Here is a 60,948-nt window from a genome sequence, read left to right on the forward strand (position 1 = left end):
CCCTTGCTCTCTTTTATTTGTATGGAATACCTTTTTTCATCCTTTCACTATCAATCTATTTGTGTCTTTGGATTGAAAGTGAGTCTCTTGGCCGGGCGCGGTGGCTCACGCCTGTAATCCTAGCCCTCTGGGAGGCCGAGGCGGGCAGATTGCTCAAGGTCAGGAGTTCGAAACCAGCCTGAGCAAGAGTGAGACCCCATCTCTACAATAAATAGAAAGAAATTAATTGGCCAACTAATATATATAGAAAAAATTAGCCAGGCATGGTGGCGCATGCCTGTAGTCCCAGCTACTTGGGAGGCTGAGGCAGGAGGATGGCTTGAGCCCAGGAGTTTGAGGTTGCTGTGAGCTAGGCTGATGCCACGGCACTCACTCTAGCTCGGGCAACAAAGCGAGGCTCTGTCTCAAAAAAAAAAAAAAAAAAAAAAAGTGAGTCTCTTATAGATAGCATGTGGTTGCATTTTTTAAAAAAAATCCATGCTGCCAATCTGTCTTTTGATTAAATGCATTTATATTTAAACTAATAAGAGTTTTTTTGTCATTTTGCGTTTTTTTCTATATGCCTTATAGATTATTATTATTATTTTTTTTTTGAGACAGAGTCTCACTGTGTTGCCTAGCTAGAGTGCCGTGGCATCAGCCTAGCTCACAGCAACCTCAAACTCCTGGGCTCAAGCGATCCTCCTGCCTCAGCCTCCCAAGAAGCTGGGACTATAGGCATGTACCACCATGCCTGGCTAATTTTTTTTCTATATATTTTTTTAGTTGACCAATTATTTTCTTTCTATTTTTAGTAGAGATGAGGTCTCACTCTTGCTCAGGCTGGTTTCGAACTCTTGAGCTCAAGCGATCCGCCCGCCTCGGCCTCCCAGAGTGCTGGGATTACAGGCGTGAGCCACCCCTTATAGATTATTTTTACCCCTCATTCCCTGCATTCCTGTATTCTTCTGTGTTTAGTTGATTTTTGGTAGTGAACACTTTAATTCTCTTTTCATCTCCTTTTATATACTATAGCTACTTTGTGGTGACCAAGAGCATTATATTTAACACCAAAAGTTATGACACTCTAATTTTAATTTATACCAGCAGTTTAACTTCAATAGCATACAAAAACTTTGTTCTTTATTTTTTTTTGAGAGTCTTGCTCTGTTGCCCAGGCTAGAGTGCAGTGGTGTCATCATAGCTGATAGCAACCTCAAGCTCCTGGGCTCAAGCAACCCTCCTGCTCCAGACTCCCAAGTAGCTGGGACTACAGGCATGTGCCACCATGCCCGGCTAATTTTTTTTTTTTCTTTTTTTAGTTGCCTGGCTAATTTCTATTTTTAGTAGAGACAGGGTCTTGCTGAGGCTGGTCTCCAACTCCTGACTTCAAGCAGCCCTCCTGCCTTGGCCTCTCAGAGTGTTAGGATTACAGACATGAGCCACCATGCCTGGCCCAAAAACTTTGCTCTTGTACAGTGCCATCCCCATACCCTTTCAGTTACTGATGTCACAAATTGCATCTTTGTATGCTGTGTGCCCTAAAGCAGTCTAACAATTGTTTTTTAATGCATTTATCTTTAAATCATGTAGAAAATGATGAATATAGAAAATGATCATGTAGAAAACTAAGGGGGGTTGGGAGGCAAGGGAAATATATGTAACCTTAACTTTTTTTTTTTTTTTTTTTTTTGAGACAGAGTCTCACTTTGTTGCCCAGGCTAGAGTGAGTGCTGTGGCATCAGCCTAGCTCACAGTAACCTCAAACCCCTGGGCTCAAGCAATCCTGCTGCCTCAGCCTCCCAAGTAGCTGGGACTACAGGCATGCGCCACCATGCTCGGCTAATTTTTTCTATATATATTAGTTGGCCAATTAATTTCTTTCTATTTATAGTAGAGATGGGGTCTCGCTCTTGCTCAGGCTGGTTTCCGACTCCTGACCTGGAGCAATCCGCCCGCCTCGGCCTCCCAGAGTGCTAGGATTACAGGTGTGAGCCACCGCGCCCAGCCTCTAGTAACATTCTAAATTCAACTGTATATGCATTTGCTTTTAAATGTCCTACTCTTTCAATGTCTGGCTTGCAGAAAGGGAAAATTAGAGCAAAATGGCGGAGGGGGGGAGCGAAACAATACAAAACAGGCAGTAGCCCTTTAATGCCACATAAGTTGCTTCAGCCAACGTAGCAAGGTTATAGCAATGGTTGGGTGGAGCACGGTAGTAGGGCACAACTCTCCTGTCTACACCTCTGTCAGAAGCAGCAACCAATGATCAGAACAGCGACCCCTAATGTCCAGAGGACAAGGCCTTTGGTGCCTGCCCTGCCTCCTGGAAGGTGTGTGCAAGCCGCTCTAGAGTGCTCGCCTGGCCGCCTGACTGGGGGCTGTGAGGTGGGCTATGAGTAGCCCCTATTCATGAAGGGTTGGAATTGACCAAAATTAATTGTAATTTACCAGCCGAGCCTTCCCCCTGGGAGCTGCAAGCCTTTGAATAGACTTTAGAGTCCAAATAGTTATATCAGACAGATTCTGCCAGTATAGTTATTGACTAGGTGGGGAAATGGATTCCTGGTTACTTCTATAGATGTTTGAGAACAGTATCCCTTTGTGATTTATGTTGGAAATACTTTCTCTTGGCTTGTCAGTTGTCTTTTGACTTTATGATGTTTTTCTATGCAAAAGATTTTTAAAAAATTTGTCAAAATGTATCAGTCTATTTCATGTAGATTTTGAGTTATAGTTAGTCTTTCGCTATACCACATTATAGAGGAATTCAACCATGTTTTCTTCTACTTATGTCATTCCAGTTTTTACATTTAAATCCCTGGTCCATTTGGAGCTTATTCTATATATGGTTTTAGGTATAATTTGTATTTTTCTGAGTGATTAACCAGTATTCCCAGAACCTAGTGATTTGAGATGCCACTGTTACAACATTCCATATATATTTGAGTCTATTTCTGGGCTTTCTACTCTTATTTATTTTTGAGACAGTCTCACTGTCATCTGGGCTAGAGTGCCGTGGCATCAGCCCAGCTCACAGCAGCCTCAAACTCCTGGGCTCAAGCAATACTCCTGCCTCAGCCTCCCGAGTAGCTGGGACTACAGGCACTTGCCACCATGCCTTGCTTCATTTTCCTAGGTTTTGTAGAGATGGGGGGGTCTCACTCTTGTTCAGGCTGGTCTCGAACTTCTGGGCTCAAGCGATCCTCCTGCCTCAGCCTTCTGAGTAGCTGGGACTACAGGCACGTACTCCCACATCTGGCTAATTTTTCTATTTTTAGTAGAGATTGGGTCTCACTCTTGCTCAGGCTGACCTTGAACTCCTGAGCTCAAGCAATCCTTCCGCCTCGGCCTTCCAGAGTGCCAGGGTTACAGGCATGAGCCACCACGTCCAGCCTCATTCCTAATAATCTTAATCTACATCATATTTTTTTTCTCCTTATCAGTCTGGCCAGAGGTTTGCTAATTTTATTTTTTAAAGAACCAGCTTTCATTTCATTAACTTCCTCTATTATTTTTTTCAGTTTCATTGCTTTCTGCTGTTTGTCATTTTGTGCTTCCTTTTGTAGTTTCTTAATGTGAAAGCTTATTGAATTGAGAATTTTTTAGCATAAGCACCTAATACTGTAATTTTTCCTCTAACCATGTTTTAGCTGCATCCCTCAAATTTTGATGTTGTATTTTCATTTTTGTTCTATTCAAAATATCTTCTAATTTCCTTGAGCCTTTTCTTTGATTTATTATTCAGAAGAGTGTTTTTTAATGTCCGAGTGCAGTCAGCCCTCCATAACTGCAGCTTCTGCATCTGGATCCACCGACAGTAAATTGAAAATAGTTGAGAGGAAAAATACAAAAAATAATGCAAATAAACAAGTGTAACAGTTATATAGCATTTATATTGTATTAGGTATTGTAAGTAATCTAGAGATGATTAAAGAATACAGGAGGGTGGGTGTAGGCTATGTGCAAATATTACCCCATTTTAAATAAGGAGATTTTGGTAACTGGAGGTCCTGGAACCAATCCCCCCGCCCCATGGATTTTGAGAGACAACAGTATTTGGATATTTTCTAAGAATTTTTATTATTTGTATTTGAATCTAATTATGGCTGGAGAACATATTTTGTTCATTTCAATTTTTAAAAAATTATGGTTTGTTTTGTGACCCAGGATATGATCTGCTTTTGTCAATGTTCTCTGTGCGCTCGTGAAGAACATGTACCGTGCTATTGTTGGTTGGTAGGTCCAGCTGACCGATGGTGGGATTCAGTTCTTCTATAGTCTGGACTGTTTTTTCCCCTAGTTGTTGTACTTAGTTGCTGGGAGAGGAGTGTTATGTCCTCAGCTCTAATTGTGGATTTGTCCATTTCTCAGTTCTATCAGATTTTGCTTTGTGTATTTTACAGCTGTTTTTAGGTGCATAAACACTTAGAAATGGGGATGGAACTGACAATGGCGCAGTAGGGACTCCAGGGCAACGTCCCTTCACAAATGCAAAAAACGGTCAGAATCAACTATTACAGGACTCTAGAAACCTAGTGAAATGTATAACTAGGGAAAGACTTCAAGGGAATAGATGCTGCTCTGTGGCAAGAGTGCTATTTTCTTTAAATTGCTTGCCTACCACCCCTAACCCCTGGCCCAGAGTGCAGGGTGGGGCTTTGAGGACAAGAGCTGGCACCTGTGGTGTAGTTAATCAGTGCCACGGGAGCAACATGGTCCTTGTCCAAAGAATCGTGGTTGTGGGTTTTGACCGATCTGGTGGCTCCATGAAGGACTGGGACAAGGCCTTGCCTCTATTTCACCACTGAGTGTTCCCAGAAGAGTAGACATGTAGACATGCCAAAAAGCCTAGAAAGAAAGAGGTCAGTAAGGAGATACATTGGGCAGGAGGGGGAGTGCTTTATAAGCTCTCCTGTATGCTGGGGAAGTGAGAAGACCATGACACTCGTCTAGCCCAGGGCTAGACAAGTGCTCAGGGATAGGCCTGAGAAAACACTACTTTTTCTCCCATGGATGGCCTTGGGCTCTGCGCAAGTTAGCGATGGCTAAGGCTGCGTTGGAAACCACCAGACTAAGTGCTGAAGGAATGGTCCAATTCAGAGCCAATCTGTAAAGACTGGGAGGAGAGCGTTTTGTTTTTACATTTTTTTTTTTTTTTTTTAAATGAGTTTAGCAAGGTTTTAGGATGCAAGGTAAACATACAAAACTGCATTTCTATATATAGGCAACAATTAAATTATAAAATACCATTTACAATAGCATCAAAAAACATGAAATATCTGGGGATAAATCTGGTAAAGATTTGTTCATGTGAGCCATAAAATCTCAGAGGAATTAAAACCTAAATAAATATATATGCCTCATGTGTCTTGTCATATCAGCTAAAAAATTCACTGGATCTGTAGTCCCAGCTACTCCAGAGGCTGAGGTAGAAGGATCGCTTGAGCCCAGGTTCAAGGCTGCAATGAGCTATGATTACATTACCATATTCTAAGCTGGGTGACGGAATGAGACCATGTCCCCCCACAAAAAAGGAAGGCAAATACGCATATGAAAAGATGATCTACATCATTAGTCATTACAGAATTACAGATTAAAACCACAATGAGATCCTAACTTCATACCCAGTAGACTGGCTAAAAGTATAAAGACTGACCAATCCAACTGTTGAAGATATGGAGAAAACAGAACCTGCATACATTACTGGTTGGAATATAAAATCATACAACTCCCCTCCTTTAATTTTTTTCTTTTTTAAAGAGAAAGGGTCTCTGTCACCCCAGCCGAGTGCAGTGGCACGATGGTAACTCACTGCAGACTCAGACATCTGGGCTCAGGTGACCCCCCTAGTAGCTGTGACTACAGGCCCAGCTAATTTTTTTTTTTATTTTGTAGAGATACAGTCTTGCTGTTGTCAGACTGGTCTCAAACTCCTGGCTTCAAGGAAGACTCCTGTCTCAGCCTTCCAACGTGCTGGGATTACAGGCATGAGCCACCATGTCTGGGCAGTACCACCACTTTGGAAGGTATGTTTAACTTTTTAAGAACTACCAGAGATGTGATCCAGCCCTTCCACTCCTAGGTATTTTTCCCAAAGAAAATATATATACATACAAAGATTTGTATTTAAATATTTATAGCAGCTTTATTTTTAATAGCCAAAAACTGGAGAGAACACAAATGTGAACAAACATGACAGGTAAATGAACTAGTCTATCCATACCATGGAACACTACTTGTCTATAAACAGGAATGAAATATGGATTGAAACAATATGGGTGAATCTCAAAATAAGGAAAGAAACAGTGAACGAGCCAGACCAAAAGTATATGCTGTATGATTCTACTTACGTAAAACTGTAGAAAATGCAAACTATAATAGTGACAGAAAACAGACTAGTGGTTGCTGGTGATGAAGATATGAGAGGAATTGGAACAGGGCAAGAGGAAACTTTTAAGGGTGATGGGTACGTTGAGTAACTTGATTGTGGTGATTGTTTCACAAGTCAAAATCTATCAACATATACACTTTGAGGTATAACTGACAAGCTATACATATGTAAAGTTGTAAAAAAAAAAAAAAAAGGCATCTTTACCCTCTAAAACCTATTCTTAATATGACAAATGACAATGAAGCAAGAAGCTTCCTAATTTCACCTCAGCTTATTTAATAGATCAGGAGTTAAGAATATTTTCCGAAAAAAAGAAAAAAGCCTAATTTAGAAACGAACAGAAGAATGTAAAAATCACACTCCCAACTAAAGCTCTTACATGTCCTTAGTCTTTTTTCCACAGACCAAATCAACCAAAAAGTGATTAGGGAAAAAAATGAAAACACCACAATATCTTTTTGAAATGTAAGTATACACATTTTAATTTAAGAATTTATATTTTAAAAGCAGGACAGGTATATGTATGACTAAACAGCATGGCTGACACAGACCAAGGCCACACTGCTAAGCTTCTGAGAACCATTTAATGTGTTGACAGTGTTGCTGGTGCAGGCAGAGTAAGAATAAATAATAGTGCTCTGGAAGAACAGTAGTGACTGACAGGGTGGGTCACGGAAGGTCCTCGTCGTGGATGCTCCATAGCAGGAACAACTCCCCAGTAGTGACATGTGCAAAGTTCCAGGACTCCACGACGGAAATGGCCCAACCCATCCAAACAGCCTCCTGACTTGGCTGCCAAGTGCAAGGGGATAGAAGAATTCGGGCACAGGGATGGGGGACTGGCCCCAGGGATAAACTCTGAGGAAACAGATGTGTTCATACACACTCCCAACGACGAGCATTGCACTATTTAACAGAACTGTACACAATTTAACAAAGGCGCTCCCAGCCTCCCTGTCACCTCTTTGGCAGTAGGTCAGGCCATCTCAACTTCTGACACACACAGACATTTTCATCAGGAGGAAGACTGTCCTGTGTGGTGGGGACAGGCCTTCAGGTGAGAGCAAAGCTATCACAGCTAAGCATTACTTCAACATCCCTAAACAAAAAAGAAGTTAATGGCTAATTATGAGTATACAAGCCAAAATTACTTCATGTCCCATACCCCAAGGACAGGCAGAGTTGACCATTTTCCTACACAAAGACGAATAAAACGAGCCCTTGACCATGCTTCAGCAAGTGACTGGAACTTTGGGGTAGAGAAAGAAACTGCGTCCCATACGCTAGAATTTGCACTATTGCTATAAACTAGGTGTTAATGTGAGTCAAAACAAAACCAAGTCTCCTAAGACCCACTAAACCCATGATGGACTTTTATGTGTATACTCATTCACATCAGGCCCATGGTAATGGCACCTGCCCAGGTTCCAAGCACACCTAAACTGACAAAAAACTAAAGCCACCCCCACAGAGTTAGGTTTGGTCTAGGCATAGGAAGCCACAGCTGGTTGACTGATCAGGGCTTCTCAGGGCTGGATGTTGGTTGAATTGAGGATTCGAGAAGTAGCATCAGATTTGGAAGCCTTTGAAAGTTCTCGCTGTTGAAAAATAAATAGCATCAGTGGCGGTACTGCCCTATCACGCACGCCCCTCCCAAGTATGGTTATGTGTCAGCAAATGGTCCCGTGAGGGCTGCTTCTCTGAGAAGTGGCCCAGCCCAGCCCAGATGTGTTAGGAACAAAAGGTGAGGAACTCTGAGCACCATTCTATTAGTCTAGACCAAGTGCGTGTGCACACATGCCTGCGACCCCTTTCCTCAGCAGTTCATTCTATTAAAACTTCACACAAATCTTATACAGTCAGGCGCCACCTAACGATGTTTTGCAGTCAATGATGTTTTAATCAATGGACCACCATGTAAATGACAGTCCCATAAAGTTGTAACACTATTTTTACTGTACCTTTCTATGTTTAGACACAAACATTTAGCACTGCGTTAGCTGCCTACAGTATTCAGTACAGTAACTCTAGCCAGGGTTGTGGCCTGGGAGCTACGGGCTGTACCACACAGCCACGGTGTGCACCAGGTAATTAATACTAGCTGGGTTTGTGCGAGTGCTCTCTATGGTGAACACAATGATGGCATTGCCTGATGACGCACTTCTCACAACATGTCCCTGTCGTTAAGTGACGCCATAACTGTACAACAGGCCTAGTACTGTGAGCTGCTCTGAGTTGTCAAGCTAAGTAGGCAACAAACTTTGGTCTCTAGAGCCCTTTACAAAACAATGGGCCAGACCATACATCTACCAATCCCTGGGGCTGAGGGACTTGTAACCTGCTGGTGATTTGATCTCATGCTGGAGCACAGGGTATAGAGACAGAAGAGAAAGCACGAGTGACCACTGAGAAAGATAGGTATCAGTAGAGGTTAGTTTACTGGCTTTGGTGTTGCTTGGTGGACTCGACCAGCCACAGCAACCCAAAGCAGATGAACCTGCCTAGGACCAGCCATAGGGATAAGCAGGTGCATTTAAGCCCACATGGATGAACTAGGCCTTGGCTGAGCAAGCACAGAAGAGGAAGCTGGACCCCCGGTCCAGTCAGCTAGCCAGAGTGACACACATCCACTTTAATATTAGATGGAACCACCATGAGGCATGTAATTTGAAAAAAATACCAGAATATGAAGCCAGTTTCAGTGCTTGAAACTAGCTACAGCCTTGGGCAACTGTTCCATCCTCCTTCCCTGCAAGGAGAGAGAAGGCAGCCTAGGCTTTAACTTGGTACCCACAAGGGTGAGGGACGGCCTCACCTCCCACTAGGAATATACGGAGAGAAGAGACAAACAGATTGTTAAGTAAAAGGCATTGTAGTAAGTGTTAGCAAATACAGAGCAGGATACTGGAAGGTGAAGAGCATTCTGGTAAAATTACTTTCTTCCAGTGCTTCTACATGCTTTAGCATATAGACGTGGCGGAAACAGGCGAAGGCGAGGAGGCGAGTGTGGCCTAGCTTAGACAGTGAGCGGGCAGCTCGGCCCTGAGTGTTAGTAAGGCATCTGCTCCAGGAAGTAATCAGCACACAGGCCAGGAACCTCATGGTGGGCAGCACACAGCTGGGGCTCGCCTCCCCACGTGACGGGGCCTCTGTTCTTTCTAGCACATTGCAGGCCTTTGACTTCACAAATGGGGAGGGTGAAGATTTTCTATTGTAAAACACAATTAAAAAAAAACTGTGCCTGACTTTAAGTGGGGCTGAGAATCCAATTCAAGTCTGAGTAAGTTTTCCTATTAATCAGCAGGTTAGTAAATCTGTTGGGAACATAAACCAGGTATTTTTTATTTGTAGTCCATGACAGGAATTCCCACTTCCTTTATACAAAAGGTTCTACGTTAATACAGCTGAGATTGTTGGTTAGTGTAGCCCTACGCCCAGATGGGAATGAAGCCAGCAGATGACAGATCAGTTTAGAAAAGGGATGTGGGACATGCAGGGGTTGCCATACAGACCTGAAGCCCAACAGTGGAACTGTCCGAGAGGGACGGATCCTTCTAAGAACAAAGAATTAAGACAATTACCAAGATCTCCACCAAGAGAGCACCAGGCCAGTGATTAGAGGAGGTCACCTCCTGCAGCCAGGGAATGGTATATATGAAGCAGAAGGATCCAGGTTAAATGTCTACTTGTTGCTGCCAACTTCTTTCCTATATACCCCCTTAAACCATCCCCACTCCCACAAGGGTCAAGGCAGGAAAGGGATTCTCAGCCTCCAAGGTAACTAACTGCCCTACCTATTAGTAATAGCCTGGATGCCCCCTTGGGAAGATACCCACGCTGCCCCAACTGTGTGCTCCCCAGAGACTGGTAGATATTAGAAAAGGTGAATTACCGCAAACTCAGAATAGGTGCTGGCAACAGAATTAATGCTGAAGTTGCGCTGGAGGGGGGTCGAGTCAGGGTACCCACCGCTCAGGAAGCTGCCATTGAGCTCCAGGTTCTCCTTGTTGGCTCCATGCCTCCCGGCACGGGGTGTTTTTTTCCCTGAACAGCTGGAAGTGGCAACTGGCTGCAGAGAAAGGATAGAGCCATATATCATTCCTATGATGAAGATGTACACACGCACACGCTCGAAACCCCCTAAATGGTCAAGGGCTGATACTATCTTCTTTTTTTTTTTTTTTTGAGACAGAGTCTCGCTTTGTTGCCCAGACTATAGTGAGTGCCATGGCATCAGCCTAGCTCACAGCAACCTCAAACTCCCGGGCTCAAGCAATCCTAACTGCCTCAGCACCCCCGAGTAGCTGGGACTACAGGCATGCGCCACCATGCCTGGCTAGTTTTTTCTATATATATATTAGTTGGCCAATTAATTTCTTTCTATTTTATAGTAGAGACGGGGTCTCACTCTTGCTCAGGCTGGTTTTGAACTCCTGAGGTCGAGCGATCCGCCCACCTCGGCCTCCCAGAGTGCTAGGATTACAGGCGTGAGTCACCACGCCTAGCCGATACCATCTTTATATTACTTGTATGTCTATAATCTTATGCTTTTGTTTAAAAATATAGGAATTCTTAATGATTGACAGAACACCTGAGCATAGCCTAATAAAATATTTTAGCCCATACTTCCCACGTCTCTTCTTCTTAGTACCTACCTGTCTGTGTCTGATGGATCATTGTCACTAGACTGGAACCTTCGTGCAGGGGGACCTAGCTCAGCACCAGCTGAAGACTGAGCATGGAACTGAGCCCACAGAGACCAGTGCCTGACCTTCAGTTTCCCAGACACATCCCTGTACTTCCCATGGTACCAGTGGGGCTCGGAGTGACTGTCCTTTTTTTGCTCATTATCTAATATTTCACAAGCTTACATCTATCAACTCTCAGCATGTCAATGATGACTGAAGCCAAGGATCTTAGAAACTACAACAAGTAGGTGGGGCCTCCAAGTAAAGAGGCCAGGACAGTGCGTGGCGATGTGCTTACACACAGCATACTTACCTTGTTGCCAGAAGGCGGCAGCCGAGACACAGGGGAGCGGTACATTGTCCCCCCAAACACAGGCCGAATGCTACTGTTGGCTGTAGCATTGGACATGATGGTAGTGTTCAGCTAAGGAAAAGAACAGGTAGATTACTGATGTGTGATGACATGCTCAGCATTTTGAGCAACCTATTACGACCCTGCCAAGAAATGAGTATGGGAAGCAGTCCAAGAAAGATGGAGTTATGTGGGGAAACCCTACTGTGTCTAATGTATAGCTCTGAGGAAACCTGTGAAAAGTTTTCAAAACTTATTTACATCCAACAGATGGAACTATAAAATGGTACAACCACTTACAGCACAGGACACCTATCATATGACCCAGCCATTCCATTCCTAGGTGTCTACCCCCAAAAATGAAAGCATATATTCATACAAAGACTCAGACATAAATGTTTATAGCAGTATTATCACAATAGCCAAAAGCTAGAAACAACCAAATATTCATCAACAGGTGAATGGACAAGCAAACCTACAGTCACACAATGGACTGCGGATCAACACTAAAAACAAGTGACCACTGGATACATGCAACAACACAGATAACTCTCAAAGTTATGCTAAACAAAAACCCAGACAACAAAGAATACATACTGTATGATTCTATTTATATAAAATGTTTGAGGTCAGGCATGGTAGCTCAAGTGTGTAACTCCAGCACTTTGGAAAAGCTGAGGCAGGAGAATTGCTTGAGCCCAGGAGTTCAAGACCAGCCTGGGCAACATGGTAAGACCTTCTCTAACAAAAAAAAAAAAAAAAAAAAATTAGCCAGGTATGGTGTCTCTCGCCTGTAGTTCTAGCTATTCTCAAGGCTGAGGCAAGAGGATCACTTGAGCCTGGGAGTTGAAGGATGTAGTGAGCTGTGACGGCACCCATGTACTCCAATCTGGGTGAGAGAATGAGACCCTGTTTCTAAAAAAATTTAAAATGCAAACTAATCTATATTGACAGTAAATCCCTGGTTGCTACAGGCTGGGGACGAACCAGGGGATAGGGGAGTGAGGTAATACAAAGTGGCACTAGGAAACTTTGGGGTCATGAATATGTTCATCATCTTGATTACGGTGATTTTACTGTGTACACATATCAAAACTTTAAATATCACAGGCTAATGATATTCCATAAAGCTATAAACTTTTTTTTTTTTGAGACAGAGTCTCACTTTGTTGCCCAGGCTAGAGTGAGTGCCGTGGCATCAGCCTACCTCACAGCAACCCCAAACTTCTGGGCTCAAGCGATCCTCCTGCCTCAGCCTCCCGAGTAGCTGGGACTACAGGCATGTCTGGCTAATTTATTTTTTTCTATATATATTAATTGGCCAATTAATTTTCTTTGTATTTATAGTAGAGATGCGGTCTTGCTCTTGCTCAGGCTGGTTTCGAACTCCTGACCTCGAGCAATCCACCCGCCTCGGCCTCCCAGAGTGCTAGGAAAAATATTCTAGGTGGGCTGGACATGGTGGCTCATGCCTGTAATCCTAGCACTCTGGGAGGCTGAGGCGGGTAGATCGGGCAGGAGTTCGAAACCAGCCTGAGCAAGAGCGAGACCCCATCTCTACTATAAATAGAAAGAAATTAATTGGCCAACTAAAAAATATATATAGTAAAAATTAGCTGAGCATGGTGGCTCACGCCTGTAGTCCTAGCTACTGGGGAGGCTGAGGCAGAAGGATTGCTTGAGGCCAGGAGTTTGAGGTTGCTGTGAGTTAGGCTGACACCACGGCACTCTAGCCTGGGCAACAGAGTGAGACTGTCTGGCTAAAAACCTCAAATGGGAAAGCAACAGCCATTTGATACAGAAGGCAGACTGGGAAAACAACACAGGGAAACATCTGTGTGACTTGAGGTGGTAGGATTTCTTAAAAGATACAAAAAAGGCTGGGCGCGGTGGCTGACGCCTGTAATCCTAGCACTCTGGGAGGTCAAGGCAGGCGGATTGCTTGAGGTCAGGAGTTCGAAACCAACCTGAGCAAGAGCAAGACCCCGTCTCTACTATATAAATAGAAAGAAATTAATTGGCCAACTAATATATATAGAAAAAATTAGCCAGGCATGGTGGCGCATGCCTGTAGTCCCAGCTACTCAGGAGGCTGAGGCAGGAAGATTGCCTGAGCCCAGGAGTTTGAGGGTGCTATGAGCTAGGCTGATGCCACGGCACTCACTCCAACCTGGGCAACAAAGTGAGACTCTGTCTCAAAAAAAAAAAAAAAAAATACAAAAAAACCCAAACTATAAAATAGATTGAAAACAACTTTCTTCATCAAAACACAAAAATACCGTATAGAATAAAAAGAGACAAACCTAGCGTGACACAGCTCACAAGGGAGTCACATCCTGAACATACCAAGATTTCCTATAAAATTTGTAAGAAAAATACAAATACACCTATAGAAAAACTGTCAAAATACTTCTCAGAAAAAGAAATCCAAAAAGGTATGAACATAGTACAAGGTGCCATTTCACCACTAATGACAGAAATGCAAAGTAAAATCAGAAGACATTAATTCATACCCATTGAATGGGCAAAAATAAAACAAGTCAGAAAACTCGCAGTATTGGCAAGAACTGGAGCCACTGTAAAACGGAACCACTACCAGTGTACACATAAATTGTTATAACCACATCGGTATCATAGACTCATGAGGGCAGCTGGGACTTCAGAAACATTTGAATACAGCACTTGTTTTATTTATTAAGCGACAGGGTCTTGATATGTTGTCCAGGCTGGTCTCAAACTCCTGGCCTCAAGCAATCCTCCCACCTCGGCATCCTAAAGTGCTAGAATTACACATGGGAGCCACTGCACCCAGCTGAATACAGCACTCTTGAGAGCAAGGGCTGGCTCACAATTCTTTGTATTCTCAGCATGTGATACAGAAGTTCTCAAAGTTTGAATTAAATCTTTCTAGTATTTATTTTAGTGTTGTATGTTTTTAAAAGTTCACCAGATTATTATTATTTTTTTTTTTTGAGACTCAGTCTCGCTTTGTTGCCTAGGCTAGAGTGAGTGCCGTGGCGTCAGCCTAGCTCACAGCAACCTCAAACTCCTGGGCTCAAGCAATCCTGCTGCCTCAGCCTCCCGAGTAGCTGGGACTACAGGCATGCGCCACCATGCCCGGCTAATTTTTTTTTTTTTCTATATATATTAGTCAATTAATTTCTTTCTATTTATAGTAGAGACGGGGTCTCGCTCTTGTTCAGGCTGGTTTCGAACTCCTGACCTTGAGCAATCCACCTGCCTCGGCCTCCCAGAGAGCTAGGATTACAGGCGTGAGCCACCGCGCCCGGCCCAGATTATTTTCATCATAAAAATTAACTACCTAACAGCAAACAATAGGAAACCAGTTTTTGTTTTTTTTTTGAGACAGAGTCTCACTTTGTTGCCCAGGCTAGAGTGAGTGCCGTGGCGTCAGCCTAGCTCACAGCAACCTCAAACTCCTGGGTTCCAGCAATCCTACTGCCTCAGCCTCCCAAGTAGCTGGGACTACAGGCATGCGCCACCACGTCCAGCTAATTTTTTTTTGGTATATATATTTTTAGTTGGTCAATTAATTTCTTTCTATTTTTGGTAGAGATGGGGTCTTGCTCAGCCTGGTTTTGAACTCCTGACCTTGAGCGATCTGCCTGCCTTGGTCTCCCACAGAGCTAGGATTAAAGGTGTGAGACACCACACCCGGCTGGAAACTAGTTTAATAAATGACAGAATTATCTAAGAGGATAGATAAAGCTCATAGAATGTATTTGAGTTTCATGCTATGAAAAAATAACCAATATCAAGTGGGGGAAAAAGATAGAAATATTCTCAGTGGTTCTCTGAGTTATACCACAGGTGTTTTTTTAAACATTGTATATGTTATAAAACACGAGTTGAGGCCGGACGTGGTGGCTCGTGCCTGTAATCCTAGCACTCTGGGATGACGAGGTGGGAGGATCACTTGAGCTCAGGAGTTGCAGACCAGCCTCAGCAAGAACGAGATCCTGTCTCTACTAAAAATAGAAAAATTAGCTGGGCGCAGTGGTGCGCACCTATAGTCCTAGCTACTTGGGAGGCTGAGGCAGGAGGATCGCTGGAGCCCAGGAGTTTGAGGTTGCTGTGAGCTAAGCTGATGCCATGACACTCAGGGCAACAGACTCCTGTCTTGAGGGGAAAAAAAAAAAAAAAAAAATTACACAAAACACAAGTTGAGGAGAGGGAAAAGAGAAAACATGTTCTACTTTATCAAAAAGAAAAAAAGGAAAAAAATATTCCCTGACTTCTTTTTCTGGAGATAAAGTAATAAATACTCCATTTATTAGGCATGAACATTGTCTTTCACATAGTACCATGGTCACCTGTTGGAATTAGAGGATGATGAGCCTCTGACTCGTTCTGTTATCACCGGAATGTTGGCAATTATTGGCCTCCCTGAGATTAAGACAAAGACTCAACAACTGGCACATGAAAGCTGGCCATTCCTTGAGAGGGCAAGAGATGGCCAAGAACTCGGCCTCAGCACTCCCTTGTCAACAGTGCTTCGCCAGGCCTCAAGCGTACCTTGCGCACTTTGCCTGGAGTGTTGGGTGTCAGTCCTCGCCGCTTGCCGGGTGTCCGGGGGGCACTTCCATAGAGCATCTCTGTCTCCGTCTGCTTCCTATTCTTGATTTGCTGTGTGAAAGTAAGAAGGAAGAGTGGTAAATCCCAGGAAGCGAACAGGTCTGGATGGGAACAGGAGGAGGGCCAGAAATCTTGGGCCTCCTCTCTCGGTAGCCAGCAATATTATAAAAAGAGCTACCAAGGGCTCCCTGTTCTTCAACCAATTCTGATCAATGGCAGAGATTCTGGGCTGCTCAAGTTACCATCTGCCTTTCCCATCTGTGCTCACACTTACTCGTTCCTGCTTGGCTCTCTCTTTCTCCAATCGATGCATCTCCCATTGTTCTGCCACATACTCCATGAATTTCTGCCCGTTCACCACAAATGCCTGTGCATGTTCCTGTTCCCACATTTCAATTTGTGCCTTTAACTCCTCTTCCAGCTGAGACCAGAAACAAGGACATGTTAATTACTTCATTAGCCTAACTTCAGGGAGCTGGACACACATGGGTACAGGCCAGAGTGACCAGAAATCAAAGCCTAGGGTTGGTTCATTCTCAATATACACGCAAGTGGCAAAGGTCCCAGAGTTTGACCACTCGGGATTCAGTGCACACGGCGGGGGAAGTGCTGGGGAGGTGCAGCGACGTTAAACAGGCAGCATACGTTCATGGGAGGACTGTGGCGTCAGACTATCTGGGTTCCAATCTGGGATCTATCTCTCTCTTACTGTCTGTGAGAAGGCGGGCAAATATACCTAACTTCCCAGTACTTCAGTTTTCTCAGCTGTAAAAATGGAAATAATAATACCAAACTCATAGGGATATTGTGAGGATTATACAAATGAAAACACTTTAAAAATAGTATCTGACACTTAATAAACGTTATTATTAAAATAGAAAATGGTAATGAAGCCCACAGTACTTTCTCGAAAGCTTGTCTCATGTTATTGCCTGAACTGCATTCTCCCAAAATTTGTATGTTGAAGCCCTAACCCCTAGTAACTCAGAATGTGACTGTATTTGGAGACAGGATCTTTAAAGAGGTAATTAAGCTAAAATGAGGTCATTAGGTGGGCCCTAATCCAACAGGACCAGTGTGATTAGGCCACAGACACATGCAGAGGCCACGTTAACACACAGGGAAGAGAAGATGGCCATCTATAAGCCAAGGAGAGAGGTCCCAGAAGAAACCAACTCTGCCAGTGACACTTTGATTTCAGACTTCCAGCTGCCAGAACAGAGAGAAAATATTACAGTTGTCAAAGCCACCCAGTCTGCGCTGCTTTACTACGGCAGCCCTAGTAAACTAATATACCTCGACAGGTGTATTACACCTACACAACAGATAGTTGCTTATACTGAAGGCCCAACATATAGTTATCCCTGCTAAGCTTTGGAAGAGAATACAGTTTTGGGGCAAAACAATACAAAACAAAGAATATATAAAAAGTGAGGTATTTTGCAGCCAAGAACCAGTATTACCTTAGGGAGCGTTTTCTGGAGCTTGGCTCGTTGCTTTTCTTCTTTTAGAAGATTTCCTCCCCGGTTTGTAAATCGACTTGGATCTGAAGCTTTTCTCTGTGAAAGGTATATTTTAATTAGAGTAAAACCTGGCATAGTCAGACCAATAACTTGTGTTAAGATCCTTTGCTCTCATAAAATGATATATATTATTAAAGTGACTTAAGAGTATTTTACATGCCCGTCCACTCTCAGGAGTGAGAATTGGTGGCTTTCTGAAGCCAGGCAATGAGCTGTGGGGCACTCCCAGGCACCAGCAGATCGTTTACTGGGGTGCAGGAAGATACTTCCTTTTTACTCTAAAATACCAGACTCTAATATTTAACAATATCATTGGCTCCCCTTCTTGGTTTGGATGTCAGATGATTAAATGTGATTTGGGGACACAAGGTATATGGAGGGATGGAAGGGTCTACACTTTTTTTTTTTTTGCTAGTCAAGAGAAGCAGCAGGAGTGGAGAAGGAACAAAGAAATTTGTAACTGGTTGTGATCAATTAGTTGTAAACATCACTGCACTCAGACCAGCCTGTTTTTTGTTATTTTATAATGTACACAGTATATCAGAACAGTAATACAAGTACATAATTTATAATTATAAATTAGGTGTATAGGCTGGGTGTGCTGGCTCACATCTGTAACCCTAGCACTCAGGGAGGCTGAGGTGGGAGGATCGCTTGACCTCAGAAGTTCAAGACCAGCCCGAGCAAGAGTGAGTCCCTGTCTCAACTAAAAATAGGAAAAAAAATTAGCCAGGTACAGTGGTGTGTGCCTGTAGTCCCAGCTCCTGGGGAAGCTAAGGCAGGAGGATCACTTCAGCCCAGGAGTTTGAGGTTGCTGTGAGCTAGGCAGATGCCACAGCACTCTAGCGCCTGGGCAACAGAGAAAGACTGTCTCGAAAAATAAATAAATAAATAACTATTTCCCTCCCACACTTGACTGGTGACAGCCTATAAACAGTAACCAGAGAGGATGGCAACTCATTTCTTATTTTATTCAACAAGGGTTGCTACTTTAGCTCTTTATTCATGCTCTTGCTCCTTCTTGCTTTTAACCAGAAATAAGTAATAACTAAGGACTAGGATACCTATTCTTAAAGAGCTATAAGATATCCCAGTGCTCTCCACTTCTGAGTCCTAGGTTTCCTGCCTGTAAACTTGAAGGAGCTGAATTAAAGATTCTCTAAAGGCCCCTTCAAGCATGAACCTGAGCACAGGTGTCCTTAAACTTGTGTCCTAGATGCCTCACTTGCCTTGCCAGCCCCAACCCCAAGCTTTACGAGGCTCTGAGAGGCTGGGCATGGTGGCTCACGCCTACAATCCTAGCACTCTGGGAGGGCGAGGCGGGCAGATGGCTCAAGGTCAGGAGTTCGAAACCAGCCTGAGCAAGAGTGAGACCCCCATCTCTACTATAAATAGAAATTAATTGGCCAACTAAAAATATATACAAAAAGTTAGCCAGGCATGGTGGCTCGTGCCTGTAGTCCCAGCTACTTGAGAGGCTGAGGCAGGAGGATCACCTGAGCCCAGGAGTTTGAGACTGCTGTGAGCTAGGCTGACACCACTGCACTCTAGCCTGGGCAACGAGTGAGAGTCTGTCAATCAATCAAAGGCTCTGAGGGCACCTGTGGGTAGTCTATGAGAAGAAAAGGAATTCAGAGTATACAGATGTGCCCTAATACCTAGGCCATTTTTAAAGACAGCAGCAAAAGCTGGAATGGTAGACAGTATTAATTGCTTGCCCCAACATCCATTCTTCTCCTCCTCCTTAGTAACAGAATCAGAATTTACCTGGGGCGCTGATTCACCCAGCGTCCCTGGCAGCTGACATGGCACATAAGCAGAGGTGCTGCGAAGAGCGCCTGGGAAAACTCTTAAAGGGGTTTAGGGGCAATGCCTTCTTTGTGCCTTCCTCCACTGTGATGTCTGAAATGTGACCATTAGGGAGGGAGCTCTAGCTGCCATCTTGCCCTGAGCATAAGGTCCACCCTTGGTGGTGGAGGAGCTCTGAGCTGAGGAAACCTGGGGCCCTGCTCAATGTCACAAACCGCCACGACTAACCTGCACCACCTGCCACTTCTAGGCTTCCTCTGTGCAAGAAACAGCTCCCTTACTTAAGCAATTAATTTTGGGTATGCTCTTTTATGCTCTTGCCTGTACGCTTAAGAAATACAGATGGTTAGCACTAATTCAGAGAGACTTAACGATAAAGACAGGGTATCAAGAGCCCAGTGAAGGCCGGGCACGGTGGCCCACGCCTGTAATCCTAGCACTCCGGGAGGCCGAGGCAGGCAGATTGCTCAAGGTCAGGAGTTCGAAACCAACCTGAGCAAGAGCGAGACCCTGTCTCTACTATAAAAAATAAAAAGAAATTAATTGGCCAACTAATATATAATAAAAAAATTAGCTGGGCATGGTGGCTCATGCCTGTAGTCCCAGCTACTCTGGAGGCTGAGGCAGCAGGATTGCTCAAGCTCAGGAGTTTGAGGTTGCTGTGAGCTAGGCTGATGCCACGGCACTCACTCTAGCCTGTAGCCTGGGCAACAGAGTGAGACTCTGTCTCAAAAAAAAAAAGCCTGGTGAAGAACAAAGGAAACTGGATTCTGACTGTGTGTACAGGGCGTGCTTTCTTGACACTTCTTTTTATTCTAGAGAAAACAAAAACAGACAAAAACTTGGGCAGTACCTCAAACTCTAAGAAGAGCCTCCAGTTTTCTTCCCACTTCTGAACACCTTCGAAGAGTTCCTTATGAACTTCATAATAGTTTCTTAACCGCACCACCTCAGCATCGTGGAGCTGGAGCAGATCTTCTGTGTAGTCGTCTGCAAAACACAGGCCCAGTGGTTTTTAAAGCTTCCTCTGGCGTTTAGTATCCCAATTTACTAATCCCCCACTCCCCTGAAATAGATTTTTTTCTTACAACAAAATAATATAGGAATAAATACAAACATTAATTATGGCTAACAAAAGCCAGGTTATCACAATCAGCCTGGGGGGACTAGGAATAAAGAGTAGGGCATGGACTAAAATGATTAATAGTCTTGAAAATCTGTGTCATCTCTTGCCTTGTCATAGGTTTCTTTCTCATTCTACCTTTCCACTCTGCCCAGCCAACAGAGGGTTAGGTTACAGAAAATGTCCAGAAACACTTGGTGAATTTAGTTGGGACAGCTTTATCTTTATATTCAGTTCAGGTCAGACTAGAATCCCACTGGGCTCTAGGCGTCAAACTCTTTTGGGTTCACACATAGGCTCTAGCATTTACCTGCTATATGCCTCCAAGCTAAGTTGCTTAACATTCACATGCCTTAGTGTCCTCATCTTTTTATTTTAAATAGGGGTAGGGGTTGTGTTCAGCTGCCTTGTTTGTTTTTGTTGAGAGGGTCTCCCTCTATAGCTCTGGGTAGAGTGCAGTGGCATAATTGTAGCTCATTGCAACCTCCAACTATTGGGATGAATCAATCCTCCTGCCTCAGCCTCCCCCCGGGGAACTGGGGCTACAGGACTGCCCTGCAACACTAGGCTGGTTTTTTTTTCTTTCTTTTTGGTAGAGAGGGGGTCGCACTCTTGCTCAGGCTGGTCTCAAACTCCTGAGTTCAAGCAATCTTCCTGCCTCAGCATCCCAGAGTGCTAGGATTATAGGCATGAGCCACCTTGCCCAGCCTGTCCTCATCTCTTGACATGAAGATTAAGTGAAATACTGATGTTAAGGGTTTGACATGGTGCCTGGTATAGAATAAACTTGAGCTTCACAGCTGGAGGCTAAAGTGATATACCACTTCAGAAAGCAAGAAACCCATATTTCCCAATAGCATTTGCAAATGCTTATGAACTTCATAAGCATTTGCAATGCTTATGAACAGGAACGTCCCTTTTGTACAGGAACGGCATTATGCAGAATGGCTTGAAAAGGTGGCTATATCTGTTCAGAAGAGGAAACACTTCCTGCTGAATGTCCAGCCTTATAATAGAACAAGGAGCAGGCCATATGAAGTCCACCAATTCTGTACTAACCAGAATAGTAAGGGGCAAAAGCTTGTCTCTGCTCCTGGCTGTAAAAACAGTGGTCCCAGTACTGAGCCAGCTCCACTCGTATTGCCTCAATCACTTTCTTCATGTTTTGCATTTTCAGTTCTTCCAACCGATCCACTTCTAATTGCAGCTGAAAGAAAGAGACCTGTTAAAGGTGGCTATCACACATTTAAATTCACTTAGGTTTCCAACAGTTTCTCCCCTTTTTAATAAAATTACAATACAGGCTGAGCATGGTGGCTCACACCTGTAATCCCAGCACTTTGGGAGGCCGAGGCGGGAGGATTGCTTGCTTGACGCCAAGAGTTCAAGACTAGCATGAGCAACAGAGACTGTTTCTACAAGAATTAGCCAAGCATGGTGGCACGTGCATATAGTCCCAGCTACTACTGAGGCAGGAGGATCACTTGAGCCCAAGAGAGTTTGAGGGTGCAATGAGCTATGATGACATCAAGGCACTCTAGCCCAGGCAACAGAGCAAGACCCAGTCTTTTTCTTTTTCTCAAAAAAGAAAAACACAATAAAACACAAAGCCACAGAGTTAATAAGGATTAACAATCTTTATAACAATGATATTATCGGAGCCAGAAATCTAAGGAACATACACAGAAGACAGAAGATAAGCAGGGTACTGTCACCCTTAAAAATAGGCTGGCCCAAGGCAGAAGTTGGTAAGGACATCAGATTGGACACAGACATGCTTGCAGAAGAGTGCTGACCTAGCACCCACGGGGTTTCTTACCGCTTTCCTGACCTTGGCCTTCGACCCAGTCATAACCGTGGCCACAGCTTCTCTTTCTTCTTCAGGTATTTGCAACCTGTCCCAGAGCTCTCGAATTCGAGCACGGAGTCCTTCACATACAGCTTCATTTTGTGATTTTCGAATTTCCAGCTATTGCAAGGAAAGCCATTGGTTACTTACAGCAAAACACAGGGCACAGGGCAGGCTAGCAGCTTCTGGCCGCCCACAAAAAAATGCCTGGACCCATATGGAGGAAGCACTTTGACAAGATTTTGAATAGGTGTGTTTTCATGCCTCCTGAACACAAGCTATAAGAGGTCATTATGGAAGGATTTCAGAACCCAACAATTAGGATTTAAATTTTGAATTGAAAAAAATTTTAATTAAACACTAGGCTAGGAATGTTAGTACTTTGAGACAGGACTCTGCCAACCTCCTCTTTGTTGGCAAATTAATAAACTTCTCTTTTCTTCTCAAATATAAATAAATAAACAAACACTAGGCTAATTCAAATAACTAATATTATTTCATCCAAAATTTCAATTTCATATTCTTAGAGCTACATATAAGTTTTGTTTAAAAAAAAAAATCAAAGTTGGCCGGGCGCGGTGGCTCACACCTGTAAATCCTAGCACTCTGGGAGGCCGAGGCGGGTGGACTGCTCGAGCTCAGGAGTTCGAAACCAGCCTGAGCAAGAGTGAGACCCCTCTCTACTATAAATAGAAATAAATTCATTGGCCAACTAATATATATAGAAAAAAATTAGCCGGGCATAGTGGCACATGCCTGTAGTCCCAGCTACTTGGGAGGCTGAGGCAGTAGGATTGCTGGAACCTAGGAGTTTGAGGTTGCTGTGAGCTGAGTGCTAGGCTGACGCCACAGCACTCACTCTAGCCTGGGCAACAAAGTGAGACTCTGTCTCAAAAAAAAAAAAAAAAAAAAAAAAAAATCAAAGTTGTATATCAGGCCATGCCCAGTGGCTCACGCCTGTAATCCTAGAACTCTGGGAGGCTGAGGCGGGCGGATCACTCAAGGTCAGGAGTTTGAAACCAGCTAGAGCAAGAGCGAGACCCTGTCTCTACCAAAAATAAGAAGAAATTAATTGGCCAACTAAAAATACATAGAAAAAACTTAGCCGGGCATGGTGGTGCATGCCTGTAGTCCTAGTTACTTGGGAGGCTGAGGCAGGAGGATCGCTTGAGGCCAGGAGTTTGAAGTTGCTGTGAACTACGCTAACGCCATGGCACTCTAGCCTGGGCAATAGAGTGAGACTATCTCAAAAAAAAAAAAGTTGAATATATTACCATCCTTATTCTCTCTCTCATTCTCTTAATTTTACATTGGCTCCTTATTTAAGACTAAAGAAAAAAAATGTCTGTTTTTTCAAACTGCTGTGTACAATAGAAACCCCAGGCCATAATTTGTTACCTGCCGTAGCAACTTTTGTAGTGTTGCAATATTGTCCAAAGATAAACAGAAGGCATCTTCATCTTCACACACCACATCTCTTTCAAAGCTTGTGTCTGGAGTGTGATCTAATTCTTCCATACACAGTATGATCTGTTTCTTTATGTCGACAAACTCCTGGTGCCGAGATGCCTATAAAACAAAAGTTAAGGCCGGGCGCTGTGGCTCACGCCTGTAATCCTAGCTCTTGGGAGGCCGAGGCGGGCGGATTGCTCAAGGTCAGGAGTTCAAAACCAGCCTGAGCAAGAGCGAGACCCCGTCTCTACTATAAATAGAAAGAAATTAATTGGCCAACTGATATATATATAAAAAAAAATTAGCCGGGCATGGTGGCGCATGCCTGTAGTCCCAGCTACTCGGGAGGCTGAGGCAGAAGGATCACTCAAGCCCAGGAGTTTGAGGTTGCTGTGAGCTAGGCTGACGCCACGGCACTCACTCTAGCCTGGGCAACAAAGTGAGACTCTGTCTCAAAAAAAAAAAAAAAAAAAAAAGTTAATGGCACCCAGAGGAAAGCCAAACTGACTTTAGGAAGTATGACTGTAAGCTGTATACCTTTGTTTCCCTCAAAGTTGCCACATGTTGTCTAAACTGGTTCAGCTCTTCTAAGCTGGGAACTGAGGCACTGTCAACAACATAGTGGGGCATACAAAGAATTTCACACAGTTCTCGATCTTGTTCTTGAAGTAGCTTCAGTTCCTGTTTTCTCTCCTTTTTCTGTTTTCGCATCAATTCCACCTGGGTACGCAAATCTTTTTCTAGTTGCAAAATGGTCGTCTCTCCTTCTTCCTGTATAAGGCAATGTACCATTGATAAGGTTACAAGTGAATTCCTTCAAAGGAAGGGAAGGACAATGGAAGAGGGCTAGGATGACAGATTTTTATTTGTAAACCTACAAATAAGTTAACTTATGGCCAACAGAATATGGCTCAAAGAGGTCCTCCTAAGGAAGGTCCCCAGAAAGGAAAGGTGAATTAGGTACCAAGACACTTGTTTTTTTCCAATTTTTACAACTGTGGTAAAATACCGTGTTTCCCCGAAAATAAGATAGGGTCTTATATTTATTTTTCTTCAAGAAGACACCCTAAGGCTTATTTTCAGGGGATGTGTTATTTTTTTTAAGGACAGTACAACAATCTACATTTATTCAAATATAGTTAAGTTGTCTTCTTCTGGAACATCATCATAACTCTCCAAACCCCGAATTCCATCCTGAATTTCTTGTGACTCTATTTCCTTTAGAACCACTGGCCCCAATGTCTCATGTCGAGCAAGAGAGCTCTCATGGGGCAGATGAGAAGGGCTGCTCATTTTCTTTACTGTTCCACAACGAAATGCATGGGTTGTGCAGATACGCTGCGTAGCCACGCCCATCACTAGGTCTTATTTTCAGGGTAGGGCATCTATTGAGCAAATGCTTAGAGATCCTGCTAGGGCTTATTTTATGGGTAGATCTTATTTTCGGGGAGACACGGTACATGTAACATACAGTTTACCATCTAAACCACTTTATTTTTTTGAGACAGGGTCTTACTCTGTTGTCCAGGCTGGGATACAGTGGCCTGATTATAGTTCACTAGGCTCAAGTGATCCTCTCGCCTCAGCCTCCCAAGTAGTTGGGACTACAGGCTAAGTTTTTTTTTTTTTTTTTTTAACCTTCTGTAAAGACAAGGTCCCACTATGTTGCCTAGGCTGGTCTCAAACTCCTGGCTCAAGTGATTCTCCTGCCTTAGACTCCCAAAGTGCTAGGATTACAGGCGTGACCCACTGTGGCCAGCCCATCTTAACCATTTTAAAGTGTACAGTTCAGTGGTATTAAGTACAGTCATATCATTGTGTGCAGCCATCACCATCATCCATCTCCAAAACTCATTTCATCTTGCAAAGTGAAACTTCACACTCATTTAACAAGTCCCCACTTTTTCCTTCCCCAACCCCCTGGCAACTACCATTCTACTTTCTGTCTCTATGAATTTGACTACTCTATGAATCAGGGCTCTTTAAATGGGTTGGAAAGCTTAGCTGTCGAATGGCACACCTAGCTCATAGCTAAATGCTCATCCTAATAATCCTATCACCATCACTTAACCAGTAAAAATCCATTTAGTAGTTGCTGCTCTTTTCCTAATTGGTAAAAAGAGAAAAAGTGGCAGTTATTAATATATGTCCTATAAAATTTATAGAATTTAACATTGGTGAAATAGGCACTGTCAGGTAACTTAGGGAGATGTATTACTATACACACCTAACTTCTCACCTAATTTCTCATTGAAAGTTAAAAAGGAAAAAGGCTTTCTTAGGCCTTACTGCTAAAAAGGCTAAAGAAAAAAAAACTTGATGTCCAAAATTAATTGTATTTATGCCATATATGTTGATTCCAGGAAATTCCACTGATGTCATGGTCCAATTGCTCTTGGCTGCCATATATGAAATATCCGTAACCCTTTAAGGTGGTCTCCCTTCTAGGCTGTCTCCATGTGGATACCCAAGTTGTTCTTCTTGTTGTTAAAATGGGAGAGAGACCTGAGAACCTATGGGTGCAGTATTATCTTTCCAAGCTCCACGTCTGTCCTAATTTCTATGATCCTGGCATTGTTTTTACTGGTTCTAAGCAGAGATATGTTTCCAGGCCCCATCTGTTATTCATTTGATCAGTCCCTAACTAGCACTGGACCACATATAGCAACCTCGCAGCTATATACACAAATAATCATGGCATGCTCTGGACTGGACTATGCACTCCTGATATTCCAGCTTACGAGACATTTATTCTGAAGTAGCCATTTTGGCTGGTTTCAGTGGTATGCAGTTTCTGGCTATAAAAAACCAGAAAGGTTTTTTTTTTTTTTTTAAGAACATTCCCTTATAGCACTAGTTACTTTTGCTTCCAAGGTATTAATACCTCTTTTCATTTTCTTTCAAACAAAGAACAGCACAGTACCATCTGTGCCTACCTATTCCTGAGTTTATAAAAACCAATATGCCCTCTCAAGCAAAACTATAGCAAAAAGCAACTTGTTTTTGATTACCTATTAGTTGCCTTACCTCTCAACAAAGCAATTCTCTATGTATGTGAAAATTCCTTTCCTGTGACTATTAACTAGACAACACCTTTCCCACACTTCTCACATCTAGCACCATCCCTACCAGGAAACTTCCACCTGCAGTCCCAAAGCAATGCTCATGTATCCTAAATCTCAGACCCAAGCCAGCTTCCCCAAGACCCTAGGGAGTGCCATGGACCTGAAACGGCTCGACGTGTAGCTCACTGCACAGTGTGTTCAGCTCTTTCTGACAGACAGCTATGCTTTTGACAAGCCTTTCCTTCAGGCTTTCCTCCTCAGCAATCATCATATCCAGGAGTTCCTACAAGAGAGAAAACAGTCTAGAAAAGTTTGGGGCCACACGGGGAAAAAAACCAACATCAACACCAAAACTCTCATCATTTCAAAATTTCAAGGAAGGATTAAAAAAAAAAAAATCAGGATGAGCTTGTGATATCCTAGCGCCATTGATCAGATGTCATTTTGGATGCTATCTCAGGTGCTGACACCAAAATCCTTACCCCCCTACTGCAAAAAGACCAGAACTACTTAACTCACCTTGATATGCTTCTTTACAACCTCGGTTCTTTGTAAACGCTGATCCTCCGGAATCCCAATTAATTCCCATATTTCCCGAAGGTGATTTAGGGCACTCTGGAGACATACTATAGACTCCTCTGCCACTATCTCACTGAAAAGCAAGAAAAGAGGTCTGTTACATGAGTCACTGCTTTCAGACTAAAAGCAGTATTTATTTTCTTTAAGAGCTGAGGTCTCACTCTGTCACCCTGGCTAGAGTACAGTGGATCAGTCATCTCTCACTGCAACCTCCAGCTCCTGAGCTAAAGTGATCCTCCTGCCTCAGCCTCCAGTAGCTGGGATTACAGGCTCAAGCCACCACACCCGGATAAGAATTTGGGAACTGAATAGACTAGTTTCTCAGTGACCTCAAGGCCAAAACAAATTGAAAACAAGCAATCTCCTTAATTCACTTTTAACCACTCCCCTTCCCTTCTCCCCAGCAAATGCCATAGCACTAGCAAAGCAGAATTCAGTATCATGTCATGTGGTAGAAATTCAATATTCAGAGTAATCCTAACAATCTGGACTTCTATTAATGTTCTACTGTCGTTACAGAACGAGTCCAATTTGGTTCAACTTTGCCAGTAACAAAATGATGAGATGGTTTTTCAGTTGGGATGAACCCCCAGCCTGCAAGTCACATAAGCTGAGCATGCCCAGATGACCCAAATGTGCCTAATTTGTAACCTCAAAGCTGGCTAGAACAAAAGCCAATCACAGGCAGACCCTAAGTACTCAGATCGAGGAATAGGGACGAACTAAGCAGCAAAGGGTACCCTGTTTTGTTGCAGTCTGAACTAAGAGCCAAGAACCTAGCACCGCCCTTTTGTATAACCCAATCACAACACATCTCATTGGATTTTTCTATCTCCCCCATAGTTACTCTCGGCCTATAAAACCTGCCACCAGACCCCAGTTCAGGGAGACAGATTTGAGTGTTGCCTCCTGTCGCCTGGCCAGCTGTCCCTGAAATAAAGCTTTTTCTTTTCTCACAAGCCAGTGCCACAGTACGGCTTCAATGCGTGCCAGGCAGCAAGCCTGTTGCTTGGTAACACTACCTATGGCAGTATAATACAGAATTATAAATGCTTTTATTAAAGAAAAACCAGACAAAAATGTCAGTCAAATAAACTAATACAAGAGATTGCTGATGAGAAGCTCCTACAAGATAGCTGGCATTTATTGCTTTTTTTGTTGTTATTCTTAAATTACAACTGGTAAACCCAAAGAATGGCTAAAATTAAAAAGACAAACAATAGTAAGTGTTGGTGACTATGTAGAAAAGCCAGAACCACTTTTTTTTTTTTGAGACAGAGTCTCGCTTTGTTGCCCAGGCTAGAGTGAGTGCCATGGCGTCAGCCTAGCTCACAGCAACCTCAAAACTCCCGGGCTCAAGCGATCCTACTGCCTCAGCCTCCTGAGTATCTGGGATTACAGGCATGTGCCACCATGCCCAGCTAATTTTTTCTATATATATTTTTTAGTTGGTCTATTTGTAGTAGAGACGGGGTCTTGCTCTTGCTCAGGCTGGTCTCAAACTCCTGACCTTGAGCAATCTGCCTGCCTTGGCCTCCCAGTGCTAGGATTACCGGCGTGAGCCACCGTGCCCGGCCAAAAAGCCAGAACTTTCATACACTGCTGGTGGCATGTACATAAAATTGGTACAACTATTTTAAAAACTTTTGACAATATCCACTAAAGCTGAACCCAGCAGTTCCATCTCTATGTACATACTTACAGAAATGCACACATATGTTCAAAGACTTGCATAAAAATGGTCAAAGGAGCACCACTCATAACAGCATGGAAACAAAGAGAGCCTACATGTTCATCAACAGAATGGAGAAATAGTATATTCCTACAGTGGAATAATGCAGCAGTGAAAATGAACTAACTACATACAACATTGATAAAGCTCAAAACATTATGTTGAGCTATGCTAAGTGGAAGAAGTCAAACACAAAGAACTACATACTATATGATTCTGTTTTATGAAATTCTAGAAAAGGCAAAAGTATAGTGAAAGAAAGCAAATTAGTGGTTCCCTGGGATCAAAGGAGGGGTTCAACCACAAAAGGGCACAAGAAATTTTTCGGGGTAATGGAATGGTTCTAGATCTTGATGGTGATTATTATAACAGTATACAACAGAAACCACACATGTAAAATCAGTCAGTTTTACTGTATGTAAATATACCTTAAATCTTAAAAAAAAAAGTTATAGGCCGGGCACGGTGGCTCACGCCTGTAATCCTAGCTCTCTGGGAGGCCGAGGCGGGCGGATTGCTCAAGGTCAGGAGTTCAAAACCAGCCTGAGCAAGAGCAAGACCCCGTCTCTACTATAAATAGAAAGAAACTAATTGGCCAACTGATATATATATAAAAAATTAGCCGGGCATGGTGGCGCATGCCTGTAGTCCCAGCTACTCGGGAGGCTGAGACAGAAGGATCGCTCGAGCCCAGGAGTTTGAGGTTGCTGTGAGCTAGGCTGACGCCACGGCACTCACACTAGCCTGGGCAACAAAGCGAGACTCTGTCTCAAAAAAAAAAAAAAAGAAAAAAAAGAAAAAGTTATAGAGGAAGGAAAAAATACATTAGGCTGAGCAAAAGCCACCAGACAAGCAAGTGTGTATCACTGCGGACCCCACAGGAGATCATAAACTCAAAGGCAGGGACCTTACGAATCTTCACTTTCTAACACATAGTAGTTGTTCAATAAAGTGTATGGCCTTGATTCCACTGATCTAAAGTTTAAAAACAAGCAAAACTAATCTATGCTATGGTAAGTCACGACAGTGGTCCTTTGCCCTGGGGAGGTGGTGACTGGGAATGGGCACAAGGAGGGCTTCTGGGGTACCGATTATGTAGGTGCACTGACTTTGTGAAAACCCATGGAATTTACACTCAATTTGTGCACATTCCTGCATATATGCTATTCTTCAATTGCAAAGTTTATTTTAACCAAAATATTGTTTATCTGAAACACAAATTTAACTGGCATCCTGTATTTTACCTTTTAAAAAAGTTTACTCCAAAAATTATAATTAGTCCGTTTTAATAGAACAGTTAAAGAACGAGATTTTTCTCCATTTTCTGAGGTACAGCAGGACAACAAAGACTGCTCTGGCACTGGAGAAACTACAACGTCAATGTGCTCAGAAATAAGTCGCTTGAGCTCTTCAGGTGCTGTCCATTATCCACAGGGCTAGAGGCTCTCACTGGCCCCTTTCTGTCTCAGAGCATTCAGTGGTTCTACAAGTCACCAACCTAGCTCTCTCTGTTTCTCCAAACACATTCACACCCAAAATATCTCTAGCCATGAATTCCCAGTTTAAAGGCTGCCTAACTGGCCTGTCTAGCCAATCTCCACAGCTAGGTTCTCATGAAAACAAAATCCATCAGGACCCTACCTACCTAACTACTCCCCCTCACAGGCTTCCCACTGCCCTCAGGAAACAATTCCAAAACCTTCCAAGGAAAGGCCTTCTAAAACCTCTCTCCAGGTTTACCTCTTAATCCCTCCCACCTGTCACTCCCCAAATCTCCAGCCAACTGAACTTCCTGAGCAGTGCCCCTCACGGAAACACATGCAGCTCTCATTTTCTGATGGCACCATGCTTTTGCAAATGTGGTTATTTCCATCTGTCACCCCTTCCTCTAGAGAGCTGTAGACTTGTCACTCACCATCACTACCCCCGCAGATCATAAACTCAAGGACAGGGACCTTATGCATCTTCATTTTCTAACGCACAGTTGTTCAATAAATGCAAAATGCATGGCCTTGATCCTGCCAGAGGTTCCCTATGCTCCTAACTTGTGGCTGCCTTCAGAGTTTATGCATTCTCAGATCCTGACAAATAGGTTTACAGGCAGGGCCGTGTATTTCTGTAACACAGCCAGACGGTAAAGTGATCATTTTTCTGAATAATAAAAAATCTGGCATAATGGGCAAAGAATATGAACAAACATTTCTCCAAAGACAACATTTAAATGGCCACTAAGCACATGGAAAGATGCTAAACTCCAGCAGGTGAGCCACAAACTAAAAGTAATAACACACAATTGTTATAAAGAAAAAGTTAACCATTCTTTGATATTATATATAACAAATTTTATTTGTCCTGTTGGAAATGGGTGTTTGGAATTACCAAATACTCTAGTTAGAGACATTTCTCATGAGATGACAATTTTAAAGAATTACAAACTAACATTTCCCACTCTTCCCAACATTCAAATTGTATTGAACTTAATTCTCATATCATACTTGACACCTTTCTTATATATTCCCACCATTTGCATTATCTCTAAAAGCCAGAGTATCTCACTCTTCCCCACTCCTGCAGCTACCATCTACTATCGCCTTTTGCTGGACTGCAACGGCCTCTTAACTGGCCTCCTTATGTTTACTGTCAAACAAGAACTCCAAGTCCTTCTATTGAAAACCCTCCAGTGACCTGCATCTCACTCAGAGGAAAAAGCCTCTACCTGTCCAAAGGCCTACAGAAACCAATTCCACCTGATATCCATTACTTTCGGACCTCAGTGTTCATTCTACTCTAGTCACAGCTGCCTCCTAGCTCTTTTTGGAACATACCAGGCACTAACCCACCTAAGGGCGTTGGTATTTGCTGTTCCCTTTACCTAGATCTCTCTTTGACCAGATGCTGCATTGCTTCATCCTGACCTCCTTTAGATCTTTGCCCAAAGATCACCTTCTCAGAGACATCCTTCCTGATCAATCTCTTTAAAACTGCAACTCCGCTTTCCACACTTTCAGTACTCCTTATCCCCTTTCTCTGCTTGATTTTTTTCTCCATAGCCCTTAACACCATTTATATAAGATTTACTTATTTGTGACCTTTTGCTATTAGAAAGTAAACTCTATAAGGGCAAGGATGTCAGTTTTATTCATGCTATATCCCCAACACTTGCAATGGTTCCTTATATATAACATCCAAGTACTTTTGAGTGAATGATTTTTTTTTCCCCAAAAACTGTATGATAGGCCGGGGGTGGTGGCTCACACCTGTAATCCTAGCACTCTGGGAGGCCGAGGCAGGCGGATTGCTTGAGGTCAGGAGTTCGAAAGCAGCCTGTGCAAGAGACCCGTCTCTACTATAAATAGAAACAAATTAATTGGCCAACTAATATATATATGTGTGTGTATATATATATAATGTATGTATGTATGTATATAATTAGCTGGCCATGGTGGCGAATGCCTGTAGTCCCAGCTATTCAGGAGGCTGAGGCAGAAGGATCGCTTGAGCCCAGGAGATTGAGGTTGCTGTGAGCTAGGCTGACGCCAAGGCACTCACTCTAGCGTGGGCATCAAAGTGAGACTCTGTCTCAAAAAAACAACAACAAAAAAAACCTGTATGATAGGTGAGGCACGGTGGCTCTTACCTGTAACCCTAGCACTCTGGGAAGCTGAGGGGGAGGATCGCTTTGAGCTCTGGAGTTGGAGACCAGCCTGAGCCCTGAGGCAACAGTGATACCCTGTCTCCATTAAAAATACAAAAGTTAGTTGGGTACTGTGCTGCAGTCAGGAGGCTAAGGCCAGAGGATCGCCTGAGGCCAAGAGTTTGAGGTTGCTGTGAGCCAAACAGTTGCCATAGCACTCTAGCCCAGGGTAACAGAGTAAGACTCTGTCTCCAAAAAAAAAAAAGAAAGCAAGAAAGAAAACTGTATGATCTTAAATGCCTCAGAGCAATCATTGTGAACACTAATTATCTGGGTATAATTATATGCTGTCTTTCAAATTTCAGGTTATTTTTCTTTTCCTTAGAATAAGTCACTGAAAAACTTTAGACTGTATACAAGAATACCACCAAGGACACGAAGATTGCAAAATGAGCCAGTTTTTCCAGTTTCTTGAACTTAAGTCACTAGACTGGAAAAGATCTCAAAATGCTCTGAAAAATGATTTCTCAGCTTTCCCTCCCCTAAAGTTGTTCCTAGACAGTCATCCAGAGAAGGAGCTTTGTTAATCTCCTATACACCCTGTTTTAGGAATCAGTAAAGCATTCAGTGACCAAACTGATAATCATCATGTCTCTGAGGCCTATTTCTCACAGTCCTTTCTAAGTATTAATACCTGAAATCCAGATTACTCAAAATTTGGTTTTGGTTAGTAAAGTATTCCCAGTTACTGTTTTAAAGTCTAATTATATTCTATATATTAATACTTAGCTTTAACCAAAAAACAGAACAAAAGTTGAATTATTTCCATCAGCCTGGAATCAAAGTTAACAGGTCACTTCTTCTCCCCCTTCATTCACTCCTTTGAAAGCATAAGATGTGTGAACAATCCATAAATTGTTAATGGACTTCGAATAAGTTTCCTGTAAATGTCATTTAAGGTTTTACTTCCTCAGAATGCATCATTAAACCCACAGCAGCTTAAATATACTGTCCTTTAAATAATAAAATATTTGTAGTTCATGACCTTATACTGAAATTCATTTTTTCCAGTGGTACCAATGATTTGTACTCAATTCCCATTTTCCCAAGGCAAGCACTTGAAAAAGACTGATCAGAATTAGTAATCATGAAACAAAGAATCTCACAAAGCCTTAGTGTAATCACTTCGACTAATAACTACAAATTATTTAATACGGAATCATCACAATACTTCACTGACTACTTTCAGAAAAGTTAACATTTGTATACCTCTCAACACAAAAGTCCCATGAGATTATTCTTATTTCAAAAACGAGAAAACTGACATTTAATATCGTGTCCAAAGACACAAGGCTGTCAGGTGGCAATGTCACTCGTCTGGTCCCGATTTCAAGACAGTCCCTCCCCTGCACTGCCTGGGAAGATGTTAGAACGACAGAAAAAGGATTCCATAATAATAGTTTCTTAACTTGCAAGGAAACCAAGGTATCTTCCCAATCCAATAAAATGATAACACCTAGATTTCAGTTTCTTGAGCAAAAAGAAAATTAAAAAGTTATCTTAACATTAAAAAAATATAATAAAAATATATATTAATTTAAAAAATTAAAAAATGATAACACCTAATGCCAGATACAAAGAAAAATGACAAATGTACTTCAAGACTTCGTTTAAAGAGGCGCAGCCACGGCCAGAGAAGACGCAGGACTCACAGCGAGCCAAAGGAGCGGCACCTGCGACGCCGCCGGCGGGGAGGGTGGGGCTGCCGGGCGCAAGCGCTGAGCCCGGCCCGGGGCCTCCCCGGCCCGCCGGCCTCGCCCGCGCCGCGTCCTCCGCACCAGCGCTGGCCCAAGCCCGGCGTCGGGGCCTGCGGGAACCCGCGGCCCGGCTCACCGCTTCCAGGCCCCGCACGGCCGCGCCGAGCCCCGGTCTCACTCGGCGCGGGCTGCCGGGACGCCGTACCCCCGGGCCGAGGGCCACCTCGGACCCCGCACCCGGGATGGGCGTCGTTCTCTCCCGCGTCCCCTCGACTTCCCCGCACCTTCTCCTCATGGCAGACGCTCCAAGCAGCCGGGAGTCGAGGCCCCCGACCTGCTCCACCCGGGCCCGCGCGCAGCAACCACCGCAAAGACAGATGAACTCGCTCCGTGCAGCCGCTCCGCGAGCCGTTGAGCCCGCAGAATTTCAAACCGAGCCACGGGGCGAAGCAGCCCGGTGATTGGCACCGCGTCCTGTCGCTCCTCAGGAGGCCCCGCCCCTCCGACGGCGAGCGGCGAGTGCGCAGGCGTGTCCCTGCGCCCGAGCCGAGGCTGCCTTCCCTGCCGGCCGGGCGCTGCTCGCCCAGTGCGCTCTGGGGCGCGGGGTGGGAGGAGCCTCTGGGCCTGCGCGTCGTCGGCCGCGTTCCGCCCGGAGCCGTTTTGATTCGAAGTGCGCGCCCCCGCCCGGGGGCCGCCGGGAAGGAGGCGGAAGCACTGGCTGCCCCGAGCGGCCCGGGTGCGGGAGCCCGCTCAGTGGGAGAGCCCAGCGCCCTCCTCGCGGCCCTCGCCCCTCCGGGGAGCGAGCCGTGGAGCCGATCTAGGCGGGAATCCTCCCCTGATGTAGGAACCTCGCACTGCGAGGACGGGCCGCGGTAGTGAACCCTCCCCACACAGGTTATCCCGTTTAACCTCCATGGCAACGCTGGGAGGCGGCGGTTACCGCCCTGCTGGGGAGCGAACGCTTGGAGACGTTGAGCGACTTGCGCCGGTCACGTGACGGGAATAAGTGGAGATCAGCTGGGCGTGGCTGTCTTTCAAATTACGTGGGTTCATGTACCATTACCTGAAACAGGAGGCTAAGGCGGGAGGATCGCTTGAGGCCAGGAGTTGGAGGCTACAGCGGACTAGGATCGCTAGGATACTTCTGTATCCTGCTTTTCTGGTTTCTCAATGAACGTATTTTATATATAAATGCTTACATATCACATTTTTTTCAGTGATTCATGGTTGCATAATATTCTGGTGTGTATATATCTCATAATTCAGCCATTTTGTGATATTTATTTTTTATTTTTTTTTTTTTGAGACAGAGTCTCGCTTTGTTGCTCAGGCTAGAGTGAGTGCCATGGCGTCAGCCTAGCTCACAGCAACCTCAAACTCCTGGGCTTAAGCAGTCCTACTGCCTCAGCCTCCCAAGTAGCTGGGACTACAGGCACGTGCCACCATGCCCGGCTAATTTTTCTATATATATATTAGTTGGCCAATTAATTTCTTTCTATTTTTTATAGTAGAGACGGGGTCTCGCTCAGGCTGGTTTTGAACTCCTGACCTTGAGCAATCCGCCTGCCTCGGCCTCCCAGAGTGCTAGGATTACAAGCGCCTGGCCCCCATTTTGTGATATTTAGATAGTCGCTTTTTTTTTTTTAGAGGTGAGGTCTCACTTTGTCTCTCTCCCAGCCCGAACTCCTGGGCTCAGGCGATCTTCCTGCCTCAGCCTCCCTGTGCTGGGATCACAGGCGTGAGCCACATGCCCAGCTAATTTTTCTATTTTTAGTAAAAAATATTTTTCATCTCCTCTTGCTCAGACTGGTCTCGAACTCATGGACTCAAGCGATCCTCTTGCCTCAGCCTCCCTAAGTGCTGGGATCACAGACGTGAACCACCTCTCTGGGCCAGCAGTAATTTTTATGGGCCAACACAGTAATTTTTATGGTAACTATGATCTGAATATCTTCATACATGAATCTTTGCTTCTTGCATTATTTTCCTATGGCTGATTTCTGGAAGTGAAATTATTAAATACTCTCATTATTAATTTGCCCTCCCCACCAAGCCTCACTGGAAGAGTGTTCTTATTACTGTTAGCAGTGCTGAATTCTACTGTACTTTTAAACCTCTTTGCTCGTTTCATAGGCAAAAATGGCCTTTCCTTGTTTGGCCCTTGATTCTAACTGAAATTATGCATTTTTCATGTATTTACTGGCCAACTGTAACTTCTGTGAATTCTCTTTGTCTTTTCCCTAAAGGTAAAGGATGCTTGCTTGCTTTACCTTGCTTGCTTTACCAGAATCATGTTTTCCCCACTTCCAGACAAATTCCATTGGCTCTACTTTCTTTGCCATTCCTTTTGCTTTCCCTGCTGCAACAATGGGTCTGGTCACGTCATCTATGGCGTACGTGCCATGCTCTGTAAACCTGTATCTTGCTCTTGCCCTATAATCCTATCTTTCTCTTCTCCATTACCTCATCTTCATGCTTACCTAAAAAAGAAAAATTCCATTGATACTTTCAATGTCCTTTATCAGCCACTTGCCAAATGTTCACACAACCAGTACAGGGGACCACTGTTTAAATTTACTTGCACCATTTGTGGATTAATATTCACACCACTAACATAGTGTTCTACAGCACTATTTAAATTTACTTGCACTTTTTTTTTTTTTTTTGAGACAGAGTCTCACTTTGTTGCCCAGGCTAGAATGAGTGCCATGGGCGTCAGCCTAGCTCACAGCAACCTCAATTTCCTAGGCTCAAGCAATCCTGCTGCCTCAGCCTCCCAATTAGCTGGGACTACAGGCATGTGTCACCATGCCCGGCTAATTTTTTGTATATATATTTTTAGTTGGTTAATTAATTTCTATTTTTAGTAGGGGGGGTGGTCTCGCTCAGGCTGGTTTTGAACTCCCGACCTTGAGCAATCCACCCGCCTCCGCCTTCCAGAGTGCTAGGATTACAGGCGTGAGGCACTGTGCCGGCCAACTTGCACTCTTTGATTAACTTGAGAGGAGACTTTTTCAGGAAGCTTCAAAACTTTGTGATCTTCAGGCCGGGCGGGGTGGCTCACGCTTGTAATCCTAGCACTCTGGGAGGCCAAGGGGGGGGGGGCACGGATTGCTCAAGGTCAGGAGTTCAAAACCAGCCTGAGCGAGACCCCGTTTCTACTATAAAAATAGAAATTAATTGGCCAACTAATATATATATATATATATATATATATATATATATATAAATTAGCCGGGCATGGTGGCTCGTGCCTGTAGTCCCAGCTACTTGGGAGGCTGAGGCAGCAGGATTGCTTGAGCCCGGGGGGTTTGAGGTTGCTGTGAGCTAGGCTGACGCCATGGCACTCACTCTAGCCTGGGCAACAAAGCGAGACTCTGTCTCAAAAAAAAAAAAAAAAAAAAAAAAAAAGCCGGGCGTGGTGGCTCACGCCTGTAATCCTACCACTTTGGGAGGCCGAGGCGGGCGGATTGCTCAAGGTCAGGAGTTCGAAACCAGCCTGAGCAAGACCCGTCTCTACCAAAAATAGAAATAAATTAATTGAGCAACTAAAAATATATATACAAAAAAAAAAATTAGCCGGGCATGGTGGCACATGCCTGTAGTCCCAGCTACTCGGGAGGCTGAGGCAGGAGGATCGCCTGAGCCCCGGAGATTGAGGTTGCTGTGAGCTAGGCTGACGCCACGGCACTCACTCTAGCCTGGGCAACAAAGTGAGACTCTGTCTCAAAAAAAAAAAAAAAAAGTTTGTGATCTTCAGACATGTTCCCAGAACCAGCATTAAGTATGACAACGTTAGATAAGACAATTTTGCTATCATGTCCTTTACACTAGTTCTGATGCTAACAAAGTCACAGAACCATTGCAAAGATATCCATTCAGAGCATATAAAATGCTGTATAATGTGTATATTAATATATGACCCTATCATAAGGTCATACTATATTCTACTGGACGGTGTTCTAGAATGGAAGTGTAATGCACTGCCACTTTTATTCACTTGGCCATAGAATCTTTTTCTGATGCAATATATGCTTTCTATGAACCAACAGCCTTGTCAGCAGTGTCTTTGATCTTCTACACTCGCTTGACATACACTGTGAGAGTTCCAGCTAGATACTTGACTTGAGGCATACCTGAGATATTCCTTGAGAAATGTTCTGACACAGGATTATCATTAGTCTGTGGAAAGAATACCTCTGATGATCCAATAACTCAGGTTTTTGTTGTATTTCTTTTGGTAAGTGGGAGCATTGTGGAGTGGGGAACAGATGGGAGTGACAGTCTTGCAAAAACCCAATAAAGACCTCTGCTATGGCTGGGTGTGGTGGCTCACTCCTGTAACCCCAGCACTTTGGAAAGCCAAGATGTCAAATTGGTGGGCGGAGAGAGGAGTAATCAAAGGGGACAGAGGGACAAGCTAAGAGATTGTAGGAGGGCAAAAGAGAGTGTTATGGAAGCTGAGAGAATTTTAAGGGCTGGGCGTGGTGGCTCATGCTTGTAATCCTAGCACTCTGGGAGGATCTCTTGAGGTCAGGAGTTCAAGACCAGCCTCACCAAGAGCGAGAAGCTGTCTCTGCTAAAAATAGAAATTAGCTGGGCAACTAAAAATAGAAAAATTAGCCCGGCATCATGGTACATGCCTGTAGTCCCAGCTACTCAGGAGGCTGAGGCAGAAGGATTGCTTGAGCCCAGGAGTTTGAGGTTGCTGTGAGCTAGGCTGACGTCACGGCATTCTAGCCTGGGCAACAGAGCAAGACTCTGTCTCAAAAAAAAAAAAAAAATAGAATTTCAAGGAAACAGTGGTCATCAGTGAGATCAACTTATAAGGTAAAGAGAGGGAGGCCGGGCACGGTGGCTCACGCCTGTATTCCTAGCACTCTGGGAGGCCGACGCGGGCAGATTGCTCGAGGTCAGAAGTTCAAAACCAGCCTGAGCAAGAGTGAGACCCCGTCTCTACTATAAATAGAAACAAATTAATTGGCCAACTGATATATATAGAAAAAATTAGCCGGGCATGGTGGCGCATGCCTGTAGTCCCAGCTACTCGGGAGGCTGAGGCAGAAGGATCACTTGAGCCCAGGAATTTGAGGTTGCTGTGAGCTAGGCTGACGCCACGGCACTCACTCTAGCCTGGGAAACAAAGTGAGACTGTCTCAAAAAAAAAAGAGAGAGGGAGAGAAAAGCCACTGGTGACCTTTATAGGATAGGAGCATTGTTTGCTGATGTCAAAAATGGCTTTATTTTCTGCCATTAATTTACAATCATAGATTAAAAAAAAAAAGTAAAAATAAATTTTAAAAAAATGGCTCTAACAGGGGACACATTCATTCTGCAAAAATAAACAAAAAGTTTAAAGTGCCTCCTTAAGTTAAAATAACAAACTCATTTGACACAAACTCATTTTCTGAACAGTGTAATGAATCACAAAATTTTAGAATTGGAAAGGTGCTTCTTACTCATCTAATCTATCCCCCTCATTTTGTGGTTGAGGATACTGGTACAGGCACTTTAGTGACTTTTGCTAGAAAGAACCACCCCAGGCCCAGAGCTGCTATAGAGTCCGGGCCACGAAGCGTGTGAAGTCCCTGCGGAAAGTGCTACTGTGCTTTCTCAATGAAGATGGAAGTGCTCGTCCAGAACTGCAAACATAGTACATCCAAGAGTAGAGGCTTTATTTACAATGATACTCAAACAGGATTTAGCAAAGGATACTGCTTCCCCTGTATCTTAGCAGCATGGGCAGTACTTCATAAACCAAAAAAGAGAGCTATCCTGAGAGGAGGAAGTGAACTCTCTCCTCAGATATGTTTTCTAAATCCCGAGTGGTTCTGTGGTCCCAGCTCTTAGCAGGTAGCTCGTCAGTGGACACTGTAAGCAGCTGGGCGTCAGACTCCTGCATCCCATTGAGGAACGTGTCCAGAGAAAATTCCACACTGGCAGGGAAAACTTCAGGCTTTCACCTCACTCATGGCCTCCATGAGGCGAGCACTGTTTGTGACTGCTGTCGTCAGAAAAATGAACCTGTACCCTAAGGAGGCAAAAGCAGCAGCCGCAGTGACTGAGAGCAGATCTTAGGCCCCAACAGTAACCATAATGAGCACTCCTGTTGCCACAGTCCCTTGGATGGGAGCCCCAGTTTGCAGACACAGAGACATGAGTAGCATGCTCTTGGGGACCACAGCTTTCCAGCCTGCTGGAACTGGGCTCCCGGCTACGGCAAGTGGTACCCGCAGGCCAGGAGAAAAGCCTTCCTGTGCAGGGCGCTTTGTCCTTCGTCCCCCAGATCCCAACAGGCCTGTTCTCACTTTCTGTTCTCCCTTACCTTTCTCTCTGCCCAGGAACCGGAGGGCTGAGATCTCAGAGAACGTGCAGCCACCCAAGAACACCACCAAGATGAGGCGCAGGGACTCGCTGGAAGCTCTGTCGTCCTTGGTCATGTCTGTGAGGATCAAACCAGACTCAACTCTTTCCTGACATCCAGCCCCCGCTCTTGTTGCCACCCTGCCCCACTGTCAATGCCACACACCTGTGAATGCAAACTCGCTGCAGTTGAGCAGCCGGACCACCTCGTCCAGGCCCTGCCAGCTCCGCCGCTCCAGCACCTGGCAAAGCATAAGCACTGGTTTCAAGTGTGCAGACAGTGTCAGGCTTAGAAGGAAGGGCACAACCACCAAACTGTCACATTTCTTGCTAGTTATTTAAGTAATAAAAAGTTGGAAAAAAAAAAAAAAAAGTTGGGATAGGCTGGGCAAGGTGCCTCACGCCTGTACTCCTAGCACTCTGGGAGGCCAAAGCAGGTGGATTGCTCAAGGTCATGAGTTTGAAACTAGCCTGAGCAAGATCAAGACCCCCGTCTCTACTAAAAATAGAAATGAATTGGCCAACTAAAAATATATAGAAAAAATTAGCCGGGCATGGTGGCACGTGCCTGTAGTCCCAGCTAAATAGGAGGCTGAGGCAGAAGGACTGCTTGAGCTCAAGAGTTTGAGGTTGCTGTGAGCCAGGCTGACGCCACAGCACTCTAGCCCGAGCAACAGAGTGAGTCTGCGTCTCAAAAAAAAGAAGAAAAAAAAGTTGGGATAGGCCAGGGACCAGGAGAAAGCAGAGAGTGAAATATGAATGGGAGCAAGAGTGCCTCACTCTCACCTGCTCGATGATTCGGCAGCTCAGGGGCACATACGCACCACTGAAGACATAAGCCATGTCTCGGGGCACTTTCAGATCATACTCGCCATCCACACGTGGGATCTAGAGGGAAAAGGGACTATATTAGGCAAGTGACAACTCAGCTCCCTAATCCTTTAAAGCAGTGGTCCCCAACCTTTTTGGCACCAGGGACCGGTTTTGTGGAAGACAATTTTTCCAAGGACAGGGTGGGGGCAAGATCTGATAGGAGGTGGCTCTCAGGTGGTAACACAAGCCATGTAAATACCGATCACACTTCACTTGTTCACCCCCTGTTGTGTGACCCAGTTCCTAACAGGCCACAGACTAATACCATTCTGTGGCCCAGGGGTTGGGGATTTAAAGGGTCGGATAAAGTGGCATATCCCAGAGAACAGTTCTTATTTCAACTAAAGGGAGAACTAGCAATAGCCCTGAAAAAAAATCCACAACCAATGACAGCTCTGTTCAGTACCCGCCCGTTCTCTGGAATACTTTTCTGTGAAGGGTCTGGAGGGAAGGGTTCTTTCTCTGCCCTTCAGTGACTCGGGACATGTCTGTCACTGAAGCAGCACTTAGAGTATTCCCTGGCATCAGCAGATGCTTGCTATATGTTTATTAAATGAATGAATCTTCCTGTCTTATTAAGCTCAAGCTACCAAACAAAAGGATCTTTTTACAAACAAAAGTGGCAAAAAGTTTTTGTAACTCAAAGTAGCCCACAAATAGGACAAATTAGGATGGACGGGAAAAAAAAAACAAAAAACGTTTTAAACCAAAAATAGCCCACAAAGGAGTAAACCCGAGGCCTTCCCTATCCAGCCCCACTGCACATACCAAATTCAGCTTTTTGCTGATGGCACGAAAATTGCTCCTCTTGGCCAAAGAACTGAAGGCATCCGTAATCTTTCCTAGAGAAGAAATCTGTGCTAGGTTTCACCTAAGGTGTATGGATTCATGACACTGCCACAGGTGACACCACTCGGGACATGACAGGAACAATCACATCCAAAGACCCCCTGGAAACCTCCACCTACAACTCCCTGGAACGGATCAAGACACTGCCCACCCTTCTCCCTGCCCACAGTCCTCCCCTCCTACAGGGTACCAGCTCTCTACGTGAAGTGCAATCTACAGGGTGACCTGAGTTTATTGGTCAAGTGTATGGGTTTTGGAGTCAAATCAACCTGACTTACTGAGGGAACTTGGACAAGTCATTTAATTTTTCTAAGCCTCAGTTTCCTCATCTGTAAAATAGAAGGAAATTTACCTCACTGGGTCTTTGTAAGGATTAAATGAGAAACTGTATCTAAAAGGCTCAGTACATGGGCTGGACATGGCTCACGCCTGTAATCCTAGCACTGTGGGAGGCTGGGGCAGGAGGATCACTTGAGCCCAGGAGTTTGAGGTTGCTGTGAGCTACGCTGACGCCACAGCACTCGTGGACAACAGCGAGACTTTGTCTCAAAAAAATAAAAGGCTCAGCACATTGGAAGTGTTCAGTATGTGAAAACTGCTCTTACTAGCAGAAGTAGTAACAGCGATAACAGTAACAGGAATCTCCCCCTTCCCCAGCTTACTCTCTCTTCCTCCCTGGGGCTCTGCCTATTGAGAGAAGTAAGAACAAAAGCCTGCAGGCAGTGGGGGGGAGGGGGGATGATCAGGGGTCACCTGTGCTCCCTGCTCACCTGCAGCCTTGTCGGTCACCAGCTTGCTCACTTTACTCTCCACTGCTGTGAGGGTGTCCCCGGGGGCCTGCTCTGTTAGGAGCCCAGCTCGCCGCAGGTTGGAGAAGGTTAGAAGGTGCTCAGGGCCATAGCTCTGAAGAGAAGGCAGTTCAGCTAGTTACTGAGCATCCACCAGGGCCTAGCACTGTCAGGTGACACAGGAGCGAGGGGGAGAAGGACTGTGCAGTCTCTGCCCCAAAGGAGCTCACACTTTGCTGTGTGACACATTTTCACATCAGAAATAACCTACCCCAAACAAATAATAAAAAGCAGCATGAGACTATTCAGAGAGAGATCTAAGGATGTAAGGGTTGTGGGGAAGGCTCACGGACGAAGTAAGACTTGAGGCCTGGGAAGGAGGCTGGATCGGTGCTTCATAAAGGGCTAAAACAAAGAAGATTCCCAGGGGTAAGAACTCATCAGTGGAGCCAACGGCTGCCAAGTTTCCTCTCTGCATGCGCACCACGGAGGATCTGGGGTAGAAGGAGGGCAGGGGCAGAGTGACACGCTGAAAGGTCTCCCTAGGACCTCTAAGAGGGAGGCTGGAATGGAAAACAGGGTGGTGGTAGGGACAGGAAAGGGATCATTTCTTCTTTTGCCTCTTTCAAAAATGCCCAACAACTGTCCTCACCAAGTTCCCTCAAGAATAATTTCTTGGCGAGTTGCGGAGGCTCATGCCTATAATCCTAGCACTTTGGGAGGCCCAGGCGGGAGGACCGCATGAGGACCAGAAGTTCAAGACCAGCTTAAGCAGCACAGCAAGATCCCATCTCTACAGCAAATTTTACAAATTAGCCAGGCATGGTGGCACGTGCCTGTAGTCCCAGCTACTCGGGAGGCTGAGGCAGGAGGATCACTTGAGCCCAGGAGTTTGAGGTTGCTGTGAGCTGTGATGACACCACTCTAGCCCAGGTGACAGAGTGAGACTGTCTCAAAACAAAAAAACAAACAAAAAAAACCCCCAAAAATAACTTTATCCAGGCTTTACCTGCAGATACTGTGTTTTCAAAGACCGGTAATCCTTGGGGATCAAACCTGAGGGTAAAGAAAATAAGACAGGTGCATGGGTAAGAGGCCAGCTGAGGTACCCCAACATGTATAGCCAGACCAACCAAGCAGCCAATACCTTATGAGGAGGAGGGACCCAGCAACTGATGTTAACCTTGCACAGTATACAGTTGATTTTAAACTGACTCCTAAATTTAAGCTTGCTTATTGAAAGACAAAGCCTGGGTCTGAGAGTTCCAAGGAAGAGCTGTGGCCATGAGGGTGCCGAGGAGGGGACACTGCGGTTACCGCTAACCTCAGTGGGGTGTGGGGATGATGCGGCAGGAGGGAGGAAGAGGCACTTCTCGTGCAATTCATTCTAGCTGAGGGGCAGTCCTACGTGGGGCTGCTTTCCAGCTACTGAGAAACAGGGACAGTGTTACAGTGAGTTCCTCAAGTACATCTTAAATGGTTTTCTCCACCGAGGTAAGAAGAAATGGGCTTCCAACTATAGTAAAGGAGATTAGAATAAGCAAAATACTGCTCTGAGTAGAAAGCAAACTTAAAGAATATTCACCAACCAGAAGACTTCAACAGTAAAAAGAAAATGCCATAAAGGTTGTAGAATCTGGATCATGAAATTAGTTGGCTGTCCCTTTTTCTTGGACTGAATCTTAATCATGCAAGCAAAAAATTGAAGACAAACGGTCAGATGGGATGATGAGAGAAATACCACTTGGCTGTACACCTTTATGATCCTAACATGTGACAGGCCTTTTTCCAGGCTGGCCTGGATGTGGTCTTGCTTACAGCTAAAATAATACATTACCCTGGTACCTGGTGATGACTCACCCATAACAAGAACTGCTTTACTTTACAGGAAAAGAATCCATGAAATTATAGGGAAACATTGTATTTGCTATTTGTCTTTGTCTTTCAAAATTATTTCTGCTATTCCCAAGGCATAGTTTCTCAATCTGGCATTCTCATTTTTGGTCTTTTGGGCTCACCATTCTCAGTGATGGACAGAAGGCACATGAGGCGCAGGCTTTCTATGGGCGACACCTGCACGGGAAGAAGGGATCAATCAAGGAGAACTGCAGTTTCATAACGCATGTTCGCCTCTTCCTTCTGCTTGAGGCCAAGCCCACCTCTAAACACCATCCTCAGCTCCCCAGCCCTGCACCTGCTCACCTGCCGGTCAATGTGTTCCTCGATGTAGCTGGTGCTCTCTCGGATGTTGAAGCCCTCTAGCAGCGCTGTGAGTAATCAGAGGAGAGCCTGTTACTGGGATCAGCTCAGCTGTTCCCATTTATGCTAATGGGTGTCTGTCTCCCCTTCTTTCTCCATCCTTGGGGTGGATTAAGGGACCCCCAGGACTCTGGCAGGAACCAGCATTCCACACAGCCAGTGTCAGCTGGAAAGAGCCAGAGAGTATCTTTTAAGGGTGGGCGAGGGGCTGGGAGCAGGGAAGCAGGAGTATAGCAGGGCTGCTGTAGTTACCATGCTCGGTCTTGATTAGCTCCTGGAAATCCTGCTTGGTTTTCTTCTTCATGATGGATTCGCAGGCCCCAATATCTGCAGATTGGACAAAAAGGGAGCTGACATATTCCTGGTTCTAGAAGGATGTCTCGGCCAGGCGTGGTGGCTCACGCCTGTAATCCTAGCACTCTGGGAGGACAACTAATATATACAGAAAAAATTAGCTGGGCATGGTGGCGCATGCCTGTAGTCCCAGCTACTTGGGAGGCTGAGGCAGTAGGACTGCTTGAGCCCAGGAGTCTGAGGTTGCTGTGAGCTAGGCTGACGCCACGGCACTCACTCTAGACTGGGCAACAAAGTGAGACTCTGTCTCAAAAAAAAAATAAAAATAGAAGGATGTCTCTTTATTGTCCAGAAGAATAAAAACCTCTTAAAGCAAAATCCAGATGCATTCTTCCCACTTTAGACCAAAGACAGCCCATTATTTGCCAGATGAAGAGGGGTCTCCTTAGAGGCAGTGGTCCTCTGCACCATGCCCCTGGAGAGATGTAGTCACTTCCCCTCATGTCCCTAAAGGTGAAACCTACGGAGACTCAGCAGGCGGTGCTCCTGTTTCAGACCCTTGAGCTCCTGGGACACAAAGTTCTTCATCTGCTTGATGTCCATGCCTCTCCGGCGCTGTGAGGGAAGTCCCCATAAGGTCAAACGCCTGGCCTCAGGCATGGGAAACCACCACCTTCCCTCAGTTGCCACCCACCCCTGGGAAAAGACTGGGGCCTTGTCACAGTCTTAGAAGAGGAGCCAAAGGGCAGCACCTTGGGAAACCACAGGAAACAAAACAGGACCAGGGCTCACATCATATTGGGCCTGCAAGTTCCGGGCCTTCTGGCTCAAGAAACCAAAGACGTTGGAGAAATGCTCGTTACGAATCTCATTAAACACCTGCAAGGGGAACGAGACAGCAACAACTTACTCTGGCAGGGCCATAATTGTTCCTTCCTACCTCATTAGTATAATTATAGGACAGGAAGAGCACTTAGCTGTTCTAGCAGAAGTACAAAGAAGGCCAAGCTGGGATCAATAAATCACTGTTTTGAACCTACTGTGTGTTCTGGGGTATTCTCTTAACTGGTGGGGAGACCCTCTCCCGTGGACTCTTGCCTCCCTGCCAGAGCTGGGGCCCCCGGCCTGAGGTGAGCAGTGGCCCTGGGGAATGCACTGCTGGTGCTGGCACCCTCACCTTGTCCTCAGCATTGAGTAGCACCTTCAGGCTCTTGTCAGAGGATGTGACTTCTGGGCCAAAGTCGACACTTCCTTGGAGAGCAGAGGGACAGGTATTAGGATCTCCAGTGAGGCCGTCTCCCACCCTTTCCTGACTACTGGTAAAGGTTCCCCAAACTATTTGGAAGCCAGCAGCTCACTCAAAATCTTGACTCAAAGTCTCCCACAAGCCCTGCCCCCCGTGGAAGGCACCAGAGTCTGATGACTGCTTCTATCTCGCCAAGACACAAGGGACCATGGCACTCACCACACTTGATGCGGAACGTGTCATCTACCAGGCCCTCGTACACCACTTGGGAGCAAAGTGCCGTCACAAAGTCCATGTCTGAAACCAAGATCCCCGACCATGAAGGCTCTCCCTGACCCCGCCTTCTACCCAGTTAGTTCAATGTCAGCTCAAGTACTTCCCATAGGGCCCAAATGCCCATGCTCCTAATTAACGGGGTTTCACAGCCTGAACTGTAGCATCCTAACTTTGCCACACACTTTCCATATTCCTGCATCTGCTCAGGTACAAAAGAGGAGAGGAGTGCTGAGCATAGTTTACCTCTGTCCAAGAGAAAGATATGTCCAATCTCTGGCCTTCGGCCCTTGGTTTCACCATCCTCTTCCTCCTCCAGTTTCCTCCACAATTCATACGACATCTACCAGGGCCCAAAACATTCTCAGTCTTGTGTCCAGGTCCCTGCGTGGACATACCTGCAGCCCCATACCTACAGAAGCCAACCCCTTCCATGTGATAATTCTCCTTGTCCCCAACAAGGGAGCTAATTATTAAAAATATTGCCCCATTCTTCTCCCATCTGTTCCTATCCCTCACACCCCTCCCCACACCAATAAAGAAGGAGTATTGGCCGGGCGCGGTGGCTCACGCCTGTAATCCTAGCTCTCTGGGAGGCTGAGGCGGGCGGATTGCTCAAGGTCAGGAGTTCGAAACCAGCCTGAGCAAGAGCGAGACCCCGTCTCTACTAATAGAAAGAAATTAATTGGCCAACTAATATATACAAAAAAAAATTAGCCGGGCATGGTGGCGAATGCCTGTAGTCCCAGCTACTTGGGAGGCTGAGGCAGGAGGATTGCTTGAGCCAGGAGTTTGAGGTTGCTGTGAGCTAGGCTGACGCCATGGCACTCACTCTAGCCTGGGCAACAAAGTGAGACTCTGTCTCAAAAAAAAAAAAAAGAAGGAGTATTATCTTGCCCCCCAGGATAAAAAGAGATCTAGGAACAATATCCAGCAGGCCCTGGCTCTTGCCTCTCGGTTAGCCACATAAGTTCTCTCTGAGGAACTATTCCAGAACAATAAAAGCAAGGTAAAGAATACACATCCTATCATGATGCCCTTGGATGCTCCTGGGTGGGTAAAGAACCAGGGGAAGGAGGGGTTATGAAGACAACAGAGCTGCAGTACTCTCACCTTGGCACATCTGCCAATTCCATAGCAGTTTGGAAAGGAACCATAGAGAGTGCTGAGAAGGTGTAAGGCCTGGGCCACAGTGTTGATCCAACGCTGATCTCCTTCCTTCGGGGACCGCATGGGCCACAAAGATACAAATCAACCCAATAGGCCCATCTGAAAAGTGGCTAGCCCTAAAAGTCTCGGAGCAGGATGGCAGCATCTGGGGAATACTTGAAAAAGTTCATTTTATTGGCTCCAAAGGAAGTTCCATGGAGATCAGGCTGTAGCACTCAATCACCATCACTCATGATAAATTATTTGAGCTGGACAAAGGTTAAATCAATGTTTCTAGCGCAGTGGACCCCATGTCTGTCCCCATCCCTTGATGCCAAGACCTACAGGCCCTGAATTTACCAGAAAGTAGTCCCTGAAGAATTCTGGTAGTTCCATGCTCAGCAGATCCACATCAAGAGGCAGCAAAGAGAAGGCCCATTCGTCACAGCTCACATCTGTGGGGACAGAGAGCATCAGCTTCTCTGCAGAATGCATTCAGCCCCACATTAAGTGGGAAGGTCCGCCACAGTCATGCAACAAACATTTAAGTGCCACACACCAGGTACTGTGTTAAACACTAGAGACTTAAAAAAGAATAAGATACAGTCCCTGCCCTTAAGGAGCTCAGAGTCTGATAATGAAAGGAGACATGTCCATAGCAGCCTGGAATACAATGGGGTGAATTTTTACTAAAGGAATGACCAAAAGTGCTAGGGAAACATTCATTCAGCAAATATTAATATTTCCTGAAAGCAGCCTACATGTAGGACCATGCTAAGCGGCAGGGACACAGCAGGGAGCAAAGGGACATGCTCCCGAATCCCAGAGTGTACGCCTAGCAGGGGAGAGACGCATCATGCAAATTAGGGTACAAACTGTTTCATTACAGTTGTGCTCCAAAAAAGTAAAACAGCAAGCTCTGAGCACAAATATTACAGGGATGTAACTACAACTAGGGGTACAGAAAAGTCTCCCCTTAACAAGTGACAATCAAGCTTAGAATTGGGGTAAGGTTTGACAAGGCAAAAAGCTGCTGGGTAGAGAACATTCTAGGAAAAGCATGTGCAAAGTCCCGTGGAGTGGCACGCAAGGAGGCTAAAGGGACAGGAAGAGCCAGCTGTACGAGGCAGGGGAGGCCACGGAGAAGATTCCGGGCTTTCTGTTTAGCCACTGTAGGATTTCAGCAGGGAGTATGCGATCAGGTGTGGGGTGCGTGGAGAACGGAGTGAGGAACATCCAGAGGTGGGGAGGCCCAAACACTCCTTTCTTGAAAGGGGAGAACAGAGCCATTGGTCTTTCCAGCTCGAAGCTCTGGCATCCCTTTAACGCCATCCTATTAGTGTTCTAATTTGGGCCCAGCCTCCCCCCCCTTCCCATTCTCCAGAAACTCTCCTCCTGCTAGACTGACTGGAATAAGACCAGGAGAAGGGGAAGCCAGGGGTGGAGAACAACAATGATTTCTCTCTTCCATATGTTCTCTTCCCGTTCCACTCACATTCATCTCCTCTCACCTCCATAGATCCCCTCCTCCTCGAGCACCATCTCACATGCGTAAAACTGAAAGAGAAAAGGAAGTTGAGTAGTAACCACCTTCTCCGTTCTTTCCATTTCTCTGGAGTTCCTCTAAGGTCACTAATGAGGACAATAATGACTGAACCCAGTGAAAAAAGACAAGAGAACTCAGACTCTTAAATTTAGAAAGGAAAGCTGGAATCACCTAGCCCATTTCTTTTTCATCCATTTTATTTATGTATCAAGTAAACTACTCTTTTTTTTGAGACAGAGTCTCACTTTGTTGCCCAGGCTAGAGTGAGTGCCGTGGCATCAGCCTAGCTCACAGCAACCTCAATCTCCTGGGCTCAAACAATCCTGCTGCCTCAGCCTCCCAAGTAGCTGGGACTACAGGCATGCGCCACCATGCCCAGCTAATTTTTTTCTATATATATATTAGTTGGCCAATTAATTTCTTTCTATTTATAGTAGAGACAGGGTCTTGCTCTTGCTCAGGCTGGTCTCGAACTCCTGACCTCAAGCGATCCGCCCGCCTTGGCCTCCCAGAGTACTAGGATTATAGGCATGAGCCACTGCACCAGGCCATAAACTGCTTTTTTTTCCGGCTGGGCACCATGGCTCACGCCTGTAATCCTAGCACTCTGGGAGGCCAAGGCAGGGGGATCATTTGAGCTCAGGAGTTTGAGACCAGCCTGAGCAAGAGAAAGACCCCGTCCCTACTAAAAATAGAAAGAAATTAATTGGCCAACTAAATGAGGCAGGAGGATCACCTGAGCCCAGGAGTTTGAGGCTGCTGTGAGCTAGGCCGACACCAGGGCACTCTAGCCCAGGCAACAGAGTATGACTGTCTCAAAAAGAAAAAAAAAAAAGTAAATTGCTTTTTTATCTCCTTGAGAGACTGGAAAAGCATTACAAAGAAGGATTTCAGCTGTCCTTGATGGGTGAGTCGTGCAAGCAGAGACGGGAGCAGTGGCATGGAAGTGCTCTAGAAATCCTAGGGGAGCAGGTAGGCAAAAAAGAGCAGTGGGGGAGAGAGTGGGTTCTGTTTAGGAACCTGGAGCCTGGGGAGACACCAACATGGCCTTCTGAGTCAACGGCATATACCTGGTGTCTACAGTGGATGGTTCGTCCCAGCAAAAAGAACACAGAGAGGGAGAGCTGAGGACCCCAGGGAACACCAAGACAAGAGGGGCAGAGCGCAAAACCTGGCAGAGGAGACTGAGGAAGAAGATTTAGGCAGGAGCAGAGCACAGCACCACCGAAGGCAGGGAAGCTGAGAGTTTCAGGGAAGAATGGACAAAAATGCCAAGTGCCAGAGAAGTAAAGTAGGATGAATATCAAACAGACACCACCGGCTTTGACAACAGGGACCTTTAGGAGACCAGAAGAAAGGATGAAAGTGAGGAAGCAGATCAGTGACAGCAGATCATTCTTCACAGAAGAATGGCCATCAAAGAATAGGGACCCCTGACAGGGAGAAGAGATGAGGCTGGGGAAATTGTTTAGAAGGGACACATATGGGTGAAGACAGAAGAGAGTATCTACCTGGTAAAGCAAGACAGTGGAGAAGGCAGGCAGTGCTGGGGTTGGCTGGAACAGCTGCCTCTTCATTCCTCACTCATTTCTGCCAGTTAACCTGAAATCTACAGGCCTGCTTTTAACTTTTAATGCTAACTAATGGAATTCTAGAGCCCCAATGTGAAAACTGACAATCTTCATAATTAACTGACAATCTTCATAATTAAAAGGAATCTCAGGAAGAGACAGAGATGCTTCCTCTTCCCCACAACCTCTGAGGGAAAGATCTTCCCATGATATAAAATTAGATCAAAGAATTTGATTAGATAGGGTATAAAGTGGAGAACACTCATAAAAATATCAATTTTGTTTTTCTGTGTAATATGGAGGCTTGTGGGATTATTTTAAACTGTCATGTACTTTCTCTATTTCCTATTAATACAAATCTGTCCTTAGAAGTAAATTTGAAAAAAAAGGTTTTATAAGAGTCCAAAAACTAGAAATTACTTCATAGCTCCTTTAATAACCTTCAAGAGTGACCTATAATTCTGATTGGTTGTCTTACTCAAAAATTTCTTGCCCTCTTCATAACACTTCATATAGTTGTATTCCTGAACAGGATAAATATTTGTAAAATTAAGATATCAATCTTCAAATGACTGACGATCACTGGCTCTATTCTTATTCCTTTTACATGATGAGAAAACAACATAAGCCTATGATCCCAGTTGATTTCTTATTTTAGCAGAGACTGAAAGTCATCGCACTTAAATAAGTAGTATTATCAACTCCATTTTCTAGATGAGAAAACTGAGCCACAGAGCAGTGGCTTAAGTCCCTTATCCAAGATCACAGAGGTAATGCGGGCTAAAGCAAGGATGTCACACCCAGACAGCCTGGCTTCAGAGCTTCAGTCTTGGCTACTACTTCTATTTTGTCTGGAATTGTCTTAGAAAATTTTAAAAGGAGTAAATTCCTGCCCTTTCAACTTTAGTTTCTACCTGCTGTGTGGCGTGTACTGCTGCCTGCTGTAGCTTTCTAGGCTAACAGCTGGCAATGTGAAGGCCTGGGACGGCATTTCTTCCCATGACTGAGACAGATGATGCACCTACGTATGACGCACCTGGCTGACGGGAGCTCCATGGAATCAAGAAACGGAGACACTATGATGAGTCTCCAGATACCGCCATTACTGAGGTGGAGATGGAAGAGACCTCATCTGGCTATGCTAAGTCACTGTGTGAGCGTGAGCTTCAGTTCTCTCAGCTGTTCAAGGTTGAAGGAGAGGGAAATGGTCTCTAAGGTTCCTTTCCTGTGTAAGAAAAGGCTTTTCCAACGACGTATGGTAGAAAGGTTCTAGTAACCCGGGGCAGCCCAGCCACATCCCCTGATGAGCACGGATAGTGGCAGGGAGTGGGGTAAATGATTTATCATATTTATTATTAAAAGGGTAGAAGGAGAAAGTCACTGAAAAGCCATGGCATCGTGTACCATTTCTATACTGGAATTTGTGTCAGCAGGGATACATAGCAGGTTCTACTTCAAAGGCGTGAAGGCTTTCATTTAAAGAAATCTATGCAGAGGCCTCTCACGATTCTACAACACTTTGTTTGGGCAGTGTGATGACCGACGCTCTGCTAAACAACCAGGAATACAGTAATGAAGAGACAGTGATGGGTATTTGCTTCAGTCACATATAATTCACCTTGAGAGAGTGCTGTGGTTTGAACGTGTCTCCCAAAAGTTCACATGTTGGAAACTTAATCTCCAGTGCAACAGTGTTGGAAGGTGAGGCCTCATAAGAGGAGACTGAGCCCTGAGCTAGGAGCCCTCTTGAATGGATTACTGTTGTTATCACGGGAGTGGGTTGCTATAAAGTGAGTCTGGCGCCTGGTGCCTCCCTGTCTTGCATGCTTGCTTCCACATTCCACCCTTCACCCATGGGACGATCCTTGCCAGATACTGGTGCCATGCTCTTGGACCTCTCAGTCTCCCCAGAACCATGAGCTAAGTAAATTTCTGTTCATTATAAATTACCCAGTCTCAGGCATTCTGTTATAGCAACAGAAAATGGACTGAGACAGGGAGATGGCACTGTTGGCCACTTACCCCTGCCCAGTCCTCAGTCCTGTTCTACCTAATCCCACTCCTGCCAGGATCCAAACTCACCTTCTGAGGGCTGAAGATCACTTTGTATTTGCGAGTGCGGCCAGCCAATTTGTCAGCATTAACAAGATCTACAGAGAAAAGGAATGCAGCCCGGCAAGCCACGAGCTTGCTGTTAGACTTGCACCTGTTAGACTAGAAGCAAGGAAGCAGATATCCTCTACTAGTGCTATGGCCAACTCAAACAATTCTTTTCTCATTAAAGGGTCCTATGAGCCTGAGTGGCTCATGCCTGTAATCCTAGCACTCTGGGAGGCCGAGGCAGGAGGATCGCTTAAGCTCAGGAGTTCGAGACTAGCCTGAGCAAGGGCGAAACCCTGTCTCTACTAAAAATAGAAAAAATTAGCTAGGCATGGTGGCACACACCTGTAGTCCCAACTACTCGGGAGGCCGAGGCAGGAGGATCATTGGAGCCCAGAAGTTTGAGGTTGCTGTGAGCTGACGCCACGGCACTCTAGCCTGGGCAACAGAGTGAGACTCTATCTCCAGAAAAATAAATAAATAAAGGTTCCTATGGCCAAGGCCCTTACATTTTGCCCGCCCTTTCCCAGGTCTTAGTTACACACAGTACCATGGCACACTCACTGGCAATGTAGCGCATGTTCTTGATGCGGGGTCTGACCAAGAAGCACAATCTATGGGAGGGAAAGGAAAAAAAAGTGAAGAAAAACCATAAAATTTGATAGCAGCTTAGAAGAAAGCAAAACAATACCAACTCTTTCCCCATTTGCCCTCCTTGACAGAGCCTGCAGGTCACATCCTAGCCAAAGCTATGCCAGTTTTCTTCTCCTACCACATAGCAAACACAGAAGACACCTCGAAACACAACAGGTATACTGTGATGAGCTGGGTGCACTTACTGGCCCTATAGAGCAGCAGTCCCCAACCTTTTTGGCACCAGGGACCAGTTTTATGGAAGAAAATTTTTCCACAGGGGCTGGGAGGGATGGTGAGCAATGGGGAGCAGCTGTAAATACAGATGAAGCTTCACTCCCTCACCTGCCGCTCATCTGCTGTGCGGCCCGGTTCCTGACGCGCCACAGACCAGCACTGCTCTGAGGCCCAGGGTTTGGGGACTGCAGCCTTAGAGGACACAGGAGTTCCTGTTCTCAAATAATTTATAATCCAGTGGGCAAAAGAAGATGCATATATAGTGTATCATCAAGTGCTAAACACAATACAAGAATACCCCATAAATATATGCAATTATTATTTGTCAATTAAAAATAAAACTATAGCCAGGCACAGTGGTGTGTACCTGTAGTCCCCACTACCGGAGAGACTGAAGTGGGAGGATCATTTGAGCCCAGGAGTCACACCTGTGAAGAGCCACTGCACTCCAGCCTAGTAACATAGCGAGACCCTGTCTCTAAAACTAAAATAAATTTTTTGAAAAATATAAAAATTTGAAAAAGCCAGTCTAAGAAAGTAATAGAAAATAATTTTCAAACTAGAGTCCACAGATAAAAATATATCCTCCATGGATGTATTTTCCATGTATCTGGGAGAATTTTTCTTCTAAGGAAGGGTATACATTAATTATGTTTATGTATAAACATAACTTATATGTTTGAGAAACTTTTTTTGAACTATTTTTTAAAAAGACTACAGGCAATATATGACTGCATGCAGAGTGAATAGGATAAATGCAAAACGCCATGCAAATCCAGAGGAGAAAATCACCCCGGACTGGAAGGGCAAGAGAGCTTCCTGGGTGGAGGTGGGGTGGGCTCTGCAGGACAGGCATTCCTCACGGGAGCAGCAAGGACAGGAGAGAGTTTCCAACAGTGAATGGAGTGGTCAAAAGAGTAAAGGCGCAGGCACGGAGGTAGGAAGGGTTCGTGCAGAAGCACCTATGACTACAGGCTGGAAGGGGTGCATGAGAGAAGAGGCTGGAAAGGCAGTGTGTGAGGCCACGCCACAGACAGCCTTGGAGTCTGTGATGAGCAATTTGGACAATCTTCAGTAAGTAATGGAAGCCTTGAAGGTTGTTGAGAAGAGCACAATGAAAATAATTTTGAAAGATTAATCAATTTGGTCATAGATGGTAATATGGATTAGAGGAGGAAGAAGACAAGAAACTACAGAAAGGGAGAACCATTAGGAGCCAAAGCAATAACTCAGGCCTGACATATTAAAGCTCAAGGAGGTGAACCATATATCTCCAATGATATATGGTTGGAGCTGATATATGGTTGGACAGCTGACAGGCAAATGTGCCCCTAAGAACCTCCTCCAGCTTAGAGACGAGACAGACTCCCAGATACTCACTGTTCGCTGGAGCTGAGGGCTGGCTTGTTTTCCACCTTGTACAGCTTGTCTACTTCGTGTTGCTACAGGGAGAATACAACAAGACAATGGACATAAGAGAGCATGAAAGGCACAAAGCATGCTACAAAGACAGGGACTTCTTAAGTGTTTCCTACTTATGCTAATTCCAGGAATCAAATTGCTCCCCTGACAACCATCCCACTAAATCTTCCTCAAATTGTCAATAAAAAAAAACAAAACTAGGCCCGGCGTGGTGGCTCACGCCTGTAATCCTAGCACTTTGGGAGGCCGAGGCGGGCGGATTGCTCAAGGTCAGGAGTTCGAAACCAGCCTGAGCGAGACCCCGTCTCTACCAAAAATAGAAACAAATTAATTGACCAACTAAAAATATATATACAAAAAATTAGCTGGGCATGGTGGCGCATGCCTGTAGTCCCAGCTACTTGGGAGGCTGAGGCAGTAGGATCGCTGAGCCCCGGAGATTGAGGTTGCTGTGAGCCAGGCTGACGCCACGGCACTCACTCTAGCCTGGGCAACAGAGTGAGACTCTGTCTCAAAAAAAAAAAAAAAAACAAAACAAAAAAAAAAACCAAAACTAAAACAATACAAACAACAGCATCAATCTCCCTCTGTCCACCCAATTCAACTACCCATATTTGCCCTGTAAGGGTAGTCACTTTCTAGTAATTTGTATTGTTCATCAAAAGAAAGCTGCCCCGGCCAGGTGCGGTGGCTCACACCTATAATCTTAGCACTTTGGGAGGCCGAGGTGGGTGGATTGCTCGAGGTCAGGATTTCGAAACCAGCTCTGAGCAAGAGCGAGACTGCATCTCTACTATAAATAGAAAGAAATTAATTGGCCAACTAATATAGAGAGAAAAAATTAGCCAGGCATGGTGGCGCCTGCCTGTAGTACCAGCTACTTGGGAGGCTGAGGCAGGAGGATTGCTCGAGCCCAGGAGTTTGACGTTGCTGTGAGCTAGGCTGACGCCATGGCACTCACTCTAGCCGGGGCAACAAAGTGAGACTCTGTCTCAAAAAAAAAAAAAAAAAGAAAGCTGCTCAAAGAGGAAAGAAGGGCCTGAGTCCCCTGGGGCAGGGGTGGTACCTTCAGAATGGAGACGTTGGCAATTCGATCCAAAGGGCTCATGAGATCTGCCTCAATGAACAAATCCTTTTTTCCTGGAAGCTGAAAGAGACACAGTTTTTGGGTCACTCATAGGTCACACAAGCTCCCACAGCTGAGTTTTCCAGCCACCCATCTAATATAAACACAGTCTGCGAGTTGGAAGAGTGCTAGGCATCATCTAGCCTAGCACCTAATTTACTGTCCATATACACAGTTGACATTTCTCTGTGTATATATCTATTTTGCCTTCTCATTTCCTGTACCAATAGAAAGATAGCCCACTTTCTTTCTCAGGTTAATTCCTGGTCACTCAACCCTCCTGATTGCCTGTGACCTTGGTCTACAGCTTTACTCTTCTCTACGACTTCTTCCCCTCTGCCTCCCAATAATCCCTGGTTTCTGCTTTGTTTCAATCTTTGTTCTACTGAACAAAGCCAAACACAACAGAATCCCACCTTGCATCCTGCAACCCCCTCAACTAATTGCTAAATATCTTTTCCAATTGCATTTTTCTCCTAATTACCAAAATAGCACATGCTCAATGCAGAAAACTTAGAAAACTGAGAATAGTTCTTGCCCCACCACCCTTGCTTGCACTCACCCACCCCACAATCCCTGTCATCTGAGTCTTGCACTATCCCTCCTGATAGAGTTCTCATATCTGTTCAAAGGAAGGAACGGTCACAGTTAGTAACAGGGAGAAGAAAGTCACAGAAGTTTCCATCTGATGGTAGGATTATAAGTGATTTTTTTTTCGTTATACTTTCCTTGATCTTATATTTTCTATAATGTACAAATGTTATTCTATAATCATTATTAAAAAGTATGTGTAAGGGAGTATCTATGGGACTCAGCAACCAGTTCAGTTAGTATGAGGGGGAAGGAGAGTCAAAGATGATTCTGATGTTTCAAGTCTGAATTGCAGTGCCCATCAACAAGAATCAGGGCAGAAGTTAGTTTGGAGAGGATATTATTTATTGAACGGAAATCCACTTTGGCCATGTTGAGTCACCTTGTCGGTTTCTCCTCCTTAGCTACACTCCATTTATAAGTTTCTGTCTTGGTCTCATCTACTCTCTTTCATGATGATCTCACCTGAAGTAGTGGCTTTAACTAGCACCTTTCTTCAATTCCTCAGTCATTTGTTGCATGTCTTTTATGTGCAAATCACATAAAAGATTGTGTTAGCTGTGTTAGCACTACAGGGCATATAAAAAAGAAATAAAATATGGTCTGAGATCCTCTGAGATTCTCTTAAGTCTTCATCCTTACAATGGAGCTGCAGCTCTATGTTTCTATCTGCTGGCTGTTACAAGCTGCATTTCCTTTTTGTTTTTCAGAGATGGGGCCTCTGTGTTGCCTAGTCTGGATTCAAAGTCATTCTTGTCTCATGTGGACTACAGGCACATGTTACAGCGCCTGGCTCTGCATTTCCTACTAGCATCTTAACTTCCCCCATCTAAACCCAAATCAACTTCCCCCACCAGACCTATTCCTCTTTTTTTCATTTCCATTCAACGTTCATACAACATATACTTATTAAGTATATACTATGTGCTTGACTCTAACCTAGGTACTCACTGGGTAAACAGTGTTAAACAAGACAGACATGTTCTCTCTCCTTGAGAACCTTTCAATCTAATGGGCAATATGGACATTAACCAATAACTAAATAATTAAACAAGTAATCCATTAAAATTACTGTAGCAGCATTCTTTTCCTAATAACTCAGGTGAAAAACCTCACACTCAGCTTTGCTTCTCTCTCAACCTTTATAACCAATCAATAAGTCTTTGAGTCTTCTTTTGCCAGAGTTAACAATCATCATTTCTCTTTATCCCACTGCCACCACCATAGAGTGGGCCCTTCAGTCTGACCTATGGTCTCCTAACTGGCCTTCTTGTTGCCCATTTACCCCATCCCACACATCGCTATGAGAATCACCAGCAAGTATTGCTTCATGCCACAAATGGGGAAAAAAAGAACCTTCAGTGGCTGCTTAATGTCTACTATGTAACTTCTGATGGCTCTCTTCCCTGTACATGCCCTGCCCTTCCCTGTTCCCTCAACTTTGCTCCTACCAGTCTATCTGCCTGGAGCATGCTCTCCCATTTCCAAAGAAAACATGATTATTATTCATACTCCAGCTCTTTGAAACGCCTCTATCACCCTAGCTAGAAATGATCGTTTATTCTGAACTATTCAGGCACCTTAACTATCACTTATATACCACCCGATACCGTGTGTGTGGTATTCTGTGTTTCATGAGGCTCCTACTGCAGTGGTAAGATCCCTAATAGCAAAGATCTCTTAACCATCTTTCCATCCCCAGTGATGCCTGGCACTAGTGGTGTCTCCCTTGCCGGTATGAAAAAAAAGAAAAAGTTATTTCCATTAACTTTCTGGCCAGGTCTCAAGCAGCTCTTACTATCCTTTGGATTTCCTCTCCGAGCGTTCCATTTTGGACCTGCTGCGGAAGCTCCAAGGACAACACCACAAGGGCCAAGAACAAGATAGAAGGGTCTCAGCAGGGAAGAAAGATGCGTCCAGTGCGTGATAAACTCGATGCGGTAAAAACGCCAGGCACGGCGAGTGTTAGGGGGTCCCACCTGGAACAAACCTAACAGCGAGCACTGACCTGCTCCAGCAGATAGATGAGCTGGTCGCGAGCCAGCCTCTTGAGCATGGAGAAGTCAGGCAGCTCAGGGGCGTCCGGCCGATGGGGAAAAGCCATAGCAGCGGTCACCTGGGCCGTGGGGTGGAGGACGGGGACGCCCTCCGCTCTGAGAAGGCCGGCAGCAGCGCAGGGTAAGCGCGAGGTGGCTACCCTTCAGGCCTGAGCACCGATTCCCAGAGCCCCCCGAGGGGCCCCTGCTCCTCAGCCGCACGCCAGGAATGAACGGCCACGTCCAGGACAGACAGCCCCGGCCTCGAGGCACCCTAGTCTCAGACCTGCAGCCACCGTATCCCGGCCAGTCGCTCTCTGTCCCACTCTGCCAGTCAGCCGGATTCCAGTTTACACCTGCAGACGCCGCGGCGTGCAGGCAGAGCCCCGCCTCCTGCCAGAACCGGAAGCGACTTCCTAGACCTCCCGGAAGTCGCCTTTTCTCGACCAGCGCTAAGTGTACCGGGAAGGGGACGGCGTCCTGAAAGGGACATTTGGGAACGGGAGGCGATGAGCCAAATTTCCAGTCTCGTTCCTGACTAGAGGGGAGTTTTCCTAGGATAAAATGAATGACTATACCTCAAGCTAATTTTAATTGTACACCCAATTCTACTGGTTTACTCAAGCCAGGGTTGGGCACTTGATCTTTTTACAGGGACTTCGTAAAACTAGCGAAGCCAAGTCAGAGTCTGGAGGGCACTGATCCCTGGGGTCTTGATGGTCAATCGGAGCTACTGGACGAATTGAGCCACCAGCAAGGCCATCCCTGGCTTCGGAGCGGTGGTTGGCGAGAAGCGTGGAGTTGGGGTGGGTGGACAGAGAGACGCGTTAGGGTCTGATGGAAGCTGAGTCCTGCTAGCTGTGACTTTCAGATATCAGAGCTTTGACTTTTTAGTGCCCTTTGTGGGAAAATGGATAAACTGTGGCATATTCATACAATAAAAATAACTGAATATGGCTGAACGCGGTAGCTCATGCCTGTAATTCCAGCACTTTGGGAGGCTGAGGCGGGAGGATCACTCGAGGCCAGGAGTTCGAGACCTGCTTGGGCATCATAGCAT

General features: G+C 45.1%; 2 protein-coding genes and 1 long non-coding RNA gene across 12 annotated transcripts; 1 reads left to right on the plus strand and 2 right to left on the minus strand.

The window, feature by feature from the left end:
• Window positions 1-6,155: 6,155 nt before the first annotated feature.
• PRC1 (protein regulator of cytokinesis 1) lies at window positions 6,156-34,994 on the minus strand. Of its 10 annotated transcripts, none has more exons than XM_012763291.2 (15): window positions 34,817-34,994; window positions 27,350-27,482; window positions 26,991-27,113; window positions 24,303-24,536; window positions 23,712-23,882; window positions 22,284-22,433; window positions 21,524-21,671; window positions 20,195-20,331; window positions 17,473-17,568; window positions 16,284-16,430; window positions 15,950-16,060; window positions 11,375-11,485; window positions 10,266-10,442; window positions 9,886-9,927; window positions 6,156-7,971 (listed from the first exon to the last, which is right to left on the minus strand). In XM_012763291.2, exons 1-15 carry the CDS (start codon window positions 34,825-34,827, stop codon window positions 7,900-7,902), a joined length of 1,863 nt encoding a protein of 620 aa, XP_012618745.2. In that variant the 5' UTR covers window positions 34,828-34,994; the 3' UTR covers window positions 6,156-7,899. The 10 variants fall into 10 exon arrangements, with proteins under 10 accessions (XP_012618745.2, XP_075860855.1, XP_012618747.2 ...); XM_076004740.1 differs by having other exon boundaries at window positions 10,343-10,442; window positions 34,817-34,991; XM_012763294.2 differs by having other exon boundaries at window positions 6,157-7,472; window positions 34,817-34,992.
• Window positions 34,995-35,197: 203 nt separating this feature from the next.
• Window positions 35,198-41,268, plus strand: LOC109731123 (uncharacterized). The gene is made up of 2 exons (XR_002224533.2): window positions 35,198-35,575; window positions 40,874-41,268. It is a non-coding gene; the product is annotated as an uncharacterized LOC109731123 (long non-coding RNA).
• Window positions 40,187-60,304, minus strand: VPS33B (VPS33B late endosome and lysosome associated). The gene is made up of 23 exons (XM_012763298.2): window positions 59,861-60,304; window positions 57,202-57,282; window positions 56,094-56,155; window positions 54,408-54,457; window positions 53,826-53,893; window positions 50,138-50,183; window positions 48,987-49,081; window positions 48,591-48,695; window positions 47,724-47,820; window positions 47,424-47,501; window positions 47,136-47,209; window positions 46,751-46,837; window positions 46,483-46,573; window positions 45,917-45,991; window positions 45,608-45,672; window positions 45,424-45,478; window positions 44,415-44,461; window positions 43,388-43,520; window positions 42,537-42,610; window positions 41,682-41,783; window positions 41,062-41,137; window positions 40,858-40,974; window positions 40,187-40,563 (listed from the first exon to the last, which is right to left on the minus strand). The coding sequence occupies exons 1-23, from the start codon at window positions 59,954-59,956 to the stop codon at window positions 40,484-40,486; spliced, it is 1,854 nt and encodes a 617-aa protein (XP_012618752.1). The 5' UTR covers window positions 59,957-60,304; the 3' UTR covers window positions 40,187-40,483.
• Between the last annotated feature and the right edge of the window lie 644 nt (window positions 60,305-60,948).

Source organism: Microcebus murinus, chromosome 7 (assembly GCF_040939455.1).
Source record: "Microcebus murinus isolate Inina chromosome 7, M.murinus_Inina_mat1.0, whole genome shotgun sequence".
NCBI lineage: Eukaryota > Metazoa > Chordata > Mammalia > Primates > Cheirogaleidae > Microcebus > Microcebus murinus.

Excerpts from the sequence above, each read along its gene's own strand:
- VPS33B (XM_012763298.2), bottom strand. The coding sequence starts at position 59,956 with ATGGCTTTTCCCCATCGGCCGGACGCCCCTGAGCTGCCTGACTTCTCC. Across the intron at positions 56,156-57,201 it reads CCAACGTCTCCATTCTGAAG|CAACACGAAGTAGACAAGCT; the intron begins GTACCACCCCTG and ends TTCTCCCTGTAG. Across the intron at positions 50,184-53,825 it reads TGATCTTCAGCCCTCAGAAG|TTTTACGCATGTGAGATGGT; the intron begins GTGAGTTTGGAT and ends TTTCTCTTTCAG.
- PRC1 (XM_012763291.2), bottom strand. Across the intron at positions 10,443-11,374 it reads TGCCGCCTTCTGGCAACAAG|CCAGTTGCCACTTCCAGCTG; the intron begins GTAAGTATGCTG and ends CTTTCTCTGCAG. Across the intron at positions 7,972-9,885 it reads GTTCCACTGTTGGGCTTCAG|CGAGAACTTTCAAAGGCTTC; the intron begins GTCTGTATGGCA and ends ATTTTTCAACAG.